The 72,089-nt window shown below is 43.9% G+C and overlaps 1 protein-coding gene across 1 annotated transcript; it reads left to right on the forward strand.

Annotated features, from left to right (window-relative positions):
- The first annotated feature begins 19,696 nt into the window (after window positions 1-19,696).
- UTP25 (UTP25 small subunit processome component) lies at window positions 19,697-43,192 on the forward strand. The gene is made up of 12 exons (XM_080825286.1): window positions 19,697-19,933; window positions 20,910-20,949; window positions 22,100-22,355; window positions 24,107-24,277; window positions 26,383-26,471; window positions 27,966-28,376; window positions 30,203-30,422; window positions 32,047-32,249; window positions 33,409-33,591; window positions 33,705-33,817; window positions 34,641-34,886; window positions 42,617-43,192. Exons 1-12 carry the CDS (start codon window positions 19,821-19,823, stop codon window positions 42,858-42,860), a joined length of 2,289 nt encoding a protein of 762 aa, XP_080681412.1. The 5' UTR covers window positions 19,697-19,820; the 3' UTR covers window positions 42,861-43,192.
- The last annotated feature ends 28,897 nt before the right edge of the window (window positions 43,193-72,089 follow it).

Raw genomic sequence — 72,089 nt, forward strand, 5'->3', positions numbered from 1 at the left:
TCTTTACTGCTCACTGGACAAGCAACTTCTCTCATTTGGCTCAGGGTTTGGCTCTTGAGACCAAGCAAACAGTCCACTGCAGGTGTGTGTGAGGGGTGGGGGCAAGACCACCAGGAGAGCATCATTTTAAGGGGAGCCAAAAGCCCGTCATACAAGCAGGAGCCCACACACAGGCATTCACTTTGCGCTGGCAGAAATCCCCATAACTAAGGTGATTTCTTAAAGATTTTCTTTAGAAGACATACTTGAGAATCAGAAAATTGAAGCTGGGAGGGCCCTTCTAATCCTCTAGTCTGAGGGTAAAACTGGCTTAGAAATGTTTGTTTGACCCACACAGTATTTTAAACACCAGGAGATTTCACATAAACATCCAGATTTTCAGCATCTCTCCAAGAGTCAGATGCTCTGGACAGCCTGGCTCAGTAGTTCCATCTGACACCAGCTGCTCATTTAGATGGAATCCGCATGTTAAAGTCAGGACAACCGCACCCTATAGGATTCACTCATTTACTTAACTACCTGACCCTGGAGGCATATGAGTTTGCAATGCCTAATCCAAATTCCCCCTTTTCAATGACAAGAAAACTGAGGTCTAAGAAGGTCCAGTGATTTGCTCCAGGTCTCGTAGCAAATTAGGCACAAAGCCAAGATTAGAACCCAAACCCTTCCACTTGGACCCTGTTAGGCATCCCAGCCAGAGTCTATTCTGACTAATGCTGCACTGGTTGTTAATTTTTTTTTTAAATCACCCATGTATCTAGGCATGGTTGATTCTATGGTGAAGAAAACAAAGTCCCAACCCTGGGGTCACTCTACTGAAGAATCAATGAAAGGGAATAAAGCAGGAGGAATTAAGGTAGAGATCAGGAAGAACTTCCAGACTCTTTAAATGATGAGATCTGGCAATAGCCTCCCTGAAGTCTTCTTTGGCTTGAGATACACCTCATCTGCTTGGTCTGGGGAATAAGAACATCTTGTGAGCCCCTCCAAAGGCTCAGGAGGAATCAGTTCTATGTTCTCCAAAGGGCACTCTTAAGATTCAGAGATTGTCAATGTGGCTCGGGCCTGTGATATCCCCATTACTTTGCCTTCCATCCCCATTCACGTAAGGCATTGCTGACTCACTTGTGAGTCTGAGTTTCAGGCAGTGAGATGTATGTTTCAACATACGGGCATGGATTTATAGCTACAAGGAATCTGGGAATTCCTCCTTCCTGCTCGTAGGCAGCTCTTCCTTTGTGAGGATGGGTCTCTCTTACCACCCAGAGGCTTTCATCTCTATAGTATCAATCATATGCCACTAAAGCCATGCAACCCAAATCCCACTTGTCTTGGCAGAGCAGAAGGCATGGAAACTGGGACTGTTCCCAGTGGTTTAGTACAATGGGGAACTTAGTGTCCCTGGTGTCAGTAATAGCACTAGACTGGGCTACTTGTTGGTGGGGCCATAGAAGAGGCTGAACAATCCAATTCTGTGCTCTCTCAGAGGAGCTCAGACCCCATCCAGCCTTCTAGAAGGCATTTTGGAGCCCACCATGACTACCCTAAATCCTACCCTGATTTATATCTAGCTCCATCCAAGTGTTTCAAGGTCCTGGGGCTACAGGTGAGCCTAACACATTGCCTAAACTGCAGCCTGAATTGTTGTCCTTCCTCCATCCTCTTACTCCCTATAGAGGCACCCCAGAGTGTGATCCAGATTTGAGGTTCATTGAGATTTCTACAGTGGAAGCTGCAGCAGAAATAAATTTATAAATGAATCTCTCTTTCTAGCCCAGGCGATGAAACTGACTTCAGTTTGGGATTTGGGGTGGATTCCTCACTAAAGTGTTCAGAATTATTAGTTTCTTTTTTTTTTCCTAAATTTTATTTATTTATTTGACAGAGAGATCACAAGTAGGCAAAGAGGCAGGCAGAGAGAGAGGGGAAAGCAGGTTCCCTGCTGAGCAGAGAGCCCTATACGGGCTCAGGGTCCCAGGACCCTGAGACCATGACCTGAGCCAAAGGCAGAGGCTTAATGCACTGAGCCACCCAGGCGCCCCAGAATTATTAGTTTCTGACTCTCTTTTTATCCTTGAACTGAGCCAAGCACTGGTAAGCATTCTCAAAGAAGCAGCTTACTTTATTCCAAACTTGGATCTATGGGGAGGGTGAGTAGGGGGAAAAACAAGGCTCAGTAAATCTCTTAGAAGTAAGCTGTCTCTAAATCCCAGAGTCCACTTCCACCTGCTCTGGAGAAAGCAGCTTCTATTGGCCCTGCAGACAAAAGACCCAAATAAGAAACCACCACGAATGTGAAGATTCACAGTCCTGATTTTAAATATGCAGCCCTGTCAGGACAGAGCAGTGTCCGATTTTGACTCCACCATCAGCACCCAACAACGTATCCTGTGATTATATGCTGCTGTCAAATGAGATCGTGGATGTGAAAGCTTTCTGAAATTGGCCAAGTGTGAATGGGAGGGGTCGTCGCTGCACTTATCTGCTCTTTGTTTTCTCATGCAAATCATTCTCTGGCTTCAGTCAAGTCCTTTCGCACAGCAAGGCACAGGCCAGACAAGAACTCTTGTGAGCCGGTAGCTGCTAGCACAGGTCAGGCTCAGCGTAAGCTACGTGAGCACTGGACATGTGTTGACTTCAGAAAAATGAGTTATCTGGGGATACAGAAGCTTATGGAGGACAGCATGGTTAAGACATTGGACTTCTGTCCAATAGGACTGATTGACCAAATGTGTTTATCTCTTTCCCCTCCTCCAACCATTCTAGAACAAGCACAAGATTAAGAGAGGACAAAAAGCATGGTGGCAGTGGGTGGGGGGGGGGTGGGGGTGGGGGGTATGGATAAGAAGGGATGAAAGATCGCAACAGAAATATTAGGAGATGAAATATTATTTCAACAAAAATAAGGAGTGGGGACAGCTGATGTTTTGGTTATAAAGCTTTCAGTACTCTTTGATTTTTAAAGCAGATAAACATAATATTTAAGAAAGATATTATCATCATGTACTTTCAAAGACAAAACAAAAAGCACTGGGGAGCCAGGAGACCTGAGCGTCAGACCTTTCTTTGGCATTTGGTAACTGCCAAGCTTGCAAGCTTGTCGCTGCTGCTCTCCGAGCCTGAACCCCTCATTGGAAGGAGCCAAATGAATTCTGCAATTACCATCTAGTTCTAACAATTCCTAGTTCAGGGATTAAATTCTAGAGGCAGCACTGATGGCCTCAGAAAACCAACCTATGCTTTGGAATTCATCAAAACTTGTCTCGAATTTCCCTTTTCTTGATTTCTAGTTATGTTAACTAGCTGGACTTCAGCTTACTCCTGTCCTGCGTGAGGATACTGACAGTTTCACCAGGATTGGTGAGAAGATCAAATTAAATAACTAAAACAGTAATAGGCTTATGCAAATGTTATTTTTCTCCACCATCTTTAAGCAAGGATCTGGTGCAGTTCTGGGTACCAGGCATTTGCTTAATGGAAACCTGGAGAATTCAGAAATGAGCTACTGTGTATTTATTCTTGGGGTCAGGAGGTAATGAAGCACTTCATTTCCTTTGAGTGGATTAGGGGCCAGGTCCCAGTGTGGATCTCAGAACCTGGTGAATAATTCCTTTGAGGAGATGTCTCTAGGGAAAGGGCAGACCAGGGAGGGTATAAATGAGAGGTTCGTTGACCAAGCAGGCACCCCACCTCGCATCCCGCCCCGCCCCACGCTTCCACTGTGGGACTTTCTCTTAACACAGTCCACATACCCAGCCTCAACCTAGATCAACCTCCTATCCATTAACCAGTGGTTCTTCAGGAAAGGTAAAGATGACATGCAGAGGGCTTTCCACATTCTTGAGGGGCCCTGGATTGGCACACTCATTTCCACACTACCAGCTCCCTTCTACACTAATTTCTCCACATCCCCTAAAACTTTAGTTGTATAGTATTCAAAAAGGTCGTTTGATCAGGTCCCTGCCCCCTAGAAACCTCAGCCTGAGCCCCACCTCATTCCTACAGTCTGAACCCCCATTTGTCTGAGCTAAGCCGAGGCCTAAAAGGTGACTGTATGCCATGGAGGGTTAGCCCAGCCAAGGAAAGAAGGGAAGATGCACCTATAAATGTAAGCGTTCAGTGTTGACCTCATGTAACTCCTGGCCAGGAGAATCCCAGAGTCAAGAGCAAACAAGGTTTAGGTCTTTCCTAAGACAGACTCAGATCAGAGGCCTGAGCCCATCCCATGTGAAAAACACAAGCATCACTCCCTCATTCATCAATCAGTAAATATTTATTGAACACCTACTATATGGCAGACAAATTCTCCACCCTCATGAAACTTACCGCCCCCTATTGTCTTCTTCTATTGGTACTGAAACCCTATGTTTAAACTTTCACTTATGTGTCCTTCTGCTATTGTGACTACCTCCTCTCTGCTAAGTTCCAGCCCCATTCTAATCAATCCTATAGCCCTCTGTGAGCTCTGATCCATTCATTCTCCTGCTCAAAACATTCTGTGATGTCCCAAGGTTTCTTGAATCAAGAAACTGTATTCATTCATCTAGTAGATATTTATTGTGTATCTACTATGTGCCAGGCTCTGTTCTAGGTTCTGGGGGATACAGCAGTAAGAAAGACAGGAAAGAACTTCTGCTTTCAGAGTGCTTATATTTTAGTGGGGGAGACAGACCATAACCAAGATAAATAAGCAAAACAAGTGAAGCACGTTAGTTGGTGATAAGTTCCAAGAAGAACAATAAATCAACAGAGATTAAGCAGGGGAGGGAGCAGGGGAGAAGTAAAATGTTACACAGACTAACCAGGGAGAAGATGACATTTGAGCAGAGATCTAAGAGAGTAATGGATGGAGCCCTGTAGATAGCAGAGGGAGGATTATTCCAGAAGGAGGGGCTGGCAAGTGCAAAGGCCCTGAGGTGAGCACATGCTTGCCCATTAAAGGGTGGACAGGGAGGTCAGTACGGAGTTCAGTGACTGAAAAGAACAAGGAGCAAGGGAGAGTGTTGGGATATGAGGACTGAGAGATAATGACTTTGGCTTTTACTCTGAGGGAGATAGGGAGCCACTAGGAGCTTTAAGGTATAAGAGCAACATGGGGTGACTCATTTTGCAGCATCACTCTGCTGCTGTGTTTAAGATGGAAAGAAGGGAGGAAAAGGCCAAGTAGGGAGACTAGTTGGAAGGCCCCTCTCTCACCCTAGCCTGCTTTTTCCAACCACATATCTTACCTTATAGCCCTAATAGACTTTTTCCAGAACATACGCTGTTGTTGCTGGCCTCCCATTCTTGATGAAGTTGCTTCCACTTGGAATATTAATAATAATACAATGAGAATAATAGCTACTACTTCCTAAGCTTCCATAACTCCAGTCAAATGTGTGTTTTTTAAAGTATTACCTAATTCACTCATAGTCATTATTTCATTTAATGTTGATATTTTGTCCTATGTATTAGGAAAGCTGAGGCTTTTTACAAAATGTCACCAACTGGAAGGTCCCTGGGCCCAACCACAAGATATAGAAAAATTGTTGCCCTTGGATCTCAAAAGCAGCTTTTCCATCTTTGAGGAAGATGTGACTTTTCTGGGCATTTCCTCACTGGAAATCTGAACAAATAGAAAGAGAAATGTTGAAGATGACCCTAAAAAATCAATATCAATTTTCCAAATAGAAAAAAATAGAGGCAAAAGACATGTTGGGCAAAGAAAATAATATCGCAGATGTTCAGCGGTACCACGTGGGAACGGCAGTTTGCTGGAACTTTAGTATTTGTAGGGCCACATCAGTCAGGAAACAGACCTAGAAGGCCTCGAATGCCATATCAAAGAGTTGGGCTTTCTCCTTTTTATAGTCATGAAGTACACAAACTTTCATGGAAAGTACACAAACAAACAAAAATCTTGTTGAAGCTTGAGCAAGGTAAGAGTGTCTGGAAATGCTCAAACTCTGGAGACACGGAGAGAGAGAACGCTTTCCTTTTAAAGGAAGCAGACATGGAGCTCTGGCTGATAGTTGCCATCCAGGAAAATAGGCCCAGGTTTGCCACTGGGAAATCTAGACTTTTATGTAAAACTTTTTCTATGTTTGCAACACATTTTACGAAATTTTAACTATGTGAGCCAGATAGAACACCCCCAGGAGCTGTCATTTGGGGGCTTTTGCCCTGGAGTATAAAGGAGCTCCAAGAAGACAGGGGCTTTGTCTTGTTCCCACTGTCTTCTCAGGGCATGGCACAGGGCCTGGCACACAGTAAGGGTTCAGTGCATACATACGGGTTAGTAATTCATATTTCTACTTACACTTGGGGAAACAGAGGCTCACACAGGATAATAGATCACCCAGCAAGTGGCCATACTCTTGGTCCAAATCAAATCTCTGAACTTGAAATGAGACAAAATGACTCCCAAGGGAGACAGATTATGAGTAGAAACTGTTCTTCATCTAACCCTTACACCACCTGCTTCCCCAGGGCTGTTTCCATTTGTTACCAAAATCTTGTGTGAGGCTCCCCCTGGTTTTAACTCCCCTGGGATACTTCTGATCCTACTCTGTCGGGCTGTTTTTTTCCCTTATTTTGCTCAGACCTAGGAATTAGAGACAAGGCAGCCCACACACCACCTGTCCCTCCCCTGCACAGCGACATCTGTGTAACGTGGAGCTGCTAGCAGCAGCACTTTCCCCTGGGCCTTTCAGACCCAAGGAAGGACCCACAGGGCCTTCACTGGCCTGGAGCCTGGCTGACAAATCCCTTAGCGAAGCCAAGTAGCTGCTCTGGTTCACTAGTTACAAAACATTATGGGCAGAGCTGGGCATAATCGCTGCATAAATAGAAATGGAAAGAGGAAGGAAAACAGCAGAACCAGTGAATGGGGATTTGGGGAGATAAAATACTAGACTTTGAGGCTTCTAAAATAAGATGCAGGATTTCTAATAAGACCTACGCAGTTGACATAAAATCAATCCTTGCTCTGGCCTTTCTTCCTCTAATGGGACAGTAGGTCAGTTAGTCAGTCAATAAACATTTATTGTTCAGTGTTCAACATACTTCCGTAACTGCAGGTAATGATTTGAATGATGCCCGTGAACTGAGTGTGTCACGCTTCATTCATATATTTTTGGCTCTTTTAATTCAGGAAGAAAGGATAAGGAGAGAAGGAAACATTAGCCTGTCTTACCCACTATTATAATTTACAAGGGAAAGTTGCTCTTCCTCAATACAATTCTAAGAATAATTTCCTAAGATCAGCCTTTCTGGAATCTGAGGAACGGCCGAGGTTCTGTGCCCTTGCCCTCTGTCCAGGAGTCCCCCTGCAGTGCTGCAGATCGGCCAGCCAGGTTCCTCTTGCCCACATCTATTCTCTTTAAACGACTTTATTTTCAAGCATAGAGGGAAACTTTTTAAATTTAATTTGTAGAAAAGTCTCTTCCCCAAGTTCACTCAGCTGGTCCATGGTGCGTGGGAAGCTAACCCCACCCCATATGACTGACCCCGTGCCCTTTCCATTAGGTCATGAAGGGGAACGAAAAGCTTCGGAATGTTAATCTTGCCCACAGGCCTGAAGTCATATCCCAGGATGTAGATGTGTGGGACCATCTGTCTGTCCTGGGGGCGTGAAGAAGGCAGCACGCTCTGTCCTTGACCCTGACTGACTGAGCCCAGGGGCTGGCTCTGGAGCTTTCGGGGCCTGGGAACCTCTCTCAGTATGTCGGAGTCTGGAGGCCCTGAGAGTTTCGCTCTGTTTCACAGCAAGCATCAGCCCCTCTCAGTTACTATTCTGTGCTGTGGCAAGTGCCAGCTTGTCTTCCCGTCCCGCCCAGCCCGGGAACCCAGCGGCGTTCCTCGTTCAGGCCCAGACCCGTCCTGGCAGCCTGGATTCCACTGCCGCAGCTGGAAGCTCCTCTCAGCCCAGTGACCACTTCTTTCTGGTTTTTGTCACAGAGGAATTTCTATTCCAGCCGTTTGGGGAGGTAGGGGTGGGCGGCCACAGACGTCTCCCTTGAATCACAGAGCGGTGGGGAGCAGGTCAGTGTGCAGAGAAGGAACGATGGGAGGGAGCGAAGGGAAGCTTTAGATCTTCCACTCCTGAGGCTGTTTCATCCCCAAATCCAAGGTAAATAAAGGAGCTGGGGAGGCTGGATTGCACCCAGCAGCCCAGCCCTGAGTTCTAGCCCTGACAGAGAGCTGAAAGGAGGACTTTCTGGCATTCCCACACTGGGGTGGGAAAGAGGCTGGGTCTGGGCAGGTCTGTAGAGCCCTTGTTCCCTGTGGCCCTGGGGGAACACGCCCCAGTTTGCTGACCTCTCTGGTAGCAGTCTATCAGGTAGGAAGCTCAGCCTCTGATTGCTCACAGGCTGTGTGTGGGTGTGTGTAAGCAGACTGTGTAGTGCATTTGTGTGTTTATTGTTTATCTGAAATTCAGATTTATCATGGTGTTCCAATATAGGGGGGCAGGGCTCAGGAGAACCAGAGTGAGGCTGATGCTTCCATCCCTCTGTCCCTCCAATTTCAGTGAGGTAAGGGCCAGTTTCTGGAACATATCCCTGCTTTGACCTGCTCTCCACCCAAAAGCAAAAGAATTCCTTGGGCATTGGCCTTCCAGGCCTGTGCCGGTGCCCCAGCCCACATAGCTAGGGCCCCTCCGCCTTCAGTTCTGAAACTCCAAAGACTTTCATGTCAAGTGTTAATGTCCCATTCTGGAGCCCCTTTGAAGATGAAAAGCCCTCCTGAGAAGTGAAGGGTTCTGTTGTTGTAATTAACATAATTATAAGCAATTTTTCCCATAGCCCTGTAGAAAACTAGGGGACTTCACTTCTTGTGAGAAATACCTACCCCGCTCTCTCCGGAGACGGCCAACCTCTTCTCATCCAACCCTAAGGTAGATGTCCCTGCAAGCCCCAGTCTCTGTTCCCACCCACCTTGACTTAGACTTGGTTTTGGTTTTGGTTTTACCTTTTCAGATGATTCAGCACCATGACAAAGCATCCAGATCTCTGGGCACAGGAACTGCCACCCTCTCCCGGGACATGTCTGTGCGTCCTTTCCTGGCTTGAAAACACCTGGTGAATGGTAAAGCCTCAAGCTACCATTTCGACCTCACCCCTGAACCAGACATAAGGGATGCCAACTGCTGCCATTCCACATCTCAACCCAAGTGTCCTGACTCCTGGGAGCAAACTCTTCCCGGATTCCAAGAATCAGTGGCTGCCCTGCAGAGTGACCACGTGGGAGGACACGGAAGCACTTCTCTCTGGAGGTAGCTGGTCACACAATTGTAGCGAGGGCAGCTAAAGGTCATGCCCAGAGGCCCTGTGCAGAGTCTGCTGTCTTCATTCTTTCAAGAATTGCATCCTTCTGCTGTCACCAGGGAGGTGATCGACTCTTTCACAGAAAGACGCACAGCATTTCCTTCCCTAAAGGTTTAGCAGAGAGGAGATGCTTAGCGTTACTAATTGTGCCAAATTAATCTGTTTGTCATAGGCCAAAGAAGCATCTCTCTCTCTCTCTGGATTCCCAGGGCTCTAAACAGCTTTGGGGTTTCCTGGCATACCTAGAGTATGACTCGTACCTGGCCTGTTATATGATTGTCAAAACTTACAGAAATGTCTGATGTGGTTACTGTTGACAGTGCAGACTGCCAACTGCCCCAGCTGGCCAAAAGTTCAACAATTTTATTTTTTTATTCTTTTTAAACATTTTTTTAAATTCATTTGACAAAGGCACAGCGAGAGAGGGAATACAAGCAGGGGAATGGGAGAGGGAGAGACATGCTTCTCACTGAGTGGGGGAGCCCCATGTGGGTCTTGGTCCCAGGACCCTGGGATCATGACCTGAGCCAAAGGCAGATGCTTAACGACTGAGCCACCCAGGCACGCCTCAAGAATTTTAGACTGTAGACAGATGATGGCCAATTAATAAGATGTTATAAAATTTCCCTGACTCCTAAATCTGTCTTTACTACCTTTGTATTGGTCTTACCCTAGGTTCTGTTAGGAAATCACAACAAAGGAGAGTCTTGGACCCCATGTTCTCAGAACCTGGTCCTCACAGCCTGCTCCTTTCCCCACATACATGCATGCACACACATGCACATGCACACACACATATGCAAGTATTCATCTGGAAGCCACAGAGCCAACTCCTTCTCACCCTTCCTGTTTCATTCAGTTAAATTTAACAGGAATTTACACTTCGAGAGTAAATAATGCATGACAGCTGTAACAGCTCATATTATTATTGACCTAGTCTCTCTGAGATTCAGAGTTACCCAAACATGTCAGATGAACTTGGGGCATCCTAACAGGGGCTCAGTGACAGACAGTTGGGACTAGGCTGCTGAAATGACCTTCATCACAAGACAGGAGAGAATCTGGACGGGTGTCCAAGGGCCTCGACCTCATCAGAGGGGAGATCAAACTCTGGGAACAGCATGAGGCTGATGCTGGAGCCTCCTTCCGACCCATCTAACTTGACACTGTGGGAGTGTCTGGGGAAATGGTTGTCAACTGAAGGATGGTACCAGTGGAACCCAGATCTGCCTTGGCATGCCTGAGGCTGAGTGTGACAAATTGGGGGAGCTGAGAGAGGGGGAAAGGAGTGAAGGGGAGAATGTCTGCTCTTGCCCTCAGAACACAGCCAGTCTTCAGCAGTGATTGCTTAACATGAGCGTAACCAAGACTGACCCTTTGGACTGTGCCAGCATTGTTGAGAGATTTGGTCACAACACGGGGAGGATGTACTTCTGGCTAATGTATGCGTGTGGAAGCTTGATGTCTTAGTCCATTTGGGGTGTTATAGCAGAATACTACAAACTGGGTGGCTTATAAACAATGGAAATTTGTTTCTCACAGTTCTGAGACTGGGAAGTCCAAGATCATGGTGTTGGCAGATAGGGAGTTTGATGACAGCCTGCTTCCTGCTTCCTAGAAGGCCATCTTCTTGCCGTGTTCACGCATAGTGAAAGGGATGAGGGAGCTCTCTGGAGTCCCTTTTATAAGGGCACAGATTCCACTCATGAGAGCTCCACCTTTATGACCTAATTACTTCCCGAGGTCCCACTTCCAAATACTATTACCTTGGGGGCTAGGATTTCAGCATATGAATTTGCGGGGAGGACACATATACTCAGTCCATTATGCTCAGCATCTTTGGGATTCCTATATTAAAAGAAACTCATTCTTTTTACTTAAAACCAAAGCACAGGGATAACTTTGAAGAATGACTATTCTTCAAGTAATATACTCTACTTGGGAAACAAATGTATCTTCCCTGAGAGGAAAGGGTAGCGTTTTCTTCATTTTAAAATCAGGAATACATAGCTCTTTGACTTCTTTATCTTTTAATGATTTTCAAGGTTCTTTTGTTTTCTGAAGAGAAAAGACTGATTTCAGGGTATATTCCTGGATGATTGAAAAAAATTTTCTCCTTGGATCCCAGCTGCCAATGTTCAACCCTTACCCAAACTACCCTCCTTTCCCTTTCCACTGGGACCTGTCTTATCTCAAGTCACCATCATCCACACCAGCGACTAAAAGGATGGCTGTTACAGTTACTTTAGGATTGGAGGACATAGTGATCCAAACATTCTTCAGGATCCCAAACCCCTGGCCTTGTCTTCGGGCAGAACTGGAGAAGCTACGGTTTGTGGAATCAGGGTAGAATACCCCACGGTTCCCCACACGGAGCTCCAAACAGCTCTGCGATCTGCCCTTGTGGAATTTTCAGTGCAAGACTTCATAATAAACTCACAAAAGGACATCTTTAGTTACAAATTTTACGTCGAAAATTTTCAGGTCTAGTCAGGATGAATGCCTTGAGAAGAAAGCGAAGAGAAATAAAATGCACAAGAATATGTAAGAAATATTACTCATGAGAAACATATCTCAGAAATCTCAGAATCTCAGAAAGGCTGATGCTTACTGGGGCTTCCCTGTTTGAAGAAAAAATCTGCCCCCAGCAAATGGAAGGTAAATTATTGCCCAAGCAAAAAAAGTCAGATCACTGAAGCCTACCACACCAATATGATAGGCTCCCTGGCTTGGCCTGCAGCTTGGGGGCTACACTGGGGAGTGATCTGGTAATAATTGAATGTGGGAGAATGTAAGCGCAGCTGTTGTTGATTTGGGTTAAAAGGCAATTATGGATTCAATTTCATTCAAGACCATAATTCTTCATTTTTCAAAACGCAGGACCACAATCTATACTCACATCTATACTTCTTCTCTCCAAAAGGAAAAAAAAAAAAAAAAAAACCTCTTGCAAATGGTCATATAGATTGGTTGGTGGCACTCAGAAGAGTCACAGTTTTCTTGGGCAACATGACATGTTAAAGACAAATGAGGAAAAAATGCATCATCTTTAAGTCAGGCTATCACAGGCTGGATGAATCACTCCCCCTTTCTGCTCTCTCAGTGCATGGCTCATACATTTATTAAAAAGTTGATCATGGGGGTGCCTGGGTGGCTCAGTCATTAAGCATCTGCCTCCAGCTCAGGTCATGATCCCAGGGTCTTGGGATCAAGCCCCTCATTGGGCTTCCTGCTCAGCGGGAAGCCTGCTTCTCCCTCTCCCACTCTCCCTGATTGTGTTCCCTCTCTTACTGTGTCTCTCTCTGTCAAGTAAATAAATAAAATCTTTTTAAAAAGAAAAGAATTGATCATGTCGTGATGTCACAGAGAATCATGGGCTTCTAGTGCCACCTCTTCCCTCTGGACTGTGAGTTCCCTGAGCCAAGGGCCTTTGATTCTTTTGCGTGAATGCCCTTGGCACTCAAGATATGCCCAGAGTACAGTGGCACACAATCAGTGATTACTCAAACAGCAAATACCCTCCTAGTCCTAGACTGGACCCAGTGGCCCATAGGAAGTGTAAACTCCTTTAGTACTTAATGTGGGTTGGAGATTTGAATCCAGATCCATCTGAGTCCAGTACCCTCCCTCTTAACCTCTTTGTTAACCTACCTTCCTGAGAAGGATCGGTCAGTAAGTGGAAGAAAATAATCACTTTCTTGCTCCCCCAGTGTCTGTTCCTTCTCCGTCACCTTGCTGGTTCTCCCTCAACCGCTCCCTCCCCCCAGCCTCTTAAATTTGCAGGGCCCCAGGGCTCAGTTCTCAGGTCTCCTCTCGTATTTATACTAGGTGATCTCATCATGTCTTATTTATATGCTGACCACTCCCAGATGTGCCTGGGCCTCCTGGCATTCTGGACCTCTCCCCTGAAGCCCAGATGTGCACACATCTCTGACTACCTCTTGAATCTCTCTCCTTGGGTGTCTAATAGAATTCTTAAGCTCATGTGAATCAAATTACCTTTTTTGCTAGGCAGATGGATGCAGGATCTCTGAGGACAGAAAGGCAGGACAGAAGTTAACAGCTTAGGAAGCAAGTCCCTTAAGTTGGTCATTGGGATGTCCTCGTGTTGTAACCATGCCCTGCACAGGGACCAGTATGGCGGGTATGGATTTCATAAACTGAATTCACCATAGTCTCTACTTAGGATGATTCTCTCAGCGACACTTGAGATGCTAGTTTCGAAAATGTTGAGAAGTGAAAAAAAAATGTTGAGAAGTAGAAGAAAGCATTTGGTAAAAATATGAAAAAGTCTCTGAAGTCTTGGTGGGCAGCATGGGTACCAAACTAAATATTCAGGGGAGGCATCAAAAAGGGAGATTTAATAGCTTTGTCTCCTAGACCAGATATCATTAGGATTTCTCTAAAGTCTACATCTGATCGTGTAACCCTATGGCCCAAAATTCTTTTTTTTTTTTTAAGATTTTATTTATTTGTTTGACAGAGAGAGACACAGCGAGAGAGGGAACACAAGCAGGGGAGTGGGAGAGGCAGAAGCAGGCCTCCTGCCAGCAGAGAGCCCAAGGACCCTGGGATCACGATCCAAGCTGAAGGCAGACGCTCACCAACTGAACCACCCAGGCATCCCTGGCCCAAAATTCTTTAGCAGTTTCTCACCTCATGAGGGGTTGGGGCTGAACCAACACCTCCTCCGACCCAGCAAGGCACACAAGGCCTTCAGCTGACAGCCTTTTCACTTGTTGGACTCTCCAACCACTCCTCTCTCATCCATCCACCCCAGCAACATGGACTTGCTCTTCTCCAAACACATCTTTACACTTTTGTTCATGCTATTCCCTCTCCATGGAATATTCTTTCCCTACTGTTCACTTGGGAAACCCTGACTTGACATATCCTCTGTGCAGTTCCCTATGACCCTCACCCTCCCGTCCACAGAAGAATGAGTTTCTTTATACTCTGCGTTCCAAGAACCCCTTGTGCATTCTTCTAATACAGATTTGTTTTGTTTTGTTTTGTTTTATATTTTTAAAGCTTTACTTATTTATCTCCAAATCCAGCGTGAGGCTCGAACTCATGACTCAAGATCAAGAGTCACATACTCTTCCAACCAAGCCAGCCAGGCATTCCCAAATAGAGATTTTAGCCCATGACGTTGTTAGTATTTATTACTTGCTTTGCCTCCCCAATTAGAGTATGAGACCTTCAAGGGAAAAGCCTAAGACTGAAGCTTTAAAAATCCTTGATGCTTAGCATCATGCCTGGACCACAGTGACTGATTAGTAATTGTTTGATAAATGAATGAAAGTATGCATGCTGAGCCCTGCGCCAAAATATGAAAAGTAGAGTATAATTATACCAATAGTCCACTGGAGAGAGGAATGTAAAGCTTTGCCCCTCTAGCAAAGCATTTTAGGCTCCAACTCAATCAGATTAATATAATTTGATAAACTATTTCATTTTTAGGCTTGACCTAATGTAAATCAATCTCTGATAAACCTGAGGGAAACGTGTTTATTAAAAATCACTATATGCCAGACTCTGGGTTTGACAACGAGTACTTCTTATGGGTCCAGATGAACAAAAAGGGTAGGAACTATATATACTGATATTTTACATTTCTATGCTATGTAGAGTGCACTGAAGTGCATTACGAAGCTTTTCTTTTCTCAGAGTCTCATTTTCTTTTTTTTTAAAGATTTTATTTACTTATTTGACAGACAGAGATCACAAGTAGGCAGAGAGGCAGGCAGAGGGGAGGGGAAGCAGCCTCCCTGCTGAGCAGAGAGCCCAATGTGGGACCCTGGGATCCTGACCTGAGCCGAAGGCAGAGGCTTTAACCCACTGAGCCACCCAGGTGCCCCACAGAGTCTCATTTTCTCAAATGTGCTCCACCTTAAAAATTTATTGCCCCTTACACAATAAATGCAATGGAATCCGATGACTACACAGCTTTCTAATTTCCTGTTGTCCTATATCTCTCATATCCTATCTTGAACACACATACACACACACAGACACACGCTGTTCATGAAGTCAGCTAAAACAACTCATACAGCCAAAGATCTAGAATCTAGATCAATTTGGAATTCAATCCTCATGTTCAAAGAAAGTGACCGACTGATGAATGCTCAAGGGCAGTAGTACCCCCCACCCCCCACCCCAGCCCCCAAACAACCTTTTTGGCTGCTTCCTTGGCATTAGCATTTATGGTTTCTGCACTTATCCCGGTGTATTACAAGAATCTGCATATTTGTGCCTACCTAAACAAGACGGCAAACTCCTTTAAGAGGCCAGCATGGGTCTTGTTCTTTCTCCTAGCCTCAGCTGCTAGCGTAGCACCAGGCACACAGTGTTTAGTATATGCGCTTTTTAATGAATAAATACTCATTTCATTATAAGGGTAATGAGATACTGATTTCTTTTTTTTTTTTTTAGGATTTTATTTATTCATTTGTCAGAGAGAGAGACCACAAGTAGGGGGAGAGGTAGGCAGAGGGAGAAGCAGGCTCCCCACTAAGCAAGGAGCCCGATACCGATCCCAAGACCCTGGAATCATGAACTGAGCTGAAGGCGGACGATTAACCAACAGAGCCACCCATGCATCCGGAGATAACCTATTTCTACCAGCATTCTCAGGGAGGGGCTGAATTACTTTGGGGTGTATAGAAACACGTGTGTACACACGTGGTGGGGGAGTTGGTCTTGGGTGTAGGCAACTGTCTGATTTAAGACCTCTGGAGGAGAGCAGGCAAATGCATGGGTGTGCATGCATTCTCCAGAACAGTAGCTGAGGAGTCCAAACTTCCATTATTAGACAGTCATAACTTTGGGTTACATAAGGCTCCCTGTCAACGTATCTTGAACCCATGTGACCTTGTTATTATGTAAGTTATCACATTAGTTTCAGAATTCAAATATCTTCAGTATCTGATCTGTAGCCTCAAGTTGTACACCCCTACCTCCCCACACACCCCCTTGCCTAACCCCCCAGGCCTCCCCCTCTGTTGCAAATCTGAGATAGACTCCTGCTAATTTTCTGCAGTTTGCGTTAGAAAGTGGTTTGTTTATTCATCTTTTCAAAAATATAGCTATACATCAAATCAACTCTTTCAAGCATATACACATTAATATTTGCAAGGGATGAAAACATATCAATTTGTAGAACTCCATGAGTTCATAATGATACGAAAAACAAAAACAAAAGCTTGATTAATCATCATTACAAGATAGCAAATTGACTCCTTGTGTTGAAAATGTGTAAATGAAGGGAGAGAATCAAGCATTTATTCTGCCTTTCCTATATAAATTATATTACTGGGTAGACCAAATTTAAATAAAGGAGAAGTTTGTCTTCATAGAAATAGTTCAGCAAGTGAGTGAAGACGAAATAATAGACTTAGGAGATCACTCTTGTGACACAATTAGAACACAACCTCTAGTGAATTGATGAATTTAGACATTAAGCATCAATGGCTGATAACATCACAAATAAAAGACAATCAGACATTATACACCTCTTGTAGGAAGTACAAAATACCAACTATAATGAAGTCTGATCAAAGTTCTAGATCCAGCAACCTATTTGTAACAATATAGAAAAGAGAAGACATGAAACCATCAAAGTGTAAAGAAAACAAAGATGAGATTTATGAAACAATGAGAAATTTGAATACCAATTAGATACATGATGTTATTAAATAACTTACAATTTTTTAGGAGAAATAATGCCACTGTGGCTATTTTCAAGAAAGAATCCTTATCTTGTTGAAATGTGTGCTAAAATATGCACAGATGAAATCATATGATGTCTGGGATTTGCTTCAAAAATAATGCGGTGGGGGGGGGGGAACGCCTGGGTGGCTCAGTGGGTTAAGCCTCAGCCTGATCTCAGGTCCTGGGATCAAGCCCCGCATTAGGCTCTCTGCTCACTGGGGAGCCTGATTTCCCCTATCTCTCTCTGCCTGCCTCTCTGCCTACTTATGATCTCTGTCTATCAAGTAAATAAATAAAATCTTTAAAAAATCTTAAAAAAAATAATGCGGAATGGGGGAGGTCAGGGCAATGGGTGGGTGTATACATGAAACAAGATGGCCTTGCCTTGGCAATTGCTGAAGTGAAGTAATGGGTACATGGGAGTGCATTACTCCATATTATCTACTTCTCTATTTCTTGACATTTTCCAAAGAAAAAGATTTTTTCTTTTAAATTATTAACACTTCCTTAATATTCTGATATTCTTGTCCTAGGGCACAACCATTTCTCTCCCATCTTTTGAGATCATTATCCAAGGTACTCTCCGGGGAATTGCAAATATCCTAGGAAAAGTTACATTAATTCATTAATATCTTTGCATACTAGTTAAAAGATTATTTCCTGGGCCATCTTTACTTCTGAGAATACTGAGTGCCTGAGGATAAAAGTGAAAGAAAACCCTGGAGGAGGGAAAAGTAAGGGCTGGGTGTGAGAAGAAGAAAGGAAGAATGAATTTGGCCTTCATTACGATTTTCCCAGGGCTTTCACTAGTTGGCACATGCATCTTCTTTGTGTGTGTTTTACTAAGAGAACTTTCTCTGGAGGCATGAAAAAAAATGTTTAAATTCTGGATTCTCAGGTTAAAATTTCACAAAGGGTTCCCTTTTGTGTTGTTAAAGACTAATATAAATACTTTTAGGAGGAGAAGGACTCCTTTTTCACTGTATAGTGAGCCAATGATGAGACCGCTGGGGTGGGGCTAGGCACGGTTTTGCTTGAGCCTGAGAACCGTCTAGACCTGTCCACAAGACTGCAAGGATGTGGAAACCAGGAGAGAGTAAGGAGTCATCTCGAGTGCTCAAGAGTATAGCTTTTTATAGAAGATCTCTGGAAGAACACCAAGAAACTGGTTGCCTCTGGGGAGAGAAGCTGGAGCACTTGGGACAGGGTGGGAGGAAAAATAAAGTATGGCTTTATTGTTTCAGCCAGATTATACTGCGGTTAGTGCCTTAAAATATATGATGACATTTTGCAAACAGCCTTTTGTTGACATAAGTGTACCTTTTATCTTGAAATTACACGGAAGACAGATGTGTGTTTGTATGGTTTCCTAGGCTGGGCCAGGTGCTGACACCACCAGCTATTTGCATATTTTCTTGATAGTCCTTCCCCTGCATTCTCTACCCCACTCCAAGCTCCCAGAATCTAATTAGGAGCAGATTGGGTCACTAGAGCCAACAAGAATAGGATTCGAGTAGTTCTAGTATAAGTTCTCCGTGGGTGACAGGGCATTGGTCCAAGCTCAGATTTTCCCAAAGAAGCACCCCTAATAGCAAAGCCAAGGAGGGCTCCTGTTCTACCTTATATGTTCAGATGAATTCTGCAATCTATGATTTAGCACTTTGTTTTTATAGAACATGATATTATGTTATTATTAGGGGAAAAAATTTGCTGTGTTTATCTTGTGGACTCAAGAAGCCCCACACACCTGTGCATGTCCCTGAAATACTGAGTCTAGTTTTGTTTTGTGCTTTCTCCTCTTTATGTGTTGAGGTTATTATTTCTGTACATTAAAATTCACCAATTTTAAATGTACAGTTTAATTTTGGTAGTGGTATGCAAGGGGAAACCACTGCCACCAGCAAGATCTGGAACTGTCACACCACCTTAAAAAGTCTTCCCATCCCCCTTTGCCCAAGTGCAGTTTTGAGACACATAATTCAGTTTTATGGCATTCTCTAACCTTGACTCTGGGTGATTTGGGGAAAGTCACTTTCCTTCTCTGGATGAGTTCCTGCTCTTACAATAACATGATGAGTGTAGGAATAGATTTGTTTCTAGGGGGTCTTCCATTACTTTCAGAAAATGAGGGGGTGGGGTGAGGGCGGGTATCTCAGCCTTGTGTCCCCCGGTTCTTGATATAGCACACGCAGGTGACCCACCCTAGCAGGTGAAAGCCTGTGGTAGCATCGAGGTTTCCCATCCTCTCTTGACTAGTGTGTAACGTTTTCCTTTTTTTTTTTTTTTTTTTTTAGTGTGCAATGTTTTCTAAGCATCAGCTTCCTCTTCTGCAATACTGGGCTTATGAACAGGACCTCTTTGTGTGGGACAATGAAGTGAGATATGTCAGCACCCTTAAATATTGGTTGTTATTTTTATTATACCACAAAATAAAGTGGGGGCATTCAACCAACTCCACGACGACACATTTACGCGGGAGGAATCCCAAGACCCAAACGAAAGCACAGAGTACGCCTACCCATCTACGCACCCCGCAAGCCCCAAGCGTGCCCGCCGACGTTCCGCACCTCGGAGAACCCACAGATGCGCGTGCATGCGCTTCCAAAGAGCCTCACTAGAGAGCAGGATCGAGACCAGGAAGTTCTAAGGCCTGTCGCACAGGCACGACGTAAAACGGCTCTGCTTTATGGCAACCTGGTTCCGTCGCGAAGCGCCGTGGGCGAGCCGCGTGAGTGAGTTGACTAGACAACTTCGTGGTGGAAAACTCGTCTCTTGGAGGTGGGAGACCTTGACGTTTTTGCTATGGGCAAACGCGGGAGCCGGAGCCAGAGCCAGAGCCAGCTGCTCACCACCCTGACTAAGAAGCAGAAGAAGCATCTTCGGGATTTTGGCGAGGAGCATCCATTCTATGACAAGTATGGAGGGGCACTGCCGGGGCCAGCGGTGCCCGTGGCTTTTCCCGGGTTGAGGCCGCCGGTCTCCCTGGGGATCGGGACGGGGTTGCTCATCACTCTTCCCGCTCTTCTCCAGCGCGCTGGGCTTGGGAGGAATGCCGGTGGCATCCCGCCCGAGATGGGGTACTTTGTGGGTCCTCTTGCTTTTGTTGAGCCCTTAGCTTCAAGTTAGACCGCACGCCCCCTGCGGGGGTGGGGTGCTGGTTTTTGTACCGCCACTTTGCTAAGATTGTTTTGGGGTTTTTGTGTGTTTTTAAAGAATTGTCTCGGCCCTCAGATACCGCTGTTTTATACAGTTACAATGAGGAAACCTGTGTATCCGTAATTGTGGGGTCCTCTCTAAGTGTACAGATTCTCAGTTATGGGCTTAGTGCTCGCCCGCCACTCCCCTTTGGGCCGCTTCATCATTAATTAGATGCATTATAATTAAGAAATATGCTAGAAAATGTCTTTTATTTGCTAAAGTGATACTTCTTTCCGATGAGAGCCAGTTAACTCTTTCGTGTGACCTTGTTAAACTTTTCCTTTGTCAGTTATCAGTTTGTTATATTCTTAAAATCCCTGTCCAGGGACGCCTGGGTGGCTCAGTTGGTTAAGCAGCTGCCTTCGGCTCAGGTCACGATCCCAGCATCCTGGGATCGAGTCCCACATCGGGCTCCTTGCTCGGCAGGGAGCCTGCTTCTCTCGCTGCCTCTGCCTGCCACTCTGCCTGCCTGTGCTCGCTCGCTCTCTCTCTCTAACAAATAAATAAATTAAAAAAAAAAAATTAAAAAAAAAAAAATCCCTGTCCAAGTGAATATGTGGCTTTTACATGACTATAGTTGTAATGCATTTATAATGGAATGCCCTGCCTTTTTCATTTAAAGTTATCTTTAGACTTTTTAATTAATTGCTACATGCTAGTAGTTAGAGTTTAACATTACCTCTTTCTTCTCAGGGTTTCTGGAAAGGAGGCAAAACCACAGATTTATCAACTGGTAATACCTTATACCTTTTTTTATAATAGTTGGTTCTCGGTTGTTAATTTTAAGATTATATATAACAGTAATAAAGCCTGGCTACATTTCCACTCCTTTCAATTTTAGATGTAAGCTCTTATTTTAGTAATACTGCTTACTGTTGAATGCAGATGTCTGTTATAATGCCATTGTGATAACTAATATAGTAACCAGAATTTCAAACTCTCCTGAGAGATTAGCCTATTAGAACCTGTCAAGGAGGCTTACCAGAGGGCTCTTGGTAAATACTAAAGGTGTATCTTGTTTACTTAACATAAAAGGAGCCACAAAAAGTGCAGACTGAACAAAGGTCCTAACTCATTACAAAAACGGAAAAAAAAACCACCCTACATTCTTTTGTTGTATTGCAGTTTTCCTATTGCTCCTTTCAGCATGCCAAGTATCTGACACACAGATTAGATCTCCTTATAACCAAAAGCCCTGTTATTAGTCCACTTTCTTCCCATATAGAACATTAGCAGTTCAAAGAAGATGAAAATATTCTAGAATCATAGCTAGACTAGCTTTTTTTTCGGGGGGGGGTGGTTTTTTGTTTTTTTAGAGAGAAAGACACATGCATGCACAGGGTCGGGAGTGGGAGAGAGAATTTTAATCATGCTCCACACCGAGCACAGAGCCCAGCCTGGGGCTGGATCCCACGACCCTGAGATCATGACCTGAGCCAAAATCAAAAGTCAGACATTTAACTGAATGAGCCACTCAAGCATCTCACTAGACTAGCTTTTTAAAATAACTTTGTTGCTGGGCATAATTGAATAGATAAGATTGTATATTTACAGAAGAGCTAATTTTAATTTATGAAAGTCTGAACCAGTTATATTTTTGGCCTCATGATAATCATAGGGTAGAAAGAAGAATAATACGTTTCTGTTTTAAAATTTCCCATTTTCCAAGGCGCTTGGGTGGCTCAGTTGGTTAAGCGTCTGTCTTTGGCTCAGGTCAGGATCCCAGGGTCGTGGAATCAAGCTCCATGTAGAGTTCCCTGCTCAGTGGAGAGTCTGCTTCTCCCTCTTTCTGTGCCCCTCCTCCCACTCATGCATTCTCTTTCTCTCTCAAATAAATAAGTAAAATCTTTAAAAAGAAATCAAATTTCCCATTTTCCTTTTAGTCAGAGAGTTCAGATACTTCAGGTTCTGAAAGTGAAGCAGAGAGTGAACCAGAACAAGTTTCTGGGTACCACAAACTCCTTGCCACATTAAAGAATGCTTTAGAAGAAGAGGAGGAGGAGGAGGAGAATGAAGAAGAAGAGGAAGACGAAGAAGAAGACAGTGCTGTAGATGAGGCGGAAATGAACAGTGAAGATGGTGATAGTGATGTCAGTGTGGAGAAAGAGACAACAGGAGAGTCTACCAAAGTACAGGAGAGTAAGTGTCTTTGGTGTGGGTTCATCATCTTTGTCAGGACAGATTTCCCTGTGAGCACAGTGCCCTATACTGTGTGAGTTGGAGGAAAGCAAAGCAGAGACTCTTAACCTTGTTGGTTCAGTGATATATTTGAGAATCTGATGAAACCAGACCCTATGGCCAGACAAATAAAGAAGTAATATTTTTGCTTATGATTTCCAGGACTTCATCAATTGTAGGTAATTGATTCAGAGGAAAGGGAACATAATGCTGTTTCCGTGACATTCTCAGTTAAAGAGATCACTGTCTTTTCCTTAGAGAAACCAAGTTTAATGGAAGACAGACAAAATATACAAAAATTTTCAACAGCAGATTTGTATGGAATAGCTAGTTGTAAGGCATTGAAGAGATTCCACCTGGTTGCCAGAGTAAATGGGGGGAGGGGGAGCTTCAGAGAACAGCTGAGATTGAACACTTAAAGGAACTGTATCTTGGATTTCTAGGGGACTTTTTTCTTTTAACTTTAAAACTAACTTTATAGAGGTATGATTTACATGCATTGAAGTGTACCTGTTTTAAGTATACAATTCAATGAGTTTGACACACACATCTATGTTGTTATCACTGAAATCAAGATTCAGAACATTTCCAGTACTGCCAGAAGGTGTCTTCTTGTCCTTTTATAGTCGGTTTCCCCCCTCTGGCATGAGGCAACCACTGACCTGACCTGCTTTCTTTCACTAAAGATTAATTTTGCCTGTTCTAGAAATTCATATAAATGGAAGCATAAAGTATGTACCTTTTTGTGTCTGGCTTCTTTGGCTCCTCATGTTTTTTGTGACTGATTCATGTTGTTCATGTATTAGTAATTCATGACTTTATATTGCTGGAGTCATATCTCATTGTCAGTGTGTCTGAGTAATTTATATTTTACTACTTTAATGCCTGTTTTCCTTGCAGCTGTATTTTTTCTCTGTACTTTAAGGTGTCATACATCATTCTTAGTATTTTAATTCATCAGTTTTACTGGGATAAAAGTTCATTGCCTCAGACTTAGGGGTTTTTTTTGTTTTCTATTTCCTGTTTTAGATTTTTAGAAGTGAAAAGTTTTTTTTTTTTTAATTATAAAAGTGATATATACTTACTATAAAAATTTAAGAGGGTAGTGTAGTTAACCTATATCTCTACCACCTTGGGATGAACACCTTGAACATTCTATATAACCTTCCATTACTTACTTTTTATGGATACATGTGTGAGTGCAAGTATGTTACATATAAATATACATATATATACATATATGGATGTGTGTGTGTGCGTAATGAGCTCATATGCTTCTGTAACTTACTTTTTCTTTAACAGTAGATCTTTTCCATGTTGATAATCATGGATTCATATTAGCTTCCTAATTATGTGGAGTTTCATTGTAAATGACATGTGGTAATTTAGTACTCCATTGATAGAAAAGGATGAAATCAATTTTTCCATTTATTTCTTATCATAATCATTGCTGCTTTGAACATCCTTACATGAACCTCTTAGTGTCCTTTGTCTAGTTATCATCATAAAATAAGTTTCTAGAAAATTAAGCCTGGGTCAACCATCAGGCTTAATTTTGAAACTTAAGTCTTCCACCTGAATTTGCTTAAAAGTAAAGAATAGCAGTGAACATCAGTGTTGATTTAGGCTAAAGAATTAAATTTTACTTGTCCACAGAAATATAATGATATTTGTGCATAAATAATTTTACATAATGTTTCTCAAAATCACAGGTACGGTTTTACCTGGTGACCCTAAAGGAAAAGGTGGGGATGGGCCACTTGGCACATCACAGGAATCCCTTGAGGAGTTTACAGATGCAAAACACGAGTCACTTTTCAGCCTGGAAACCAATTTTCTTGAAGAGGAAAGTGGAGGCACATGCTCTCTGAAAGTGTCACAAGGTCAGAGCAGTGTGTGTTTGCATTCACCAGGTGCTTAGTATGGGGGCTTGTGCGCTAATATGCGTTAAATCTCCTATTACTGCAATGAGCAACAATAGAAACTGTTTAGAAGCTATATCTCGAGCTGGGAAGACATAATTCTCAGAGCTGTTTTGTGGTTTTCAGTGGTTAGGCTGTGCTGGGAGTCAGGAGGCTATTTAGTAGGACAAATAACCAAAGAGTGATAATAGGGAAGTCCGTTTCCCCACACTTTGTATTTCCACATTTGGGGTCAAGAGAAGACTTCTGATTTTCTCCCCAAGCAGGGAAGGAAGAGAAAGGAGAAAAATATTTTATATTTTTCTTTCTACCCTTCATTTGCTCTTTATTATTAGAGTAGGAATTTTTCCAGATTTGTAAGACTCAGGACTGGCTAATTTCTTTTCTTTTTTTTTTTTTTTTAAAGATTTTACTTATTTATTTGACAGAAATCACAAGTAGGCAGAGAGGCAGGCAGAGAGAGAGGGGGAAGCAGGCTCCCTGCTGAGGAGAGAGCCTGATGCAGGGCTCGATCCCCGGACCCTGAGATCATGATCTGAGCCGAAGGCAGAGGCTTAACCCACTGAGCCACCCAGGCGCCCCAGGACTGGCTAATTACATTGGTCCTCATTACCAGGGAGCACCTTTGAAGCCTAAAAGCTCCATTCTGTCTCCAGTCTCTCTCAGCCTCTTGGTCATGCCTCTCTTCCATTTGCAGTGACTTGTACAAGGCCTGCCTCTGTATGGTAGGTGTAGGCAGGTCTCTGCTCTCTTAGGTCCGCTTTCTCAGCCTGTGCCTGGAGGCTAAGTCAGGTTAGCCTCGTTCTGTATTCTTACTACTATTTTTGACCCCATTGCCCATCTTCACCCTAGCTGTATCATTAATGAAGCTGAAATTTTAATCCTTATTTGATTCGTTTGGTTCTGTTGGCTGTTGTGCTAGAGAAGGAGAAGTAGCAGGTAGAATTTGGGCACCAATGCCATTCCAAACCATTAACACTTAAATAACCTTCGAGGAGGGATGCCTGGATGGCTCAGTTGGTTAAGCATCTGATTGTTGATTTCTGCTCAGGTCATGATCTCAGATTGTGTGAGCCTGTGTTGGGCTCTGCTGCTGAGCATGGAGTCTGCTTCAGATTCTCTCCCTCTTCCTCTGCCCTTCCCCACCCCTCACACTCTCTCTCTCCCTCCCTCCCTCTCTAAAAAAAAAGAAATTAAAAAATCAGAACCATGGAGGAAACATTACTTGATTATCCTAAAATTCTTCTGGTGGTTTTGCCTGTATAGGTATATCAGCACCTAGAATTCTTATATCCTGTTGTCCACTCTTAGGTGTTTAGTACAAAGTGCACTGCATTTGAAGTTTTACCATTTGGATCCTTGTGTAGGCCATTTAACTTTTCTCTCCTTAATGATAGGACCGGAAGGAGGGTTGGGTGGCCAGCTCAAAGGACTGACGATAACCCTGAGTATAGGTACTACCATTTGGTTCATTGTTCACCCTAGTTGAGTATTGAGCATTTCTGTGTGTCCTTCAGTGCATTCAGTCATGGAACCTGCTCTCAGGGATCTTATAGTGTTGCAGTGGGTGGGTGGGGGCAGGGTGGAGAACTGTCTGGAGGGATCCGGGGATAGCCTCTTAGTGGAATCAGCACTGTGCCTGGCAGAGTGGGCTCCAGGGAAATATTTATTATAGGTCAGGAGATAACATTAAACTGATAGTATTTGGACATACAAAAATGAGGCGAAGGGAAGGATAGAGTTTTTAATTGAAGGAACGGAAATCCACAGAGGCAGAAGAATTTGAGGGCCATATAATTGAAAAATTACATTTGAGAGGTTGATTGGAACTATACATCCTAGAGTGCCCCAAATTTCAAACAGAGAAGTTTCTTCAAGGGTTTTTGAGCTGAGAAGTAATGTGATTAGAGAAATGCTTTAGGAAAAAGAACCTGTTAGAAACTTTTGAGCTCGGAGAGAGGGTGGGGAAAGTAGATGGGAGGAAGGATGAGTTAACATCGTGAAAAAGAGTGTTTCATTTAGAGGGAAGACCAAAAGTGTTCTGACATTCTTGATTTCTGAATTAGATCCATTTCTACAACACGTGAACAAAGAACTGAAGGAAGAAGAAATTCAAGCTGTTGCCACAAATCCTAAAACTACTCACCAGATGAAAGTAAGTATTGCTTGGTCATCCCCATCACAAACAAAGTGAAGCTCCACATAAAGCAATGGTGTTGGGTTTCAGCAGTCTCCTTGAATGTATGATAGCCACCAGTAGTAGGTGAGTTGATAGGGGAGCATAGCATAGGAAGGCCGGAAGAGCCTAGAGGGGCACAGGTGTAGCCAGGAAAGGCTGTGGGAAGCTGGAGTGTGGGAGCCAGGGAAGAATGGCTTGGAGACAGGTACACCAGGGTGTAGACCAGCATCTGAGAGGTGCTGTTTACATGACCCAAGGCAAGTTAATCTACCTTTTTTAATCTTGTTCTCATTTGTTCGAAGGGGGCAGTAATGCTTACCTCAAAATGAAGTGATTTAGTTTACTGACTGATACATAGAAAGTATTGAGTAAAACAGCTATCGCTGCTTTGGTTTGTCTGAAATATCTGAGATAGGTTCACAACTAAGTTACTCAGATGTGGTACAGTTTTTGCTTCTTTGTGTTTTTTTGTTTTTTACCAGCAGGTCCTGTTTTTAAGAGTTGGTCATCCTTTTTTAATTGAAATTTTTATTAAAATAAAAATTATAGCTGAATTTTTAAGTAATAACACAAAGACATCCCTTATGCCCTTTGCCTAGTTTCCCCCAATGGTAGCATCTTGGCAAAACTATGCTGCTATCAGGGCCAGGAAATTGACATTGACACACCCTTCTGTCTTATTCAGCTTTCCTCAGTTTTGCTCCTCCTTTTGTGTGTGTGTGTTTAGTTCTATAACTGTTTTATCAGGTGGAGGTTCCCCTTATCCACCACCAAAGTCATAATTCCCTGGAGATCCACCCCCAGTTCTTGGGGGCATATCAATAATTCATTCATTTTTATTGCTGAGACCATCCTTTTTTTCCCTCCTGAGATAAGCAATTTTGTTAGAACACAAAAGTTCCCAAACTGGTATTTCACAAAAACATACTTTATGATTTTTATAGCTGTATCTCAAAAAAATGTATTCCATGCCCAAGTAAATTTGGAAAACTTGAGAAATGCAGTAAAATAGAGCTCTTATAGGACTCATCAGAACCTTTTGTATCTAATATACATTGTGATTCTCCCTGAGGGGGATTAGCTTTTGTGATGTTTACTAAAGTTATTGACTGTGGAGCCCTTTTTTTCCTAGAATGAATTTTGATATCCTAGAACACAATCCGCAAAATAGTTTGGGACACACTGACATAGTGAAGAGCTCAGGTTGGAAGTCAGAAACCTTGGGCCCTAGCTCTCAGCTCTTTTCTCTCCTGGGTCATCAAGATTGTCTGAATTCTATAATCTCTCTGAACCTCTGCTTTCCTAAACTGTAAGATGAGCATTATAGTGTCTACCTTGCAGGGTTGTTGGTGAGGATTAAATTAGGTGATCTGGTAAATCACAGACAGCTTGGTAAATTAGAAATTACTGTGTGAATGCAATGTATTATAATGCATTTCTAACTTAGGTCTTGATCTGTCTCTTTCCTAGTGGCCCATATTGGGCCAGCTTGTCTTTTCATCTAAGTTTCAGAAGTTGGAAACATTTAAACCTTCAAAGGACATTGATTTAAAGTCACTCCATCTCCAGAAGCCTCTGGAATCCACCTGGACCAAGACCAACAGCCAGTTCCTCTCTGGTCCCCCCAAATCAAGTGGCCCCTTCACACCCCTCCAGAAAGAGCTCTTCTTAATTATGAATTCTTACCGGGACCTGTTCTACCCAGAAAGGACTGCCCTGAAGAATGGAGAAGAGATCCGCCACGTGTACTGCCTACATGTAATAAATCATGTCCTCAAAGCCAATGCCCAGGTGCTTGGTAACAATAGCAGACGCCGCAGCCAGAAACTTGGGGTGGGTGACGATGATGACTTCAGAGACCAAGGGCTAACAAGGCCCAAGGTGAGTGCCAGCAGTAGAGCTTTGTCCTCCAGAAGGAGGCTGCAAGTCACTGCCATATAGGTGCCTGGCACTTGGCAGGTACTCAGGTATTTTAATGATATGAATACTGGAATAATGAGTGAGTCTAAGAGTGAGCAGGTTAGATGAGCCAGGTAGTGCCAGAGCAGTGCAGCAGACAGCTCAGTGGACTGTTTCTTTTTTTTTTTTTCAGTGGACTGTTTCTAACCGTGGATTTAATTGGAAGCTTGTGAATCAGAGGTACCTCTGTGATAATGCTGTTTAAAGATAACCCTGAACATACATAAATGACAACTCCGTTGTAAATCTCTTCTTTTTGGTTGTCAGAAATGGATGGAACCTTAGCAAGCCTTTTATCCAATCTCTAAATATTACAGCTATGGACAGAGACCCAGATTCGTAGAGGACCTTGCTAAAGAGCCCCAGGGAAGGAATAGCAGAGGTGGGAATAGAGCCAAGGGTTCTCTTTACTGAGCCACAGACATAAGTAAACCTTGGAAAACAGAAATTCCCATTTTTCCATTGTACAGTTACTATTGATTAAAGCGACGATTACATTTATTTGGGCTCATAAGCTTAAATTCCAGTGGGTTTGGAGCTTTGGTAGAAAATGTCTTTTAATTGTGCCTGCATTATTCATGTTAATGTGGCTGCATTTTGTGTCGTCCTTTCCCCATTCCCCCTTAGCCTGTATCCCTCCGTATTGAAGAAGTCTCATAGGATTCTAGGGTTTAGTACTGTTTGGCTCTTAGACATTTCTTGGTCCAGCCCCCTATGCGATAGCTGGGGAACCCGAAGCCTAGACACTTTGTGTTGTAGCTGGGACAGTAACTTGGTCCTCTTCAGTCTTGGGCCCTCAGTGCTGCACTATACTAGGCTGACTCACTGCACGCCTCCAGCTGTGCTGGTTCGCTTTCTGGGAAACTATCTCAGAGTCTTGAACATAAGGGTTGTAAGTTATCTGTTTCCATTTAGAGTTGTAGAAAAGAATAAGTCAGATTATCCTTGAAGCACATTTAGAATTTGATGAATTGTGGAATCTGACAGAGGTTTTTTGCATTGTTGATATTTATAGAAGGGTAGTTAGAAATTTATCATTGTTAAGCATATTCTATTTTCATTTTCACCAGTTGTAACTTCAAGCATTTTTGGAAATGTTTGGAAAACTGAGTCCTACATTTCCCATTGAGATATGATCTTATTTCAGAAATGCTTTCTCATCATTTCTGAAAAATGTGCTAGGGAACATACTAGAAAAGTAGTGATGCATTAATCCTTTCTTTTCCTTACCAGCTTAATCCTGTCTTTTCTTTACCAGCTTTATTTGTTCTCTACTTACTATAGCTAATTCATTTACTTTTTATTTTATTTTTAAATTTTTTTTCCTAATTCATTTATTCAGCATATATTTATCCCTTGGGTCTTATGCATAAAAATACTGTACCAAATTCTGTGGGAGACAGAAATGAGTAACATTTCATGCCACTTGTTTGTTTATATTGGATTTTTGATAGTGGACGCCTGTCAAAGGCATTGACCTAATCCTGAAAGATATTTCCACATTCTGGTTGAGCGTTGCCTCCCGTGGGGTCATGAGATTAAAGTCCATAGGACATGGTGCTGGGTATGAGAGGTCCTGAACTTCTAGTACTGAGCCAGGTCCTGTGCAAAGGGGGTGACCGAGATGTGAGCCCTTCGGGTCCTGCTGCTCTATGAAGGGTTGTTTAGCTCCATGTTCTCAGCAGGCTGACCTGCAGCTGTCAGTCTTTCCCCTGGGCTCATTGAGGCTGCCATGGCTTCTTCCCCAGGTGCTGATAGTGGTGCCCTTCCGGGAAGCTGCTCTGCGAGTGGTACAGCTCTTCATCAGCCTCCTCGAGGGTGACAGCAAGAAGAAAATAATTGTGAGCAACAAAAAGAGGTTTAAGGGAGAGTATGGCTCAGATCCCGAGGAGAGACCACCCAACCTCAAGAGGCCTGAGGATTACGAAGCTGTGTTTGTTGGCAACATCGATGATCACTTTCGGATCGGTAATTCCTTTCGTCGAACTCAAATTCTGAGGGATCTGTAGTGTGAGGTTCACATGGCCAGAGGCTAGAAGCCTGGAATTAGGCATTCTCTCAGTGGGATGAGATATCCTCCTAATAGGACCGGGGTGTATTTGGGACATGGTGTCTGCCAGGGGAGAGAGTCTTGCTTGGCTGATGGGGTGGACACTTGGCTCAGGGTGGATCACCTCTGAAGCTGTATGGAAAGACACATGCGCATTGACAGCAGAAGTGTCCTTGCATACCCGTAGCTATTAGCTGCTGCTATGGGGGAGTTGGAAGTGACAGGGGCTGAGTGGGTCACTCTGGGGAGGTTGAGTAGACAGTATCTATGCATAATGGTGGACCTCCCTCCTACCGGCCATGTAGAGTGCCTGCCCCTGAGTCGTCTCCACTCACAAGTGCCACCCAACTTGTCACATCTTTGCTTGTCTCTTATTCAACTCCTGTATACTTGGTTTGTTGTATATTGATAGAGTAAAGTTTTGGGAAAATGTCTTTTAGTCACAGGCTCATTTGAAAAACATTTATTAAGCATCTAATGTGTGCCAGGTACTGCTAAGAAGCTGAGGATACAGAAATAAAAGCTATGCTTCCTGCTGTTAAGGAAATCCAGCCTAATGGGGAAACAGTACAGAATGATAAGTGCTGATTAGAGGATGCAGTGATGTTCTGGGAGTGTTTAAAGCAATTTCTATACTCAAAACAGGGACAGGATAGTTAGGGAAGGTGTCCTGGTGGCAGTGCCATTTATGGAAAGTTGAGACCTGATTAGGGTTTAGTCTGTTACAAAGAGGGGTGGTCAGAATGGAGGAAAAGGGTTCAGACAGGAAACAGCACATGCAGAGGCATCAGGTTGAATAAGCTGAGCATTACCTAAGATCTACATAGGCTTCAGCATGGCTGGAGTGTCAGGTGCAAAGGGATGAGAGTAGATGTTTAGTTTTAAACATGTAGGTGTCCTGCAAGCTGCTGATAGGCCAATTTTGGGCTTAGGAAACAGATATGGGCTGGAAATACAGACCTTTGTGGAGGTGGTGTTACAGCCATGGTTAGTGAATAAATTTATCCATTTATTACCATAAACTTACATAGGATGTGAGTAGAACTTAGAGCTTAGCTGAATCAGGGACTTGTGGAAGAGCTGTGTAGATCCTGAAAGATAGCTATAGTCTGGGTCAGGGTTAGAAACAGAAGTGAGTGTTAAATAAATGGAAACCACCAGTGAGGAAAAGAATATTTCAAGGAGGATGTGCTCAATATATTTCTTTATGCATTTGTGAGTATCCTTGAATTGGTGACCTTGGCAGGAGTCCTTTCAGTGGAGTCCTGAGAATCAAGCCAGATTGTGATGCACTGAGGAATGAGTGGGAAATTTCTAAATGGTGACCGCTCTCTGGAAAGATTTGAGCCAAAAGGAAGAGAATAAGAGCTAGACAGGACCACAGAGGCAAAGGGGGATGATTATTTTAGGAAGGAAAACAACTGGAGCATGGTCATGTACTAAGGGGAAAGATGTGAAGGTACAACATGCTCCGTGAGTGAGTGGAAGCTAATGGCTCAGCAGGAACTAATCAATGGGTGTGTACCTGGCTGTTTCCTGTAGGAGTGGCAATACTTCAGAGAAGCATCCGACTCTATGCCCCCTTTTACTCCTCTGACATCCTCATTGCCTCCCCGCTGGGCTTGAGGACCATCATTGGTGCAGAAGGAGAGAAGAAGAGAGATTTTGACTTTCTGTCTTCTATTGAGCTGCTCATCATTGATCAAGCTGACATTTACCTGATGCAGAACTGGGAGCATGTCCTGGTAATGATGGTCATTCACATTTAGAGGGAGAAGCAGCTCAGTAATTTAAGTCTTAAAGGGTTATTTAATGCCAAATGAATACTCAGTTTGGAAATGGGAATATTTTACATTTTCCAATTTGGAAACGCCCTTATGCCCTTTTCTACCCACAGGTTGACAATAATTATGCAGAGAAGCAAAAATTTTTACCAATATTTCAGATCTCCAGAAAAGGTTTCTTCCCCTTTAAGGTCATCTCTGCTAATAGACCACTTCAGTGTGCCTGGTTGGTAGATTGGTTCCTCCTGACCAGGAATGTCTTTACCTAATATAATTCCTCCTACAGTTTATGCTCATTTTCTTCTCTTTGGCCTTCAGTGGAAATGGGAAAACGTTGCTCAGGATTTCTTAATGTGTGATCTTATCTTACAGAGAAATGTAATATGTCCTTATCCTCTTAGTGTAGCTTGTGGCTGTAATTTTTTCCCTCCTTCCCCACATACTCTGCAGTGTTGTCCATTTTAGGATTGAACAGCTGTGCTTTGGAACAATCCCTGTCATAGAACCATAGGTTTGGTTTTTTAAAGCATTTGAGAACTTACTTCTACAGTTCCAGAGCTTGTAGGGACCCAGGAAGGTTGGGGCAAATAAAGAGGATCCTTTAGTACTTGCTATTCTTTAATATATATTTTATATGTATATAATATATATAATATAATTAAGATAGAAAAAGCATGTTGATGGTTGAGTCATATTCTGTAATTTGAGGGAAAGGCACATGTACTGGCTCTGGGGATATCCTAATGTTTTGAGAACCAGGTCAGTGAAGAACGCCAGCTCTGTTTTCCATGTCTTTTCCTTTCTTGTCCAAGTCTGGGACTGAGGAACCCATAGAGTGACTGGGATGGCATTTCAGAAGTTCTTTCAAAGGAATATTCCTGTATTTGATTCTTTTTGAAAGGTCTAAGAGGTAGCCAGTTTTAGGTTACCTTCCTGTCCGGGGGTGTTCACCTAAGTGGGCAATTCACACCCATCTGAGCCTTCATTTTTCTGGTGTAATTTGGAATTTGGCTGTACATACTCCATGGGGTTAGTAAGATGACAGACTTGTAAAATGCTTAGTGTGCCCAACAGGTATATCCTCAGTAAAAATGAATGGTAGTGTTATTTCTACTCAAAGCATTTGATGAACCACATGAACTTACTGCCTTTGGATTCACATGGGGTGGACTTCTCTCGAGTGAGGATGTGGAGCCTCAATAATTGGTCTAAGTACTATCGCCAGACACTGCTTTTTGGGGCCCTGCAGGATGCCCAGGTCAACTCTGTGTTCAACAAGTACTGCGTCAATCTACAAGGCCAGGTGGGTTTTCTCCTCGTTTCTTTGGATCTTCCTGAAGCATTGTGTACTTTTTGGGTCATGAGGCATAAGCGGAGGATGGCTCGCTTCCTAATGCTCTCATTGACTCCTGGCAGGTGGCTGTAAGGAATGTCCCAATGACAGGCTCCATCAGCCATGTCCTGGTGCAGCTTCCACATGTCTTCCAGAGGTTGGAATCTGAAAACCTAGCTTCGGTGATTGATGCCAGGTACCTATCCCTGCCTAGTCCCATTAGACACCTGGGGGTCACAGAGAAGGATTTAGCTGCGGCATATGAATTTAGAATTGGATTCCATGTTGACTTCACTGACTACCGTTTAACAAATGATAGGAGATCATTGAACCCAGTCATATTGACAGAGGAGGAAACTGAAGCCTGGAGAGGTCTTAGTTTTCCTAGCTAGTTAGTGGCAGCATTAGTACTGTAAATCAGGGGTTCTTCCCACAAGATCATGGCATTTCTTAATTACATTACACTGTTTAATGCTGCTATATGTTCCATGTCAACAACTTAATTATAAGGCCTTCAGAGTTCAGGGCAAGAACTAATGCCCAGAAGCAAACACTGAAACCTTTAAATATTCAACTCTAAGCTCTTCACCTTTTGCCTCCCACAAATACCAGGGTTCCAGTATTTCTAATAATCTCTGTATTTTCCCTGTCTCTTCATTGTGTTTCATTGGGAGACCCGTGGTAGGAGAAAGATGCTTTGTGTGTGGGAGGTGTGCAGTAATTATTTGTGATTGATTGACCATGGGATGGATGGATGAATGAATGAATGAATGAGTAGTGTGCTTATCTATTTCTAGAATAATTCTCTGGGATACACTGACATCACATCTATTTATTAACAGTGAATTGAGTTAGCACTTATTTTTTTATCCTTACATAATCTCTTTGTGATGACATCAGATTGGCCTCTTTGGGGAAGGTAGAAGGAGATTGTGACTTGCCCAGGGTAACCTAGTTAGTAGTGACATTGTGGGCTAATCTCCAAATCATTGACTTTGCCCTTTGCTTTTCCAAATCAGGTTTAACTTTTTTGTGAACAAGATTTTGCTTCAGTATCGTGATGCCGTAATGTCTCATACACTCATCTATGTCCCCTCCTACTTTGACTTTGTGCGGCTCCGGAATTACTTCAAGAAGGAGGAACTGAATTTCACCCACATCTGCGAGTACACCCAGAAGTCTGGTATCTCCAGGGCCAGACACTTCTTCCTTCAAGGAGAGAAGCAGTTCTTGCTCCTCACAGAGCGCTTCCATTTCTACAAAAGGTAAAGCAGTGCTGGATTTGGAGCATCCTCTCAGGAGGGGAGAACCGTGCAAATCATGGCCTGCCTCTGAGTACATGGCAGACTTGGCGGTGCCGTAAGGTCCTCTTTCACTGTACTTTCTGTGGAGAAGCCAGAGGGTTTTGGAACTGGATAGACTCTACTTGGTTGGTTGGGCTCTTCCCAAAATGGGTATTGTTGGAAAAGGTAGGGACAAATGAGTGACTGTAGCGTAATCTGTGTGTAGGTCTGGAGTGTGTCCACACTTGGGATACTTCATGTAGTTGTGGTTGTACACCTCAAGAAAGACATTACTGAGTTGAACACTTCGAGGTAGGCACAACTGAAGTGAATCTAGGAAGGAGAGGGAACTGTCGTGGAATCACAGACACAGTATTAGGGGCTGTGTCTGACTCGGAGGCTGAGCACACGGTCCGTGTTCAGAGAGTCACGGTGTGTCTTGAGGAGGTGCACACATCCTTCCTTACAAGGAGACCAGGACCGAGGGGCCCCTTGTTTGGGGGAGGCAAAAGGTGAGGGGCTTAGAGTTGAATATTTAATGATTTCAGTATTTGCTTAGCTTCCCCATTATGTGATTTTGACAAAACAAATTAGATTTGCTTTTTAGAAACAAATTCTAATTAGAGCGTTAGTAATATCGAGCCTTCTGTTACTATTTGCAGCCACTTGTGCCCCCAGAAGTCAGGTATTTTATTGTTTTGCCAAGTGTATCTCTGCTGCCAAATGAAAAAGCCCTTTTTAAACCCTTAGCCTGTAGAGAGATGGAAGTTGCATCCTATTATCTTTTCCTTCCTGATGTGCAGTAATGTTCAGTGAATTGATGTTTTGCCTTTATTGTTTAACTCTCAGTCATACATACTACTGAGCGGCACATTTTTTTCAGAGAACCCCAAACAGCAAAGCCAGAAATCTTTCAGGCTTTGGAGGATATTTGATGATGCATGTTCGCACTGCTTTGCCTTTTAGTTTATGTTGATGTTAGGATGTGCTCCCAAGACATGCTCTTGTTACCAAGATGGGGAGGGAGGAATGCCACAGCCTGCCACAGCAGAGGAGGCTGACATGACATGACCTCCTTGGCTGTTCTGCTGACTGGGTGATCCGAGAGTGGAGAGATGAGAAATGGCTGCACTTGTGTTTCCTGGGCTCCACTCTTGGCCAACTACACAGGGCTGCTTGGCCAAAGAGTGTTAATGAATGCCTGCTTATTGGCATCATTATTTGCTTTGTTCCAATAAGTTGTTGTTTTCATTCATGTTGGAAAGTGATATTTGGGGGGAGTTTGCACTCAGCAGGTTTTAAGAGCCCTTCGTTTTCTGTCAGCTTGATACATGAAAGCAAGCCTTTTAAGTGAAGTGGATGGATTGGAAAACTTCCCAGTGTGATTGTTTATAGCAAGTATGAATTAGGCTGGGATGAAGACTGCTCTCAAAGAGCAGCTTTTCAAGGAGAGGGCATGATGTCTCAAGTAGTCAGGACAGTCCCCTGTCTTACATCACTGAATTTACCAAGTTCTTTTGCCCCCAAATCACTAAAAGACAAACTTAGCATGTACCACCTACTTTCTGTGCTGGGCCAGGTTAATTGTGATAGTCTGTATTTAAGATGAATAGAAATAATGTGCTTCAGTGTTCTGCGACTGCTAATTATCTCAGAGTTTCCAACTATAGATATTTTTGTTTGAGAGGTCACCAAGGTGCTGATAGGTTCTTTTATCTGCAGTGCCTCTGTGGAGAAGTACATGTAAAGCTTCAGTATCCAGCTCTGAAATTCGTTATTTATAGTCTCTGTGGAAGTAGGCAGTGTTAGAAATATCATTGCTGATTTTCAAGCTAGCAAAACATTTTCAGCATGAAGATTAGTCACGTTTTGTGGGATTGGGGGATGAAACCGGTAGAATTAAGATTGGACAGGCCTTTGGTCATGATGGTCTGCTTGAGGTTGGGATGCTTCACAGCTCTTTCCCTGAGCATTGTCCCTGGATTGTCACAGCAGGAGGATTCTCAACCAGGTGTCAAGTCAGAAACTCTGGAGGTGGGATTTATGGGTTTGGAAAAGGCTGCTGGCGTGTTCCGAGTATCCCTGGTCCTCGTGGTAATCCCAGAATTTCAGGATCTGAAATTCTGAATTCAGAATTCAGATTCAGAATCCCAAATTTCAGAATCCTGGTTCTGAAAGTAGCAGACCATCTTTATAGCCAAAGGTGGAGGAGCTCGCCTTTCAAATCAGTTGTGGGTGCCTCATTTATCTTTCTCAATTGGCAGGGGAGGTAGACATCTGGGATGTCCTATGTCCTTCGTCTGAGGACATCCAGCTGTTTGGTCAAATTTGTGTTTTGTTTTTAAAGATTTTATTTATTAATTTTTTGAGAGAGCGTGAGCGAGGGGAGGAGTAGAGGGAAAGGGAGAGAGGGACAAGCAGATTCTGTGTTGAGCATGGAGCCCTATGGGGGGGTGCTCAATTCCAAGACTCTGGAGATTATGACCTGAGCTGAAAGCTAGAGTTGGACACTCAACCGACTGAGCACCCAGGTGCCCCTCGGTCATATTTGTAGGGGTCACTGAAGACCCAAAGCTTAAACCAAGGGAGGAGGAAGGTAGGGAAACAGGTGCAGAAGACTGGAGAATCAACACTAACTGACCCTCTGAAGAGTCCTCATCACATTCACTATTAGCAGGAGATAACTAGTCTCTGCTGTGGGAGCATTAAGACAGAGAGATTTTCTTGGTTTTTAATTATAACACTTACCAGAATTGGTTTTGTTGTTTTGTAAGTACTCTGATTCTAAGAGTATTATACAATTATTTTAGAGAACTTGGAAAATCTAGGTTTAAAAAAAGAAAGTGGAATCTCACTGCTCTGATATTAATAGCCATTTAATGTATTTCCTTTTTTTTTTTTTTTTTTTTTTTTTTTTAAGATTTTATTTATTTATTTGTCAGAGAGAGAGAGAGTGAGCACAGGCAGACAGAGTGGCAGAGGGAGAAGCAGGCTCCCCGCGGAGCAAGGAGCCCGATGTGGGACTCGATCCCAGGACGCCGGGATCATGACCTGAGCCGAAGGCAGCCGCTTAACCAACTGAGCCACCCAGGCGTCCCTAGTGTATTTCCTTTTTTTATGCAAAAAGTATGTGCACATGTGGGGCGCCTGGGTGGCTCAGTGAGTTAAAGCCTCTGCCTTCGGCTCAAGTCATGATCCCAGGGTCCTGGGATCAAGCCCCACATGGGGCTCTGCTCAGCAGGGAGCCTGCTTCCCTTCCTCTCTCTCTGCCTGCCTCTCTCCTTACTTGTGATCTCTATCTGTCAAATAAATAAATTAAAAAAAAAAAAAAGTATATGCACATGTACATATGCACACAGACACATAGGCTTTTTTTTAAAGATACTAAATTGGGATCACACTATACTTACTGGGATTTTTTTCTTTTATATGTTTTAAGTGCTTCTTGAAAACAGTTTTAATATGTTAACACTTTGGCATATATATGTGTCTATCATGGGTCCATTTTTTTTTTAAATTTTTTTATTTTTTTTTATTTATTTATTTGACAGAGAGAGAGGGGGAAGCAGACTCCCTGCCGAGCAGAAAGCCTGATGCGGGGCTCGATCCCAGGACCCTGAGATCATGACCTGAGCCAAAGGCAGAGGCCCAACCCACTGAGCCACCCAGGCGCCCCCCCCATGGGTCCATTTTTAAGTTGATATATATAGCCATGTCACATCCTCCCTTTCCCTAGCTTTTTATTTGGAAAGGTTTCATTTCAAAGGAAATTGTAAGACTAATAGTGAACGTCTATAACTCCTTTCACTTGGACTTCACCAGCTGCTAGCATTTTGCCACATTTGCACGTACCCCTGTTCTATCTTTCCTTCTTTCTGTCCATTCACATCTTATTTTTCCTTCCTGTGAACCATTTGTAAGTAAACTGCAGGAGGCTTCATGACACTGAACCTCTAAATCTTTCAGTGTGTAGTTCCTAACTTTTATCTAACTGCAATGACATTATCATGCCACCTGTTATCACTGTAGTGATATCATCTGATATATATAGTCATGTTCGCATTTTCCTGGTTGTCTCTGCATTGACCATTATAGCTGTTTCATCCCCTAATCCAGGATTCAGTTAAGGGTCATACATTACATCATTACATACATCATTACATTTGGTTAATGTTTCTTTAGTCTATTTTAGTAGTTCTCAGCTGGGGGCAGTTTTTCTGAAGACATTTTTGGTTGTCAAGACTGGAGGGTTATTCTAGTGGTCTAGTGGTTCTAGTGGGTTGAGGCAAGGATGCTTCTAGGCATCCTGGAGTGCACAGGATAGCCTCGCAACAGAGAATTACCTGGTTCAATATGTCAGTAGTGCCAAGGTTAAGAAACCTTGATCTAGAATAATTCTCTTGCCTTTTTCTTTCTTTGACCTTTTTTTTAAGAGTTCAGTCCAGTTTCCTCTAGAATATCCCAGAATCTGGATTGTCTAATTGTTTTTTTTTAATTACTATTTAGATCAGTGGTTCCCAAACTTTGCTATACATTAGAATCCCCTTGGGGAGCTTTTAAAGATTCAGATACCCAGGTCATATCCCAGTGCCAATTAAATCCCTGTGTCTGGGGGTAGGGATGAAGCATGGATAATTCATCTGCACAAACAGGTGATTCAAAGGACAGCGAAGTGGGAATCACGGACTTAGGTTAAATATCTTTGATAAAACTCTATATAGAGGATATTGTATACTTTCCACCGTGTCTTGGCACATAATGTTGGTTTATATCATATTTGGAGATGCTAAATGTAATCACTTGGTCAAGGTGGGTCTGCTAGATCTCTCCATTGTAAAGGTTCCTTTTCTATTAGTAAGTAATCTATGAGGTGTGTATTGTATCATTTTTTAAAAATTAACATATAATGTATTATTAGCTCCAGGGGTACAGGTCTGTGAATCATCAGGCTTACACACTTCACAGCACTCACCATAGCACATTATTGCATCATTTTTAATGGCTACATGGTATGATGTATGGATATATAATTAGCCCAGTTTCCTTTTAATGGGTATATAGGTTTTTAAAAAAATTGTTCTGCTATATGTGCACCAGTGCCAAGAATATCCATATGCATAGTTGATGGCATAGTTGCTTGTTATTTCATTAGGATAAATATGGGGAGGGAAACCTGTTAGCTCAAAATCTGTACACAATGAAAAATTTACTATACATTGCTCCTTATTTGCTCCCTACCGTCTTCCCCATATTTTGTCTCCCTCTCCCCAAAATACACACACCTGATAATTTGTACTCCATTGGCCTATTTCTGCAAAACCCCACTTGTTGCTGGTAACTTGATAGCCAAAATGATACCTCAGTGTTTTAATGTCTTTCTTTCAATTTTGTGGGTTTTTTTATAATTGTCTATTGTATGTAGAGGCTGAGATAAGTAGTACTTAACCCAGACACATGTCTTACTCTGTCAGGCCACTCATGTAGGAGTTGTAAATCTAGTCAGGATTTGGTTATTACTGTAGCTAATCTTTCATGCTCCACAGACTTCAAATTCATCTACTACACAGGGGCTTAGTGTGGGGACTGGAGTGCTAGAGGGTCTTTTCTCAGTGTCCTGATCTTCTCTCAGCTTTCACCAAGCCCTGTAGTTCCCTGCCGGAGGAGGGATCTCTCCCCACTCAGCCCCTCCCCCAGCAGCAGGCTGCTCTTGCTTGTTACTCCCTGTGAGGCTTGAGGTGGGGTTAGGGTTCTCTTGGTGCAGCTTGGTTTTAGGCAGGCCCTGTTCGTTCTGGGCTGGAAGTGGGGCCTTCTCAGCATTCCTGTAGCACACTCCATGGCAGCCGAACCCTGCCTGGTATCTGTAAGGGGTCTTGGTGGGAAAGAGTTTCCTTCTTCTCCCACAGTGGTGGCAGACCTCTGCTTATGTTACTGCAGGATTTTGGGCTGAGCGGATTTCGTGCTCTTTCCCCGGGGATAGTCTGCTGTTACTTTCTACTCGGTGGACGTCTTATGATGGGGAAGGATGAGGTGGGGTTTTACCATCCCAGATGACTTGCTTTATTTACCACCCTGCCAACAATTAACCTTTCCCCTCTCTCCTCAGTTTCAGAGTTTTGCTTCGTATAGATACGGGTCTGGGAAGTGAGAGGTTTCACCAAAGGGATCTCTCTCATGTCTTCTGCCTTGCCTCCCATCTCTCTCCAGGACTCCCAATGGAGGCCTGTGGAAAAGAACTCATGAGTGAGTGTGAGCTAAAGGAGCACCCACAAATCCCAGGGATTCTGAACTGTCACATAGGCCCACCCTTGCCCTTTCAGAATTTGTTAAAAGTATAGCTGTTCTCTTGCTATCCACTTTTTTGGCAGCTGCTCTCTTCCTCCTGTGCTCCTTTAAGAGTAAAGTAGTTCTTGTTTTCTGTCTGTCTGCAGAGGGCTTTGCCACTCTTCAGAATTCAGTCAGTGGTGGTCTGGCTCTTGAGATCTGGTTGCATGTCTCTTCCCAACTCCTGAGTTCAGCAACATGACACTGGTCGCTTGAAATTGGCCATGGCAGGAGTATTTACACCACAGAAATTGGCAGTTGCTTCAAGTCAGCACCCTCTCTTCCCCAGTGAGAACCAGTTATTAAGCATTCACCAGTGCACCATTGAATTAGTTCACTTGGTTGCCTTGTGACATCAGCTGTCTAGGCTCAAGAAAAGGAATGCTTTTATAGGTTATCTGGCTTTTTCTTGGTAGTGTGAAAGCAGTATTCTCTTGAGTTTATACTAAGCAGAAGTGGACCTCCATGTTTATTTTTGCTTATTTTGATAAGTAGTGAGGTAGAACAGTTTCTTCTAGTCATTAGCTGTGAGAATTTCTTTTTTATAATGTTAAAGGCAAACCAAGTAGTGGATTGCAGTTAGTTTGGAAGATGAGGATCGTCACAGAGGTCAGGATGATCCTTGAGATAAGAAGACAAGGAAAGCTTATTCTCTGTGAATAAAATAAAATTCCCAAGGGAGTCTGCATCACAGTGTAGGAGAGAGCTATAACAGGAAAAATCAGAACTTGTCAACTATAAAATCTTTTGTTATCGGGCCCCAGAGGGAATAATTGACCTCGACCCGAACCATACGGTGAGTCCCTAGGGTCTCCACCCCCCACCACCACTGTGCTGCACTGCAGCAGGGAAGGAAGTGCATAAGCTGTTGAAACTAATTGCTTTTCCGTAATGCCTAATGGGTCCTCAGGCGGGATTTTGTAAATGGATGAACTTGGGACATCTGCCATGGAGTTAACATGACTACAGAGTGACAAGAAAAGACTGATGGGAACGCATTTACAGTTTATGCAGTTTATTTTACGTACTGGGTCTGACCTCCTCTCCATTATAGAACTTTCTGTTTTGCCTATTATATTAAGGGTAATGTTAAGTTGTTAAGTGTTTGCTTTTTAAGCTTTCTGTGACAGATCTTCAGTCCTAGTCTACCTCAGATCATGATAAAATCTACTTTATCATGGTCTTAAGCCAGACATTAGGAATTCAAATGTGTTGTCACAAAATAAGTCCTTCCAACTCAAAATAACCTTTGGTCTGTTGGTTGTGTGGGCCGTTGTCTTCCTGCTGGAGGATGGAGCAGCAAGAAGGAGCTCTGCCCCTGTCAAACGCTTTTAAGTAGCCTTTCCATACATTTTCTCAAGTAGATACACTTCTTTTTCCCCTTCTAATAGGTATACCATTAAAGGGATCAGGAACCTGATTTTCTATGAACTGCCAACGTATCCCCACTTCTACAGTGAAGTCTGTAACATGCTGAGAGCCACCAGCAGAGGAGAGGAAGCCACCTGGACTTGCACTGTCCTCTACTCCAAGTATGATGCCCAGAGGCTGGCTGCTGTGGTTGGTGTGGAGCGGGCCGCACAGATGCTGCAGTCTAAGAAGAACGTCCACCTGTTTATCACTGGAGAAAGATGAAAATTTCTTGGACAGGAAATGGTGTTGGTGGGGTAATAATGCTTACTTCTGTGCCACTTGGACCCAGTTCTGATCACTTATATGAGAGAAGGACTGCTATAAGGAAGGAGCACCAGGCAGCATCATATTGGATGATTCTTTTCAGGTCACGTGTCCCTGAAAAGTTAAATGTAAACCAAATTTTGGTCACATCTTACAGAGATCAGGAGGGAGCTGATAGAACTCCGAGACATTGATAGAAGGAAAAACTTCTACTTGAAGCTCTTTGTAAGCCATAAATTCTTTTATTGTTATTTTATTCTCTAATTTATTACACTTGGTAAATTCTTTCAGATTTGCCTATCTCTGTTTGACGCTTTCTTAAAGTAAGGCATACATGTCATTGCTTGGGAACTGGTTATAAGAAATTGCAATACTTCTTGCCACTGAATATCATCTTAATTTTGGATCACACAGGTTTTGCAAAAACTATTATTTTTCTCCAGCCAAACATTTTTAAACCTTAAACATTTTATTTTAATTAGGCCTAGACGAGTACATTCACTAATCTTTTTTAACTCATAACAATAAATGTTTTACTTAAAATATACGCTTCAGGGCGCCTGGGTGGCTCAGAGGGTTAAGCCTCTGCCTTCAGCTCGGGTCATGGTCCCAGGGTCCTGGGATTGAGTCCCACATCGGGCTCTTTGCTCAGCAAGGAGCCTGCTTCCCCCTCTCTCTCTGCCTGCCTCTCAGCCTACTTGTGATCTCTCTCTGTGTCAAATAAATAAATAAAATATTTTTTAAAAACCACACACTTAAAATCACATTATTTAAAATAACAATCTCTACTCTGTTTCAAAAATTTTTGAAACTCTTGGTGTTGAAATAGCCATCTTTAATATCACTGTCTTCATTATTACTGTAGTCATTTTGTAAGTCATACAACTAAAATGATGGGAAAGTTGCACTTTTAAAAACTTATTTTTAAAGTTTTTTTTTTAATTTATTTATTTGACAGAGAGAGAGAGAGAGAGAGATCACAAGTAGGCAGAGAGGCAGGCAGAGAGAGAGAGGGGGAAGCAGACTCTCTGCTGAGCAGAGAGCCTGATGCAGGGCTCCATCCCAGGACCCTGATATCATGACCTGAGCCGAAGGCAGAGGCTTAACCCACTGAGCCACCCAGGCGCCCCTTAAAAACATTTTTATCTTGAAATATTCTCAGAAAATTACAAGTACCAAACCTAAACCTTTGAGAGTAAGTTGCTAACTCGATGGGCCTTATCACTCATAAAAGTTACCCCTGAATTTAGTGTGTATTGTCTATAAACAAGGACCTGTTTCTGTGTAACCAAAAAACATCAGATCTGGACATTGTCATTAATAACTATTGCCATCTCATCCTCGCATCCCATTTGCCAAATGCCCCAGTAATGTCCTCTATAGCAAAAGGATGCAGTTCAGAATTACATACTGCCTTTAATTGTCACATCTTTGTAGCATCCTTTAATCTGGAAGAGTACCCCAGCTTTTCCCTGGCTTTCTTTTTTTTTTTTTTTTAAGATTTTATTTATTTATTTGACAGATAGAGATCACAAGTAGGCAGAGAGGCAGGCAGAGAGAGAGGAGGAAGCAGGCTCCCCGCCAAGCAGAGAGCCCGATGCGGGGCTCGATCCCAGAACCCTGGGATCATGACCTGAGCTGAAGGCAGAGGCTTTAACCCACTGAGCCACCCAGGTGCCCCTTCCCTGGCTTTCTTGACCTTGACACTTTTGAAGACAACAGGCTGTTTATTTTGGATAATGTTTCCCTTTGATTAGGTTTAGTTTATGCATCGTCGGCGGGAACACTGATGCACTGCTGTGTCTTCACTGCATCTCCTCAGGTGGCACACACCATTCCTCTTGCCCCATCACGCATCATGCTAACTGATGACTGGGTTTTCTTTTGTTTTTGCTTTTTTTTTTTTTTTTAAGATTTTATTTTCAAGTAATCTCTACATCCACTGGAGGGCTCGAACTCAACAACCCCAATGTCAAGAGGTGCATCCTCTACCGACCGAGCCAGCTGCTTGTTAAAGGCAGTGTTTGCCAGGCCTTTCCAGTATGGAGTTCCTCTTTATTAATTTACGTCAGTATGGACTTGTAGTTTCGCCTTCTGTTCAGTGGGTTATCCATTACAGTTGGTGTGGACATGTATACACACACAGCATCTAAATTTTATTTCTGCATCCACGTACTGAAAATCATGAATTCATATGACACCTCTGATTCCAGTCTGACGCCCCAGGATACCTTCTAGCTTTCTCCCTCTCTGTAGTTGTAACTCCTCAGAGCGAGACATGTGGCTCCCATTATCCTCAGTGAAACAACCCATAATTGGCAGAGATTTTCTTCTACTTGAACTTACTTAAAATTGCTTATTAAAAAAAAGTAAAATCATTTTTGGGGTAGTTGTCCTGCTGAATATTTAAATAGGCATTTTTATTTCTCTCTTTACTCAACATAGAGCTGTTCATTCTACATACAGCAGGGTTCCTAAAGTTCTGAAAATTGAGGTGATCGTCAAGCTGGCTGAACCCATGCTACAAAGGACTTTTTATAGTCATAGAGTATCCTGTGTTTATTGGCCTACTTGTGCTCTTGTTTACCATAGAGCCTGTAGATGATGAGAAAAATGAGTTCACTTGCCTAGTTCAGAGATAAGAGGAAAAAGGGGACCCCCTCTTTTGTTTCCATGTTCATTGCCCTTTGCATTGTAGCTGATTTCATCGCTTTCATTATAACTGTTCACAAGACTCCCAGATCTCCAACTTCTCTGGATCTCTACACATGTGTGAACCTGGATTTCAAGTCCATGATGTAGCTGCAGGAAATCTACATTGTATTTAACATCCGTGGTGATTGTAGTGCTGGCTTGTAGCCAGCCAACTGCTTCTTGCCTGTAAAAACACTGAGGATTTCAAATGTGAACAAGTACTGCTTCTGTTCTTGGCTCAGCACCTGCAAAAGAAGTTAAGCCTCCACAGTTGTCCCTGGCTTCTGAATTGATTGCAAAAAATTGATTCTCTGAAATGAATGGTTTCATTAAGAGGATGTCTTAACACCAGGGCTCTCACATACACAAAATAAGGGACAGAAGAGAGTCTACTGGACTATGGATAATGCCTGAGCTAGAATTACATACTATTTTGATACTTCTTTTTTTCTTTTTCTTCAAGATTTTATTCATTTGTCGAGAGAGAGAGAGGGTATAAGCGAGCACAAGCAGGGGGAGCAACAGGCAGAGGGAGAAGCAGGCTTCCTCCTGAGCAAGGAGCCTGATGTGGGACTTGATCCCAGGACGCTGGGATCATGACCTGAGCCAAAGGCAGATGCTTAACTGACAGAACCACCCAAGCATCCCTATCTTGATATTTCTTTACATTTACAAGGCTCATTTACAGCAAGCAAGTGCCTATCTGGTGCCTATAGAAATAGTCCTAATCGTCCAAATGGTCCTAATCCTGGGAAGAGGTAGAATTATAAGATAGGGAAAGGAACTTATCCAGAATAAGACTTAAAAGTTTTCCTTCCCTATAGTAATAACAACTAGCATATTAGCACGTTTTTGTTTTTGTTTTTTTTGAGGGGAAAAAAGCTTTGAATCATGAATGCTTCGTACAGCTGGCCGCACCATATGCAATATTCAAAAACAAGAACTAGCTAATCATAGAGAACCAGCAGCTAAACAGCCCTCTGCTGGCTTCCAAAGGGCTTATAATTGGTGCAGATGGCCCCGGCGGGATGGGGAGTGTGTCCCTGCTGACTCCTTGCACCCCAGAGGGCCAGAGGGGCTCACGAAGGCTCTTGGCCCTGATTATGCCCTCGTGGGAACGAGGAGCTAGGCTGCTGAGGGTGGAGGGCGAAGGCAGGTGGTGTGGGAGCCTGCCGGCTGCCTTCTGCCCAGCCTTCCCAAGGCCACATGAGCAGATTTGGGCTGCAGAGTTTAGATTTGATGAGTCGAGGGCCTCAAGATGAGAGAAGGCCTGGGGTGAGAGAATAGAAGTTGGAAGTTTCTTTGTCTGAAGAGCTTCATCGTGGAACCTGCAGGTGGCTGTGAGGGGCCAGCAGCTTGCCAAAGATGAGAGGAATGGAAGCGAAGAGGAGAGGAACGGAAATGCATCGACTTCACCTTCCAGGGCGTGCCCTCTGAGGGGGCGCGGACTTCGTAGCTAGTCTCCCCTCCTTACAGTCTCTTCCCCAGTTTCTCTGTCTTTAAGACTTACGGTAGTGATCTTTTTGATGTTTTCTGCTCCAAACTTATTTTAAAAAGCTTTTCTGGAAGCCTAGCTAAATAGAATTCTGAACAAATTTCAGTCAGCTTTTAATTAGAGTCTGCGAATTGGGAGTACATAAACAGATAATCCAAAGTTAATGCAGTCTTTGGAAGGCAAAAGAAAGAGGAGAGTTCTCTCCTTTCCTCTGGGCCTGTCCACTCCCTCTCTGGTGAACCCCACCATGTTCGGCTAACAGAGGAAAGTGTTTCTAAAAACCTACAGTTCTTCCTCCTATACCATATGCTCTAATCAGAGTAGCGATAAAATTCTCTTTGGCATTTTCTGTCCTGTTTCTGAAACTGAACACGTGGTTCTGTCCTCTCATCAAGTTTGCTTTGTTTCTGTTTCCCTTCTGTGAGGACTCTGCTTTCTTCAGATGTGGGAAGGAGTCTCCTCTGCTCACCTTGCATGCATTTCAATGTAATTCCTGGGTTCCCCTTACCTCTCTGGCCACATCGCCATTATTTCTGTGGGAGGCGAGGGCTCGAGAAAGAACAGAGCTCCAGGCTGGCCCTCTCAACAGTGAGGGCCCTGGGGTCCACAAAGGAGTCAGGGCTTGTTTGCCCCACACAGAGAAACATGCCCGCTGCTGGTGGGCAGCTCTTCCCAGGTGTCACCCTCACTGTTGGGGACAAACAGCTGCACTTGCTTGTCCTCATGACAGCCCCTCACACAGGCGAGGGATCACACATTCCGAGGCTGCTTCTGGAAGACCAGCGGGCATGGTCTTCAGTCTTGGGCCTCTGCAGCTGGCTGTGACTAGGTGGGACCTAGCTGCGGCTGACAGAGGGAAGGAAGGCAGTTTTGCCGCTTGGCTGATTTGGAAGCTGCCCTGAATTCTTGCCCATCTGTTCTCCCAACTGAGCCAGGGCCAAAGCTGTCTACCTCTTGCCAACCCAGGGAATGACATGTAGACCAGTGTCCTGCAGCCCGTCTCCCGGGCCGGTGGGACTCTCTGCAGAGAGATGGCCCTGGGCCCACAGATGTACATGCGTTTCTGCTTTTTGCATTCTCCCTCATTTTTCAAAGGTGGCCCTGAGCGGGATGCTGAGACTGACATCACCACTGACCTACTGGGGCGTTGCGTGGGACCTCTGGAAAAGGGACCTCTGCCCCTTTTCAGTCTTCTCCTCTTTATAAATTAGGGAAGAATCCCATTGTCCTGACACAGGGAAATGAGAGGCAGTGGAAGAAGCTGCCATTTGCTCTGAAGTCTCCTCCTCCTTCCTAGTAACAGGACCCTGAGTTTTACTGGGGTGACAGAATGACCAGCTAAAACTACATTTCCCGGTCCCCCTTGCAGGTGTGGCCAGGGAAATAAGCACTAACCATTGCTCATTTGAGGAGAGCATTTTTTTTTTTTTTAATGATTTTTATTTGAGCATGAGGAGAGCATGAGCAGGGGAAGGGGCAGAGGGAGAGGGAGAAGTAGGCTCCCTGCTGAGCAGGGAAGGGGTAGATTGGGGGGGGGGGATGTGCTCTATTCCGGGAATCTGGGGTCATGACCTGAGCCTAAGGCAGATGCTTAACCAAATGAGCCACCCAGGCGCCCCATGAGGAAAGGTCTTTGAAAGGAACACCCCTATGTCTCTTAATCTTCCTTTTTGCCTCCTGGAACACTGAAGTGATGGCTGAAGCTCTTGAGGGTGGCATTTTGCACAGAAGATGGTGGAGGAGAAAGAGTGGCCTGCTTTCCTGGTCATATTCCGAAGGTGCCATACCAGTCATATGTGGCCTCCCTTTGCACTTTTAGGTGAAAACCTAAATCCCTAATTTGTTTACGCTTCTGAGTCCAGGCCTCTTTTATTAGCAATTCCTAACTGATACAGAGGACAAAAATGGGATCACAGAGTCCTGAAGTCTAGAGACTTCGCCCCTTCTTTCTTCTGTTCTCTGTAGGATCCGACATAGGGTCTGTACTTCAGGGTCAATGCCTGGCTATTGATGACAGTGGGGAGAGAGCGCTGGGGTGCTGTGACATGCCATCCACACTGGGTCCATAAGAATGAGGGAGGACATGAGTCTTCTGGCATTTAATGGAAACTGAGAGTAGCAGAAAAATAATTTTCAAGAAATCAGACTTCAACTCTCTGAAAGCTGGTGACCATCTGCCTTTTATGTCTTCTGCCATGTTTTGAGGTAACAAATCCAGATCCCCAGTTGGGTGGGAACTCAGAGGTCTTGTGATCCATTCTGCCACTTGCCCCGTGTGTCATCTGTCGACCTCTGAGAGGCGATCTGCAGCCTCTGTGCAAATGCTTTCAAGGAGGAGGTACTTCTCACTATGGCTTTTCTAATGAGCTCTGATGCAAAACAGAAGAGTTCATGAAGCTTCCATTCATCAGACCTGGTTCAGTTTCCGTGTTACACAGTACAAGATTTTCTTCCACTTGTTAATCCTCTATTTGAAGACATCTACCTTGTCCTCTCCAAGACTTCGTAGTTCCAAATCATTCTTCATTCCTTCAATAATTTTTTTTTCTTCAATAGAGAGTGTTATACTTTCGGTTTTGATAAAAAACAACCCATGTGAATCCAGCAAAAATATGTAAAACAGTGAAAAACAATACAAAATCAAAACTACACCTTCTTGGTGATAACGTATTATTACCTTGGTATGTTTCCTCCTAGATTGTTTTCTGAATGACTATTTATAGCCAGCAGTTTCTATAAAGGGACCATTGCACTGAAAGGGTTTTTTGTTTTTTGTTTTGTTTTTTTATAATCTGCTTAGCACAGTGCCTGACATATCATACTACAAGGTGACAGTTTTTTTGGAGCACTTATTATTTGCCCAAATTCTTCTAAGCTCTTTTCGTGTATGAAGTTCAGTTAATTCTCATATACCTGTTTGAAGTGTAGGCACCATTATTTTCTCTGTTGTTGTTTTTTAAAGATTTTATTTATTTGGCAGTGTGAGAGAGAGAATATAAGCTGGGGGAGTTGCAGGCAGAGGGAGAGGGAGAAGCAGTCTCCCGCTGAGCAGAGAGCCCGACGTGAGGCTGGATCCCAGAACCCTGCGATCATGACCTGAGCCAAAGACAGCTGCTTAACTGACTGAGCCACCCAGGCTCCCCTTCTCTGTTGTTTTGTGAAGGAATTTGGAGTTTGGAGATGCAAAGTGACTCGCTTAGTAACACAGCTAGGATCTGAACCCAGGTAGTGTGATCCCAGACTTACATTGTTTTTCACTACAGATCTTCCCTGACTTAGAATGGAGTTATGTCCTGGTAAACCCATCATAAGTTGAAAATTCTGTAATTGAAAATGCATTTAATACACTTACCCTATCAAATATCATAGCCAAAGATATAGTCTATCTTAAATATGCTCAGAATACTTATATTAGCCTGCATTGGCAAAATTACATGACAGAAAGCCTATTTTATAGTAAAGTGCTGGATATCTCATGTAACTGAGTACTGTACTGAAGAGCAGCATAGTTGTGTGGGTACAGAATGGTCCATAAGTATATGGGCTGTTTACCTTTGTGATCGTGTGGCTGACTGGGAGTTGTGGCTCAGTGCCACTGCCCCGCATCACAACTGGGTATACCATAGATACCCAGTATCTCAGGTAACTCAGGAAAGGATCAAAATGCAAAATTTGAAGTATGGTTTTTACTGAATATATATGGCTTTCACACTCATAGTAACTGAAAAATTGTAAGTCAGACCACTGTAGGTAAGGGACTATGGATAACTCCTTCTCTAAAATGAAAAACAATAGTATCAAAAAATAGTATCCCAATAATTATTATTACTCTTAAGGAGAGATCTTATGAATTTTTGAATTCTTAAAAGGACTGAGGGGATTATATTTTCTTGGGGGGAGGTTATTATAAACAAACACTAAGTTGTTTCATATTCCATCCTTCTGGGTTACATGACTTTTTTTTAAGATTTTATTTATTTATTTGTCAGAGAGAGCACAAGCAGGCAGAGTGGCAGGCAGAAGCAGAGAGAGAAGCAGGGTCCCCACTGAGCAAGGAGCCCAATGCAGGACTCCATCCTAGGAACCTAGGATCATGACCTGAGCGGGAGGCAGCCACTTAACCACTTAACCTGAGCCACCCAGGCATCCCAGGATTACATGACATTCTAAAAGGGAGTCTATCCTTCTGGAAAGCTTAATGTCTCACATAGCTGAGGATTATTGAAGGCATATTTTTAACCTCTTTGCTGCTCTGTTTCTTGGTCCACCAAGCTTTACACAGAGAAATTAAATTTTTAACATCAGGACAAATAAAAATTAAGATATATTTTCTTGAAACACCCACCTATATGGAAAACTGGCATAATGGTGGTTAAAATCATGGACGTGGTAGCAAAGCTGCCTGGGTTTAAATTTTGCTACTATACTTTTATTTTTTTTTTTTTAAAGTAGGCTCCACCCTGGGCATGGAGCCCAACGCGGGGCTTGAACTCACATCCCTGAGATCAGGACCTGAGCTGAGATCAAGAACTGGACGCTTAACTGACTGAGCCACCCGGCCACCCCCGCTTTGCTACTTTGTAGCTGTGTGATTTTTGGCGAATTCTTTAAATTCTTTGTGCCTCAGTTGCCAACCCATAAAATGGGCATGAAAACAGTAATACCTTTCTCTAGAGTTGTTATCATAACCAAGTTGCTAATCCATGCTGGGCAGCTAGAACACTGCCTGGCATAGTCCTCAGTCTTGTATTTAGACCTTCCCTTCCACATCACAGAACTAAACACGAAGGAAAATCATGGGGCGTAAACTGTTACTTTAGATTATTATTGTTTATAAGATTCGTCTTTGTCAAGTAAATGAAGAAGAGATTTTGAGAAAGAATGCTTCAGAAGAGAGCTGTGAGGATTTTACTCTAATTTTCAACTCACAAGGTTGAAGCAACTTGAGTTTTTAGGAGTTATGAACAGCAGGTGGCGCTGTAAACAAACGCAGTAGCAGGCGCTTCCTCATCCCTCTGGCTGCCTCTAGGTGGCTGCAGGCCTGTGCTGTGAGCGGGAGAGACCCAGATACCCAGGTCGGTCTGTCTGTCTGTCTTTTTTTTTTTTTTTTAAGCTTTTATTTATTTATTTGACAGAGAGTTAGAGAGAGAGCACAAGTAGGCAGAGCAGCAGACAGAGGCAGAGGGAGAAGTAGGCTCTCCGCCGAGCAGGGAGCGTGACGCAGCGCTCGATTCCAGGACCCCGGGTTCTCCTTTACCAGGCTCTGGCAACACCTTTCCAGCCGTGAAGAGACTGGCCACAGACTTAGAATTCTGGGTGCCTGTCTGAACCCTCATCTAAGAGGGGCCAGAGTGCCTCCCAGAGAAGGATATTTTCCCTGCTGCATACTTCCCTAGCCTGTTGTCCATCCACCTCTCCCAGGCCTAGCTTGCCCCTCACTTCCTTCCTGACACTGTCCATTACAGCACCTGCACCAAGGCAGATGTCCTCTTAACACTTCCTCCTCCTTCTTTGGTCTTCCCGGAAACAGTATTGCCCAGGCCAAATGACATCTGGAGGCCACAGGAAAAGCTAAGTGAATTGATATTGACTGAACACTTACTATGGGCCAGGAACTGTCCTGGGTGCCTCATCTACACCGTCTCATGACAACCTTAAAGCTGGTATCTGTCACCATTTGGGGGGGTGAGGGGGCAGATGCTCAGAGAATTTAGGTAGCTCTCCCAAAGTTAAACAGCAGTTAAATGGCAGAAGCCACATGTTTTTTCTCTCCTCCCCTTGTGATCAGCTCCAGGCAGGAGAGCAGTCAGGACCAGCTGCTGGGACGGAGAGGAATCTGCACGGGGATTTCTCCCTTTCCGTCTGGCCCGGGCTGGGCAGGTTCTCAGTGCAGTGCCTTCTGAGCATGAGCTCTCCCCTCTACTTCCCTTCCCACAGTTTTACTTCATTCAGGCTTCTATGACCCTTTTCCTGGTATAGTCCAGACTTTGGAAGCTGAAGGCCCAGGCTTTAATCCCAATCTTACTTTCTTCTGGGTGTAAGATCTTTAGAAATTTGCTTACATTTGTCTGACCTCAGTTTCTTTGTTTGCAGGGTGCAGATAAGGATGTCTTTTTTGAGAAGTGATATTGTTAAGGATGAAATGAAACCACATGCATATTTGTGGAGCTTATAGAAGTTCCCCTCTCCCTTTCACTTGAACTGCCCGTGGATCCCTTCATTCGACTGCTATGCACGAGCGTGCACGCTGTGCCAGGACTGCTTCTGGGCACTTAGGACACAACAATAAATGGGACAGACATGCTACTTGCACTCTGAGAGTTAGATTCACGGGGAAGACAGGAAGTAAAGAATCAGAAGCTACATAAAAATGCAGACGGTGCTAAATGCTAGAAGAAAATGAAGCAAGGATAGAGACTTTGGCCATCCCGTTTCCTATGCCTGGAATGTCCAGTCCCCACTTCTACCCCTGCTGAACTCTTGCTCCTCTTTCAAGCCCCCCTTTAAATGATCATCTTTGTGAAATCACAGTTTGCTATCACACTTAATCCTGTAGACTTCCCTGTAGTTGTCTAAATCTGTCTGTGAGGCTGAGGGCAACACTTTACCTTGTTCGTTGTTGCATTTTTCAAACCACTGTCCATCAAGAAAGCTACTCAGATATTCTGAAGAGGAACACTGACACCATCACCCCAAACAACTACCTGATGTGCCAGTTCCTAAGTGGCAAATCCTCAGAGTGAGCACTGGGGGAGGGACGGGACAGGGCAGGCATTCTGGAACTCTGTAGGGCCAAATGAACAAACTTTCAAACAAATAACAGAATGAAACATCACACCGTGTGTGTGTTTGTGTGTGTGTGTGTGTCTTAGAGGTAGCGATGAAGGCAGTGGGTAGGAGGGGAAAACCTACATTTTCTAGCAGGCCCAAGAAGGCTTCCTGCAGGAGGCTGAATTTCTAAGAGCCACTGGAATGAAGGCATTGTCCATCAAAAGCACGCGGGGGCTGAGTGAGGCCGCCGGGAACCCTGCTCCAGGCGAGCCCTACTGCCGCCCACACCACTCACTGCTTGGGCACCATGATGGCAAGTTCATGCTTTTTAATGCAACTTCTCTCCGGGATCCTCCTCATTTCCCAGAAAGTAGCCACTCTGCACCTGGAACTAGAATTTCTGACTTTTTCCCCTATGCATCGCTGCACGAGGTGCAAAGAGGTCGGCAGGAGGAGGGATGGGTGTGTAGAAGCTGTCACAGGGTTCTTCCCAGCCACAGCGAGTGGGCAGGGAGAGATCTCAGTTTTGTTCTATCTGTTATGAAACCTGAGGCAAAGACTAAATCTGGTTGTGCTGACTTAGCTCCCCTAGTTGGAAAAGCAGCTTGAGGCTCTTGGGTGTGGAAGGGAATGTCACCCAGCAGCCATCATCTGTACCTGCCTTTGTCCCCCACAGGAATCTGAACTTAGAGGAAATGCCGGCTGAATCCTGTCCTAGCTCCTTCCATGACAAAATTCCAGCTGTACCATGATAAAAATATGGCTCTCTGAGTGAAAGGAGTGTGGTAGTTTCCTTATGCTCATCAAAACAAAGCCGGGTGATGCTAATTTAGGTTCTGTTTTTATTGCTATAGATGTTCCTGCAAATTCCCACCAAGTTAACCAGTCCTTTATGTTCCCCATCCATGGAGAGCTTGGAGGGGAAGGTGAAGCAGCATTTTCCAGGAAGAGAACTTCGATGACTTACCCTGGAGGTGAAGGATACTGAGTCCAGGGTTGGAGGAGAAGAGGCAGAGGCAGCCAAAGAGGAAGGATTCCGAGGTCTTGTTTCTTCCAGACTGGGAAGGGTATTGCAAAGACACCCCCCCCCCACCACCACCACCAGGCCAAGCATAGTGTTGGGTCCCCCAATAATGGGTCCCCCAATAATGGGTCCGTGATTAAAGGAGCGAGACTGATACAAAGCGAAGGTCAAGCAAAGCTTTATTTCACGCCAAGCATCGAGAATCAAACCGACCATCAAACAGACCGGTCAGGGCCGCCCCTTACAGAGAGGACGACCCCCCTCTGTTTTACAGGCTAACTTTTATAGAGCAAAGGCCATGTGGTTGGGCCTGGCCACGCATAGGTGGCCAATGAAATTGTAACACACAGATAAAGCTGCACAGTTATGCCAGGTGACCAATTGAATTACAATTTACCCTAGTAGACATTTGACCCAGCCTATCACCTTGGTCAGAATTGGCGCCCCAAAGGTGTCCAAAGGGTGGGTCCCATACTCCTTGGTAGCTAGGAGACAGTATGCGCCCCTCCACTGATCTGATATCTCCAACTGGCCTTGACCCACCCTTGTATTTGGACTTTGTTACCTGGGACTGGTTTCCGGGACTTGTTTTTAAGTAAGTTCCCCTGGTGGGGGGTGGGGGGGGCAGAGTCAATTTAAGTTTTACAACAAAATGGCAGTTCAACCGGGGTGGGGCTGCTTTGGCTGAATAGGCCCTTATAATAGTATGAAAGCAAGAGAACTGCCCTCCTCAAGCAATATTTAGGCCTCCCCCTAAATATTGTAACTCTATAAGACCCCCAGTTTCTTTTCACAAATCTGGAAAGGAGACCCCTACCTGTGACTGAGATTGAGTTTCTAGCCAACTAAAGAAGGATGAGGTTCAGAACAGATTAAATCTGTTGTAGAGAAATTAAATGAAATGTGATTCTGCTGATACTCCTAGATTTTAGGGAACAGGATGTATATTGGAATCAGAATATTGGTACAGCCACCCACACACTCATCCTAGGAGTAACATAGGTCAGAACTGGGAAGCAAAACCCCAAGTACAACTCGAGTAGCTTTTTTTCCTCAACTTTCTAAAGGGAAGAAGGGCATGAGTTGGAGGAGAAAGTGGGACAACATTCTGGAATGGGGAGTGTATTAATTTGCTTAGGGCTGCCATAATAAAGCATCATAAACTAGGTCACTTAAACAGAATTTATTTTCAACTCCAGAAGCTAAAAGTCCAAGATGAATGTGTCAGCAGAGTTGGTTTCTTCTGAGACCTCTCTCCCTGGCTTGCAGAAGGCTCCCTTCTCTGTGTCTTCACATGGTCTCTCCTCTGTGTCTGTCTGTGTCCTCATCTCTCACAAAGACATAAATCATAATGAGTTAGGGCCCACCCTCATGACCTCATTTTGCTTTAATTACTTCTTTAAAGGCCCTATCACCAAATTAATTACATTCTGGAGTCCTGGGGGTTAGGACTTCACCATATGGATTTGGGGGCAGGGAAGCCAGCATTCGGCCCATAGCAGGTAGCCATACTCCCTTTCTGCTCAGACCTTAATCCAAATAAGAATTTACCAGTTTATCAAGAGGGAGCCACACCTGCAGGAGGAATAAATTCAGGCTGCTGCAGGTATGGTTCCTAGAGAGGAAACAGAATCCATCTCTATTGAACATGCACTGTCGTCACTTCCAGCAGCGGGCTGGAGGACAAGGTGCCGCCCCACAAGCCAGCCATTCCCACTATCTCTGGAGAGCCTGGGAGAAACATTCTGATGTTTTAGTTCTCCTTCTCCAGCTACCTTAAGGAAATGTTTATGAGGCGTCTTTGCCAAAGGCTGCAAATATTTTGCAACATAAAAACACCCAAATCTCTGAGTAAGCAAATATCTTTAAGAAACTACCTTGTTAGACCATTTAGTAGGAAAAGCTGGCCCTAGGAGATAGGGTGGGGTTGCTGGCCCACATAATAATAATCACCTCTGCCCAGCGGGCTGACTTGTATGGACTACATCTATGCTTCCTCAGTGGGCGGCTCAGGCTTTCCAGTGGGTTCTGACGATGGGGCGTCTTGGTAGATGAGGAGTGATCGCCAGGAGGCATTCATTCTGGTTCCTCCCTGCTCGGTGTGGGTAGGCAGTGGCTGCTTTCTCTCGTGCCCCCCTCCTACTGCACCCCATTCCTTGGATTCCCTTGCCTTGCCCTTGGGGCATTCCACCTTGTCAGTTTCCCCCAACCCTGCCTACACCTTTGTGAAAAGACACCTTTAATTAATTTCTCCTTAACAACTCATTTAAATATGCCATCTGTTCCCCTCAGGACCCTGAACTTTCCTATGTGCTAGGCATTGTTATAAATCTTCTGTTTTGTTTTGTTTTGTTTTTTAAACACAGCTTTACTAAGATACAATGTATCTATCATAAAATTCACTAATTTAAAGTATACAATTTAATTTTTAAAAAAGATTTTATTTATTTACTTGACACAGAGAGAGCACTAGCAGGGGGAGTGGCAGGCAGAGGGAGAGGGAGAAGCAGGCTGCACGCAGAGCAGGGAGCCTAATTTGGGGCTCCATGCCACGACCCTCGGATTGTAATCCGAATGGAAGGCAGATGCTAAACTGACTGAGCCACCCAAGTGCCCAAATTCGGTTGTTTTTAGAATATTCACAGATATGTGCAAATGTCACCACAGTCAATTTTAGAACATTTTCATCGCTTCAAAAAGAAACTCCATTTCCTTTGGCTATCAACACCCTGCCCCTCAGCCCTAACCATCACTAACGTACTTTCTATAGGTTGCCTCATTCTGGACATTTCGCACGGCCCAAATCGTGTAGCATGCGGTCTTTCACGACTGGCTTCTGTCATGCGCAATGTTTACAAGATTCTCCCACATTACAGCCGTCATCGGTACTCCATCCCTTTTGGGGGCTGAGTAGTGTTCTGTGACATGGGATGACCGCCTTTTGCTTACCCATTCGGCAGGTGATCATTCGACCTCCTGGCTGTCCCCAGTAGTGCTGCTGTGACTATTCAGGTACGAGTTCTCGTGTGGACATGTTTTCCTGTCTCTGGGACTGGAACTGCTGAGTCATAGGGAAACTATATTTAGCCATTTGAGGACCTGCCAGACTGTTTTCCAAAACAGCTGCACCATTTTACATTTCTGCTGTAATGTAATCGGAGGGTTCTAATTTCTTTACATCCTCACCAGCACTTGTTATTATCTCAATTTTTTATGCTCGCCATCCTAGCGGGTGGGAAGGGGCCTCTCCTCAGGGTTCTGGTTTGCATCTCCTCCATGACTAATGGTGGCGAACAGCTTTCAATGTGCCTCTTGGCTTGTGTATTTAAGCTCACAGCTACTTCGTGACCTAGGTGGGTTATTACCTCCGTTTTACAGATGAGAAGAATAAGACACAGAAAGGTGAAGTGGCTTACCTTAGGTTTACAGCTGGGGAGGGTTAGGCTAGAACACACACTCTAGGCTTGGCTTCCATGCTCCTAAGTGCTGTACCACCTGCCTTTGCATAAAACAACGAAGAGGATATGGGGGCCAGCAGAGCAATGAGGTGGAGTAATCAAAGGACTTTTGTCTTGTTTTGTTTTGCTTTGTTAAAAGTTAGTTTATTTATTTATTTGACAGAGATAGAGACAGCAAGAGAGGGAACACAAGTGGGGGGAGTGGGAGAGGGAGAAGCAGGCTTCCTGACTAGCAAGGAGCCCGATGTGGGGCTCGTTTCCAGGACCCTTGGATCAGGACCTGAGCCGAAGGCAGAGACTTAATGACTGAACCACTCAGGTGCCCCAAGAGTGGTCAAAGGACTTTTAAGAGAGGGAGTATCTTCTACTCACTTTTATTTTATTATTTTTTAAATTTTAGGTTTTTATTTTAATTTCAATTAGTTACCATACAGTGTCACATTAGTTTCAGGAGTACCATAGAGTAATTCGCTTCTGTATATTACCTGGTGCTCATCGCAGCAAGTGTGCTCCTTGATCCCAGTCACCTATTTCACCCGTTCCCCTCCCAGCTCCCCTCTGGTAACCATCAGTGTGTTCTTTGTAGTCAAGAGTCTGTTTCTTGGTTTGTCTCTATTTTTTTCCCATTGCTTGTTTGTTTTGTTTCTTAAATTCCACATGTGAGTAAAATCATATGGTATTTGTCTTTCTCTGATTGACTTCTTTTACTTAGCTTTATACCCTCCATGTACACCCATGTTGTAGCAAATGGCAAGAGTCATTCTTTTTTAATAGCTGAATAATATTCGTGTGTGTGTGTGTGTTTACACACACACACACACACACACACACACACATCTTTATCCATTCATCAGTTGGTGGACACTTGGGCTGCTTCTATATCTTGGCTATTATAGTAAATAATGCTGCTATAAACATCAGGGTGCATGTGACCTTTTGACTTAGAATTCTTGTATTCTTTAGTCAAATACCCAGTAGTGCAATTGCTAGATCACAGGGTAGTTCTATTTTTAACCTTCTGAAGAACCTCCATACTGCTTTCCACAGTGGCTGTATCAGTTTACATTCCTACCAACAGTGCATGGGGTTTCCTTTTTCTCCACATCCACATCAACACCTGATGTTTCTTATGTTGTTGGTTTTAAACACTCTGACAGGTGTGAAGTGATATCTCAGTGTAGTTTTGATTTGCATTTCCCTGATGAAAAGTGATCTTTTCATGTGTCTGTTGGCCATCTATATGTCTGCTTTGGAAAAATGTCTGTTCATGTCTTCTGCCTATTGTTTAATTGGACTATTTGTTTTTTGGGTGTCGAGTTTTAAAAGTTCTTTATACATTTTGGATACTAATCCCTTATCGGATATGTCATTTGCAAATATCTTCTTCCATTCTGTAGGTGGTCTTTCAGTTTTGTTGATTGCTTTCTTCACTGTGCAGAAGCTTTTTATTTTGATGAAGTCCCAATAGTTTCTTTTTGCTTTTGTTTCCCTTGCCTCAGGAGACCTATCTAGAAAGAAGTTGCTATGGCTGATATCAAAAAAGTTCCTGCTTGTGCTTTCCTCTAGGAATTTTATGATTTTAGATCTTAAATTTAGGTCTTTAATCCATTTTGAGTTTATTTTTGCATATGGTATAAGATAGGGGTCCAGGTTCATTCTTTTGCATGTAGCTGTCCAGTTTTCCCAGCATTATTTCTACTATTCAATTTTAAATTGTTTATATTGCTGCATATAAATCTCCTCCATCTCCATGTGTGAATGGTTATTTTGTGGAATGGGGATCAAGATCTCCCATGCTTGCATTAAAGCCAGGGTGGAAAGAAAGGAACAGACACAAGATACAGCGCAGAGAGCAAGAACTCAGGAGGGGCAGAACGTTGGTGCCAGAGCGGAACAAGATCATGTTGATCCCTTAATAATTCACAGAAATTTGGAAGAGGGCTCTAGCTTTTGAATCCTCCAGACAGTTCAAACAAATCTTCTCTGCATGTGAAGGGGCTGGGAGACCCCAGCTGGGTTTCATCTGTGAAATAGTTTCACAGAAGTGTGGCGGACTTCTCTGCCCCTCCTCTCCACTTTAGCCCACTCAGTTCTTAGCCTCTTATCCAAACAAACATGTAGGTGCCAAACCCCTGTCATTCTGCCTTGTCTCTTTCTATTAACACTGTATCCCCTGGCCTTTTTCTCTGACCTCGAAGAGGCCGTAAAATCAGCATTATTCTCCCAAATATTCCTCAAAGATGGGCCTGTTTAGGAGCTTTCTCCCCTCAAACTCAACCCAGGAATCTTCTTCCTTTTACCCTGGGTGCTCCCCCCACCCACACATGCATGCACGTACACACGTGTGTGTGTGCACACACACACCCATGCATGCACACGCACACACACACACACACACACACACACCTCCTGGTTCACAGCCATACTGCCTGATGCTTCTCTCTTATGTGAGAAAAAAGGTAACAAGAAGGAAGGAACGACTCTGTGTATCGGGTATATTTTCTGAATTTCCATTCTGCATCCCAACATCTGTCTGCTAATTTATCAAGAGGAGCAGTGAGAGTTTAGGAATGATGGACAGTCCTCTGAGAAAGCAATGCCAGAAGCACGATGAGCAGAAATGCTGAACAAGATGCTGGCTGGAGGGGAAATCAATCTCCCAGGCCGATTAGTTTGGGTGAGCGCCAAGAGAGGCAGAAACTTGTTCCAGCCACAATCATCCTTCTTGCTACCTTTTCTTCTAGATCCTAGAATAAAATCAGGTAAGCTAACCGGTCTGAGCATACCATGGCTGTGTCTCAACACAGATGACTATTATTAAAAAATGCATGTGATTCATCTCCCCAGGTGGCCTGGAAGATATGTTAGGACACGGGCTGTGACCTTTCTTCTGTTATTCATGGACTAACCAGGACAGCGCTGGGCCCCAAAGGTCACCAGCCAACTTGCTCAAGTGAATTGGCTTCGAAGTAGAAATGAAAGGACCTTTCATTTTTTAAAACAGAGACTTTGTCTAATCTGTCAGCCGAGAAATGAAAGCCAGATGAGTCCAGTTTGTTATGGTGCATGGAAAATAAGATGGCTAACTGCAGACAGGGAAGCCCACAGCGAATTTTAGAAGAGGGGTTTCTGTAAAACATTAGAAATATGATTCTCACACAGACGTGGAGTCAAAGATTTATTCAATTCATTAGCAAGGGAACCAGCAGGATGCCAAAGCCAAATCAAGGGAGAATACGAGAGACTCTTTTCTATGATCGCTGAAAGAAAGGATGTTAGAAAACTAGTTAACATCCTAGCAGGGGTAAGATCAGAACCTTTGGGGGTTATGTTTGCTATTGGATGGATTTCATTTGCATTTCTACTGAATAAACGTCATCTGCAACTCTGGGTGTTCTCAAGGTAACATCTAAGTTCCCAGAGCCCTGGCCTTCAGTATTAGCAATTAGTAAATCCCAGTTCCTCCCTGGAACGGTGGGTGATACTCAGGTGGGCTTGTGAGACAATGGGTTGGCATGACATCAAATGGCACACACAATAATTCTGGTCTTATTTCCAAAGTTTTTCTTTTCTTTTCTTTTTTAAAGATTTTGTTTATTTATTTGACAGGAAGAAAGAGCATAATAAGCAAGGGGAGTGGCAGGGAGAGACACAGACTCCCCGCTGAGCAGGGAGCCCGACTCGGGGCTCAATCCCAGGACCCTGGGATCATGACCTGAGCAGAAGCAGTTGCCCAACTGACTGAGCCACCCAGGTGTCCCTTGGATGATTTTTCTTAAGACACAGCTTCACTCTTTTTGAGACACCATTTGTGGGTAAACAAGTCGCCGTGCAGGATGATGTGTAAGACCAGCAAAGGGTTGTCAGAAGTTCTCTCATCCATACCACACACCCCGCTTGCTCTTCCTCCCTGCTCTATTTCACCATTTTTAACCTTCCTCCACGTACTTGAGTTGCGTGGCAATAACCACCTACATGGAATGGATGGACTTACCTTTCTGACTAATTTTAAGCCCTAGATTTACAATCCAGTATTTCCTAGCATGAATGCAAATCGCAGTTGTTAAGCAAGCATTTGTTTTCTTTTTGTGTTGTCCCTCAGAGACCAAAAGCCATTTCTCTGGACCCCACTCAAGTTCAGGTTGGCTGTGCCAAAGCCATCCACGATGGTGGCTGTATTTATGGGCTGGCGGTGTCTGACAGGGAGGGAATTGCTTGCTGAATGACTTGGAGCACATCCCTGCCCTACTGAACCAGGGTTAATAAACAGCGATAGAGCTTTGGAGGCTTACCTGTCCACCTTTGAGGGTATGGCTGGGGACGAGCCCAGACTCGCCTTGATGGCACTCTCAAACTGGCAGAGGCGGGGAGAGGATTGGCGCTTGTCATTGCTACCTGCTGTTCCAGCCAGGGATAAAAAACAAACAAATAAGCAAACGACATTTCTGTTGTTGAGCCCCATTTGCTACTGTGAGCCCTCCGGCCCCCTCAGAGTCCTCTCTGCTGGTTCTAGGGGACCCCAATGAGCATTTCGGGGGGTATGTAGCATAGTCTTCTGACCTCTCACTAGCATCTGCCGTTTATCTCCAGTCCTGCCCCAGCTGGCTGGGCTGGGTTCTATTAGAAAGGTCCCATATGCCCGAGCAGTCCCCTGGAGCAACCACAGACCACCACACATTGTGCCAAAGCCACCAGCACCAGGGCCCCAAGTCCCCTGTGCTGTCTTAGACCCTGGATGCCCCTGCTGAACTCACTGAGTCTTCACTCTTTCCTGATTGCAGCCCTCCCTCTCTAGGACTCAGGCACTTACTGCCTGGAGGGAGGACCTCAGATCTATGCCACGCTACCCTTTGCTCCTTAAGTGAACTCTTTCCCGGAGGCCCATAGGAACAGCCCCTTAGGAGGCCCATGTCATGATTCTCCAAACATGCCCCAGGATGCCTGAATGCAAGGGGAACAAAGCTCAGGTCCCGGCTGAGACCCTGTCCCTCCTTCAAAGGGACATGCGTGGAAAAACAGGACGTTGCCCATCATCTCTGACAGGAAGCTCACGAAGATGGACTTGGCAAAGCAGAGGATCACAGGAGATGGTTTCCTGACTCCTCTGAATCAAATCTTCAGACTGAGCTTTTGTTATTCAGGTGAAGAAAGAGTGGTATTCAAGAAGAGAAGCAGGACCGTGAGGACTTACTGTACCATCTCAGCTATATCATTCATGAGCCTGGGCAAGTCACTTCCTCTTCCTGGCTTCACTTACCTTACGTATAAAATCAGAGTGATGTTCTGTCTAGATCAGGGGTCAGCAAACCTCTTCTGTCAAGGGCCAGAGAGTGAATATTTTAGGCTCTGTGGGTCATATGGTCTGTGTCACAACTACTCAACTCTACAGTTGTAGCATGGAGGCAGCCATAGAAAATACATTGCTGTGTTCCAATAAAGCTTGATTTATAAAGACAGGCTGTGGACTGGATTTGACCCACAAACCATAGTTTGTGAACCCCAGGTCTAGATGATCGCCAAAGTCCCCAAAAATCTCAATAATTTCCTTAGGTTAGAAGTGAATTTCTTTGATAGTACACATAATAGTACTTTTAAATAGAAAATCCCAAATATAATAACACCAGTAGTTTAGTCATTATTTTAGATAATACACTTCTTCTCTCTTCTCCAGTGATCCATTTAACTTCAACATCTATGGAGGGCCTAGAATATGCCAGGTGGTGCCCCTGCTGCTGGGGAATCTGACAATACCCATGACTAAATCACACCTCAGGTCATTCGCAGTGTAGTAAAAAAGGCATGCAAATTATGACATAATTACAAAAACATTATAATAACTGCTATAATCGTGCCATAATCAATTATTAAGATTTAAGTTCCATTACATCCCCATTTCAAGTGCAAGAGAGCACCAGGGTCAAGGACATTGCGGGGTAACAGATATACAGAACACTGGGCGAGCCATCGGAAAGTGCATTTCTATGAGGAGTGATGGCTGTGACCTCTCAGAGAAGTTCTGACTCAGACCCGGGCTGGTCCATGGAGCAATGCTGTGACAGAGCACACTTGAGGACGGAGGGGTGGCCATTTTTGGTAAAGTCAGACCTTTGTTCCCATGCAAAGAAGTGAGGAGTAGCTTGTGGAGCAGAACTGGTGAGAGCGTTGGTTTTGGAACATGGCACAGGACATTCCATGTGAATGGGAAACGCCAGGGAGAGCCATGTTGTAACATTCACACGGCATGGCCCCGAGCTCCACAAAGCTTTGTATTTGTTGCTATATTTCTTTTTTCAGGAGGATGAGGAGATTGGTAGAGGAGATACTTTACCACCAGCAAGTCCTTGTGCCTAGCTTCTGGTCTTTGACATATTTATTTCTAAAATGTCATCATGTCTTGATATACCCTTTCCATAAAACCTGCAGTAAATAAGTAGTTCTTTTGACAATATGGCTAGTGGATGGAGAGGATTTTCTCAGTCAAATTTTGAATAGCTACATGGATGGGAGGAGCAACAATGCAGTTAATTCAAAACACTCTCAACCCATTTCTAGTTGATTTGGGACATAGTACAGTTTTGCAAGAGTAAATTTATATTTTTCTTATTTTGTGGAATCACAGAAGCTTGGGATTTTACCAGGCCCCTTCGTTTTACAGATGCTATGAAAGGAAAGTTTAGAAAAGAGACATTAAGAACTTACTTAAGGTTACATAGTTCATGGGAGAACCCACATTAGAACCGAGGTCTTCTGATGCCAAAGTTAGAGCTCTATGAACAGCAGTAAGGACTACCTTTTACACTGTGACTCAGCGTGTGTGCAAAAGCACACCTACAATGACCAACTTGCGTTTTCTGTTCTTTACTCTTCTATTCAATTATAGCCATTTGAAGAGTGCTGGTCATGGCCCATTCAGTTGACTTCACAAGCCACTACAGATTTCAGCCCACCTCAGTTTGTGATAAACACTGCTTTAAGGGGACAGTGTTACTCATCTGCCTTCATAACCATACACCAAATGGAAAGGAATGCTTTCTTACAATAGTGTGAACAAATATTTCCCTTTGAAAGATTACATTTCTGTGCCACTTTTCATGAAAGAATTTGTAGCTATTTATTTGGTTTTCTTGAGCAAAAGAAAAAATTTAAATATGCATTAAGGGAGTTACAAATCTGTCAAATATTTTCAAACCATGTTCAGAAATCACTTTCTCCATGAATTCTTTCTAGTCTCAACTCATCGAGCTCTGATCCTCTCAACACTGATATGCATTTTTGCAATATATTCCATTGCTAATCATAAACCTCATCCTTACCCCTTTTCTTCTAGGAAAATAGGAAAAAATTTCTTTTTTTTTTTAAGATTTTACTTATTTATTTGATAGATGGAGATCACAAGTAGGCAGAGAAGCAGGCAGAGAGGATGAAGCAGGCTCCCCGTGGAGCAGGGATCCCGATGTGGGGCTCTATCCCAGGACCCTGGGATCATGACCTGAGCTGAAGGCAGAGGCTTTAACCCACTGAGCCACCCAGGCACCCCAGGAAAAAAATTCTTATTGGTACCTGGGGGACCCTTGCCATGATAGTCCCAACTCTAGGAGTGGGGATGGAAACTCATATGTATGGTGTAGAATGACATGTTATCCATACAGATCAAGATTCTGTTTATCTGAATGCTAAAAATAGGATTGCAACCAAAATGTCAAAATCAAGCTGCTCCAGAATGGGACCCAGGCTTTTAAAAAAATATACATAATTAGATTTCCAGTGCAATTTTAGAAACTCTTCAGCCCTGAACAGCACAGCCCCAGCTGGATTCAGCCTCCTGCTAGCCCTCCACCACAAAACACCCTTCAGAGTCCTTCACTCTCAGCAAGGATACCTTTGAAATTCATTTTGTTTTCTTAACCACTGGGGCTGCAGGAGGTCATAGCTAGGGGCAAGGAGCAGAAGGAAGAAGCACAAGAAGCAAAAGGTTTTTTAAAAAAATCCTTGTACTGGAGACTCAGGCTACAAATTGAGGAATCACAGCCCGAGACCGAGACCGTGGGTGGACTCACAGAAGATCTTAAAAAATGGCCCTCGGGCCTGATCTGTCTCCTTTCCCTGCTTCAACTGCTCCTTCCTAGCGGGGTTTCAGTTTCCTCCTTTTCCAAAAGGCAGCAGCAGAAAGAAGGGAGCCAGGAAGGCAGAGACCAAATGCTCTTCTCAGTGGCTGCCCCAGCCATGCTCTGACAACTGAGCTGATGGGAAAATGGCTCCTAATTAAATCACTTCATAAAAAAGAGACCGTTTTCCATCTGAATGCTCACCGCAGTTCTCATGTTGGGTAATTTGTTGTTCTAATAAGCCAGAGAGGTTGAATTCCAAGGTCGCAGCGGCTGATAGTCCACAGAAACAGGGACCATGTTTTGGCAATGCCCTCACCCTGGGGAGGGTACCGAGGCAAACTGATAAATGACAGTTCCTTATACAAAAGCTGCTCACTGGAGACCTGGGGGCTGAGATTTGTGTTTCCCAATCTGTAGGTTCAGGATCATTCGATACCACCAAGGCAGAACAAAAACAAAACCCAGGAAAATCTCCTTTGCCATTTGGTAACTGAAAAATAAGCAGGAGAGAGCTTCCTTTTTGCAGATCTGGTTGTGATGGAGAAGGAGGGTGCTCCTGTTTGGACAGAAGGATGGAATTTCTCCACCTTCATTCAGCTCCATGGTTTAGAACAGTTGGAGGGGCAAAGCCGCCCACTTTGAGACTGTGAGCTCTTGAAGGTAGACCGAGTGTCTGTTCCAGCTCTAACACTTCCCAGCTGAGTGACCTTGGACAAATTGTGGCAATATGTCTAAGCCTCATTTTTCTCACCTGTCAAAAGACAGTAAGAATACCTACCTCTTGGGGTGCTGGTGAAGAGTAAAGATCTTCTATGTTGAGTGCGTAGTGTCTGGCAATAGAAAACACTCACGAAACAGTAAAGAGAGAGCAAGGAAGAGAGAAAGTGTTTTCCACTTTACAGATGAGGAAACAGAGGATTGGAGAGATTAAGTAGCTTGACCAAGGTCATCAAACCAGTGAATGGTAAGGTCAGGAGTCTGTTTGACCCTAAATCCAGCAAAGCAGTTCCATTGTTGGTACAGATGGAAGCAAGCATTTAAATTCATACAATTTTGTGGCACTTAGGTGGCTAAGTTGGTTAAGTGTCCCACCCTTGATTTCAGCTTGGGTCATGGTCTCAGGGCCTTGGGGTCGAGCCCCATTTTAGGCTCTGTGCTCAGCGGGGAGTCTGCTTGAGATCCCATGTGCACTCTTTCTTTCTCAAATATATAAATAAATCTTTAAAAAAAAATGCAGGGGAGCATCTGCCTTCGGCTCAGATCATGATCCCAGGGTCCTGGGATCGAGCCCCACATCGGGCTCTCTGCCCAGCAGGGAGCTTGCTTCTCCCTCTCCCTCTGCCTGTCTCTCTGCCTACTTGTGATCTCTGTCTGTCAAATAAATAAAATCTTCCCAAAAAATGAATGCATACAATTTTATTGGCCCTGGACTGAGCAAAACCATTTCTGATATACTTATCTAGGGCATTCCAATCCCAGAGTATACAGATTATACCCCTAAGGTATATCTTGGCAAAAATGATGTCAATTCCCTTTGGTTCTTGGGCCAATCTTGCCCAAGGATTCCATTGCTCAGAATGCCTGAGTCCCTTTCTCTCTGAATTCCGGAACATTTGGTCTCTTGTGTTTCCTGTAGCCAGCCTCTGCTACTTTAGTATCTAAAAAAGTTTCTTTTATTTCCTGAGACCCAGAAGAAAATTGGTGGTCCTGGCTCCCTGCCTTCTGACCTCCACTTCTCTCTCAAGTTTCCATTTTAGTTTGGTTTCAGTGGAAAATTCCACTGCAGCCTTCTATGGATGAATGCAGCCTTGTTAATTATATTGATTCTACAGAGATCAATTTTTATAACTCTAACAGGGTTAGTCCGATTTCCTGTGACTGTTAGATGATCATGGCCCCATTCCTCTGGGCCAGGGGTCCCTCAGGGAGGCTAATTGATGGAGGCCAGTCATCTGTCATGAATCATTTCTATCGTGCTGGAAAATAGAAATTTATGGTTTTGATCAATAACATTCCTCAGGGCTCAGCATCTCCTGGCTCCATTCTCTTGTTGGCACTCGGAAGCAGCAACATTTTCTCCCTTTCTACTGGAACAAATTCCTCCTTGCTACTGTTTCTATGAGGGCCTTGACTGCAAGAAACTATGCCACAGTTGGAGCTGTGTTTAGTTCTCTTTCTCTCTCGTTGTGATTTCCTTACTCTCTTCTTCCCTCCTGTCTTTCCTTCTTTCCCTCTTATCTTTTCTCTCCCTTCACTTCCCTTGCTCTCCCATCTTCTCCCTCCCACCCCCCTTCTCCTAGCCTTCCTCCACCCGTCCCCCCTCCTCCTTTCCTCTCTCTGTGTGTTGAATTCTTCTCAATTAAATACGTGTTGATTAGGTACCCAAATGATCGGGCTGGGTAACTGGGTACCCCGAAATGAGACGGTCTCTGTCCTCAAGGAACCAACAGTTCACAACCTAATAGAAACTTCCTGTTTTGCCTTTTTTCCAATTTATATTGAGGACTGAAAAATCTAGATATTATTTAGGGTTAGTAAAGATTCTCTTACAAGAAGAGAAAAACACTGTGAAGATTGTGTGTGGATTACTTGTTCACACTTAGTATGAATTAACTCAATAGAATTGCTTTCCTTTCTCATACATTAAGCAGCTGTTGAGAAGCTGCTCTATAAGAATAAAGATTCTGGGGGTGCCTGGGTGGCTCAGTGGGTTAAAGCCTCTGCCTTCAGCTCAGGTCATGATCTCAGGGTCCTGGGATCAAGTCCCACATCGGGCTCTCTGCTCGGCAGGGAGCCTGCTTCCCTTCCTCTCTCTCTGCCTGCCTCTCTGCCTACTTGTGATCTCTCTGTCAAATAAATAAATAAAATCTTTAAAAAAAAAAAAAAAGCTGCAGGGGAAGTCCTGCTGGCCAGCAGAAATGTGTGAAGCACTGGGATCTATAACTGAGTACCGACGGACTGGCAGAGAAACCATTTAAAAAAAAAAAAAAGAATAAAGATTCTGGTTGGAAAAGTAGAAGTAGGGAATTGGGGATCATACAACAAGTTCGGAAGGGGGCAGCTTCAGGAAAGCACTTTGAAAAGCTTAAGGATACTGTTCATCAGGATAGAGATTCTTTCCACCCTAGGTTTGTTGGTCGTTTCTGTGACCCATACTTATAATTTAAGCCAGGCTGAATCAGAGAATTTGGAGGGATTCTAATTTTTATTCCTTCAGCTATAAAAATCTTTGAGCCTACTCTGAGCAACAATAATGGAACTTGTTTACTGGCTAGCTTCACCTGCTAGACTGTAAGCTCCATGAGGTTAGGACACTACCTGTCTTGTCCTTAACTGTCATCACTGCCCAAAATGATGCCTAGTCTACCTACAGTAGGTGCTCCATAGATACTAACTGAATGAATGAATGAATGAATGGAATGATAATAGGATACAAATGCTGTAAGAGTACGAAGGAGGAGAAAATTACATCAGGTTGAAAGATTTGGTCTAGAAAGAGCTTGTGGAGAAGGTTTCAACAAAGAGTGGACTGTTTGCTTGGAGCCCAAGGACAACTGGGGAGGAAAATAACTTTGCTGAAAACATAGGGAACTTAACCAGCTGGAACAACAACACTTGGTAAGAATGAACACTCTCACAATTAACCCTCAGATGTGCACATATGTGGGTTGGTAGGATGATTTTACCCTCTTTCTGACCAGTCTGGGACTTGTCAGGAAAATGGAGGTAGCTTCAGGGCAAGAAGGGATTGCCAGGGTCCCGGCCTGGTAGGTTCCATCATGCTCCACAGGACAAAGCCACTCAGCAAAATCTCCACTGGTCACTGGAACTCTCATAGGGCATGACAGGTACTATCTTTCTGAAAGCTTGTCATTCCTTGAACCCAGGAACCCTCCCTAAATTTGTCCTATGGGGTTGTACCTACCCAGAAGGAGGGACAGGAGTAACCATGCAGTTCTTCCAAGAAAGTCTTCCCAACCCAGAAGGGTGTGGGTGTGGGTGGGAATGATTCAGCCCCAAGGCAAGGAGGACACCAAATGTCCTTCCCGGGAGCCCATTTAGCCTGAGAATCCTGGATTGTCAAGGGCAAGTGGCTGCATAATGATGACCTATTTTTCAGCTCCCTGAGTGATGGCAGGTGTGGTGAAGGCAGCAGTCTTTCATCTTCTGTGTTTCACCACCCCCCGCCCCCAAACCTAGAGATTATTCCTTCCTTCCTGGTGTCCTTTCTTTTTCTTTGTCTCAGAAATAACGAGATGTCATGAGTCTACCATACATCACCCTATCAGTAGCAAGTGGTGACTTCTGATTAGTGGGTTACTATGGGAACAGCAGGAGGAACCACGGCAACACTGGCCGCCCTGCCTGGCAGCCCTGTCGTCCCTCAGAGACCGGCGTTCTGTCTGTGTCAACAAGAGTTTGTCTGGGGATTATTCATGTAGCTGGACATAATGAATTCAGCTGTTTGCTAGAGCAGCAAATGGGTTCTTTGCCAGTGATATTAGGATCAAGCTGAGTAATAGGATGTGTCCATACTAGAGTAATGTCCATTTATTAGCTTCTGTGGGAACACACACATTAAGGAAATCACATTTTGCATGGCTCTGTAGCTGAGGGAGCTGCTTGTTAAAAATTTCCACTCAAGCAACCTCGAGCTAAGGATTTGTATTCCAAAGAGCTGGACCTATTTCACCAAAAGTATTTACTTGAGAAGTAGAAAAATCCCACAAGCACAACGAGCACAAATGACTCTGCCTTATATAAAAATCTCTGTGGGAAAGTTAACCTTAGTTGAGGGGATAGCTGTAGGTCTGCCGAGAGAGCAACCCAGGGCAAATGGCTGACATGCTGTCTTTCAACATAAGGCCAATTGTTTTTTTTTAATGGTGACCAAGGGTTGATTTTAATGGCCTGTAAGGTTACACTGGGAGCAAGAAGAGCCATCTAGGCCACTGGGAGATGCCACTGCCCTTGGATTGCAGGGACTGGGTGAAGGTTCCTTCAGTCCTCCTCAGACATCTTTCTTTTGCTTCCCTGATGACTAAAATCCTGCCATTTCAGGGCCATTCCTTGACTTGAGCTGTGTCCTCAAGACAGTCAAAGATCTCACTAGGCAATGCCATACAATTCGTCTTGGAATCATACAGCGCAAAACTGGTAGGCTTTAGGAGGACCTGGTAGAGAGGAAAGCAATTATAGGCAAGGTAGATAGTAAGTAGTAGTTCCAGAAAGGTAAGAAAAGGTGGATTTGAAGGCAAGTTTTGCCTATTTTGAGGCTTGCGAAAGAAAATTTAGTAAGTAGACGTTCCAATCTCTGTCATTAGGGAGCTTACAAATCTAGGACACTTTGTAAAGTACATCTCACGCAGCCTAGACATCCAATGTGAAGCCAATGCGCCAGGCTTCAAAGTGTCTTCATGGTATATTTTTATGCAGCTGGGAAGCAAAAAGGAGAAATGAAGGGAAGATTCTCAGGTGAGACAAACCCACCTCTTCTTTCCCAACACAGAGTTCTCGAGGCAGTCCTGGGGGAGGGGATACTGAATGAGTCTCTGTTCCTCCATGAGCCTATCAAGCCATGTCTACCACAAGAAGAAGCCCCCTTAACAGCAACTGGGCTTTTACAGCAGTCAGCTT

The sequence above is a fragment of the Martes martes genome (genome assembly GCF_963455335.1).
Source record: "Martes martes genome assembly, chromosome: 15".
Taxonomy (NCBI): domain Eukaryota; kingdom Metazoa; phylum Chordata; class Mammalia; order Carnivora; family Mustelidae; genus Martes; species Martes martes.

Coding starts and splice junctions, on each gene's coding strand:
- UTP25 (XM_080825286.1), top strand. CDS start 19,821: ATGGGCAAACGCGGGAGCCGGAGCCAGAGCCAGAGCCAGCTGCTCACC. Junction 22,356..24,106: donor GTCTACCAAAGTACAGGAGA/GTAAGTGTCTTT, acceptor TCAAAATCACAG/GTACGGTTTTACCTGGTGAC. Junction 33,592..33,704: donor GCGTCAATCTACAAGGCCAG/GTGGGTTTTCTC, acceptor GACTCCTGGCAG/GTGGCTGTAAGGAATGTCCC.